The sequence below is a fragment of the Mytilus trossulus genome, chromosome 1, assembly GCF_036588685.1.
Source record: "Mytilus trossulus isolate FHL-02 chromosome 1, PNRI_Mtr1.1.1.hap1, whole genome shotgun sequence".
Taxonomy (NCBI): Eukaryota; Metazoa; Mollusca; class Bivalvia; order Mytilida; family Mytilidae; genus Mytilus; species Mytilus trossulus.
In genome coordinates, this window is record NC_086373.1 from 65,296,096 (window position 1) to 65,368,184 (window position 72,089).

The following is a 72,089-nucleotide window of genomic DNA, read 5'->3' on the forward strand; positions in this document are numbered from 1 at the left end:
ACATATGTCATTCAAAACTAATTTCCCCCTGCTATTTTTAGATCCAAACCTCGATCACATTCTCTATTGTATTTTTTTTTTTTATATATTTCCATAAGGAGTTACATCAAAATATAAATGTACTTCGGTTCGTAAATAAACTTGTTTGCATAGTTTTTGGAGTTTTTTGCTTTCAGAAGGTCTTCTGCCCAATTTGTTATTTGCATTACAAAAACAAAATCAAAACCGACCGCTGCAGTATCTATCATAAAAAGTAAAAACTCAAAAATACTCAACTCCGAGGAAAATTCAAAAGGGAAAGTCCAAAATCAAAAAGCAAAATCAAAAGTCCAAACACATCAAACGAATGGATAACAACTGTCATATTCCTGACTTGGTACAGACATTTTCTAAATAATGGAAACTTTTATACATACCTACTTATGCATTTATGAAGAAAATTAAGTGGGCCGATATGAGCATGCGTATTTAATCCATGTGGGCGCTTATACCTATTGTAATTTCATACGGTTACTCAAAGTGAAAGGGAAGATATTGAAAAGAGAAACTGATACTGTAATTATTCGTTTTAAAAAAATAATTAATTTCACTGTTAAAATCTTTAAAAACACTTTAAAATTAATAAAAGTTAGTTTTTGTTATTCAAAACAAACCCTCAAGTTACAGGAGGCTATTGTATTTGAATGTTTAATCAATATTTGATCTAAATAAGAGGAACTTTTAAAAGTCATTCAATAAAAATAAAAACAGTATGTTTGACTCGTGCAATGATTGCAGAAAATAAGTAGGTAGACAATATAGTTGTTTTTGTTAATGTTTTTTCTTAATTTATAATTTCTTCCAAAAGTTTGGTATGGTTTTCTCTAACATGGAAGTATATATTATATTGACAAGTATTTACTAATTGGTTGTTGCTGTCCCTGGTGGTGATATCAAGGAATTGTATATTTAAATATACAATTCCTTGGTGTTATACTTCAATGCCTGATTTTATTTTCACACGCTGATGAAACGCACGTCTGGTGCATTTAGTTTAAACCTAGTAACTTTTGTTAGCTATTATTCGTGTGTTTCTCTGTCCTATATGTTCTCCCATAGATGTGTATTGTAGTCTTGTCAGGTAATGTTGTCATTTTAATGTTATATTTAACATTGCCAGTAAAGCGGGTGGTTTGGCATGCCACAAAACCAGGTTCAACCTACCATTTTGTCTTAAAATGTCCTGTACTAAGTCAGGAAATTGGCCATTGTTATATTTTGGTTCGTTTCTGTGTGTGTTACATTTTAATGTTGTTTTTTCTAATGTGTCGTTGTTCTACTCTATATATATATATCTGATGCGTTTCCCTCAGTTTTAGTTTGTAACCGGATTTGTTGTCTTTTTTCTCCACCGATTTATGAGTTTCGAACAACGGTATACTGATATTGCCTTTATTTGTGTTCACAAAGCATAATATATTCAACAATATAAATACATTATTGAAACATGAAGTTATTATATAATTATAATTCATGCTTTTTGTTCCATCTCATGATCAAAATTTTCGAATTCAGATTTGAAGGAGGTATAGCAAACTACGTATACTTAGTGTTTATGATATTCCATTGAACGTTTGATGCAATTGCTTTAACATATATTTTACCATACGCTTTAGTTAAACTTACAACTAAATAAACATAATGATACGATATTGAAAATCAACAAAACAAAAAATATTATTGCTAATACATGCATAATGTATCATGAAAATTAAAGACAACAACACGTCATTGCAACAACAAAATGGGAAGTACTTTCATAATGATTATGTATCATTAAAAAGCAAATGTATGCATGCGTGATGAATGCATTCGACAGCCAATAATACATGTACAAATGTATCTGTATGTACCATTTCTCTTACAGTTTGTGTGTGTGTTCAATTTGTCTTATTTAATAATTATGGCATTAGCAATATTCTGTTATTATAACTGAGTATATACAGTTCCTCCTTCTTTAAAATGTGTTATGTCACATCAAAATAGTCCTCTTTTACATTACATTGTATGATCTCAGAAACATAATAATAAATATATATACTGTTTCATGATATTGGAAAGCCGGAAGGGATTATATTAACTCTGTGGTTGAACACGTATATAATTATAGATCAGTATTTTGCCCTTACTACTAGTTATAGTAGATTTAATGAAGTTTCTCCTCTCTATTTATTTGGAATGGCAATAACAGAAAATTATAAACGCCATTTTAAACCCTTTCATTAACTGCAGCTCGTGTCGACATCTTTTATTCAGTTTATTACCAAGGACAAATGCATTCAGTAAATTGAACTAGTCCGTGTAATGAATGACTACAATTGAAATATTTCAATAGTTCATTCATTTTTTTTCTTTTTCTGCATCATGTTTGGCATGAGTCAACAAAACAAGTGTCCGATTTTATCGAAAGGTAATCCCTAGGTTTCATGTTGCTAAATAGACCTACGGATGTTAAGTTGTCCACTCATGCGTCAATTGAATAAACTCGAGAGGGTAAAACCCGGATGATAACGAAGGTAATTAGCAAAATCCATTCGAAGTGGTCCTATTTAGGGAGATGTTTTAACTACTGTAACAATGGACGATGACGAATCAAATATGTTAGCACATCATTAAGTACAATTGGTTTTCATGTTATGTCATACTTTAGATTAGTATGAGATGTAACATGTAGTTTCCATTATAAATATTCACGAATAGTAAATATTCAAAACTTAGCAGTTCGCAACAGATTTTTTTCTCATTTTGACGAGTTTTGTTTTTCCCGGGCCATTCAAAAAGCCGAAACAACACCAGTTACTCGTGAAAAACGTGTACAGTAAGCACTTGTAAATTCATTTATATGGTTAAGAGACAATTCATAATTATATGGTCCTAAAGCTCAGTGTCCTTTATTTCTGATAAACAGGTTGCTCTACAGAGAGAAAAATAGACATCATTGATATTGGAGCCATCTCTGTTTGCCCTGCTGTAAATAACGTGTGGTAAACAAAAGTGTATGGAAAAAGTGAAAGTCTCGTAATGTACTGAGAGTGCTTTATTCTTATGCTTTTTAATAAAGGTGTTATATTTGGCCTAGAAAGTTGTTCATATATTATGACCCACCCTCTAGTCTAGTGTTGGTTACATGAGGTACAACAATATAAGAGTTCTATCTTTGATGAATTTATAGTTGCCATGATCAACTGGAAGTGTTACACTAGTGAAGCAGAAAATTGTTGTCCTTGATACGGTCATCCCGTTTTTAATGGGGTCTGTTTTCTCAACCTATTACTTTCTGTTACTGTTTTGTGAACTCAATGTCAATTGTTTTTAATTTTTCAATTTTCTTTTGACTATAGTGTACTTTAATTTGCTTAAAGTCGTCAGATAAAAATGGTTAATTCATTAGTTTTTGTTTGCTCATCGCCTAGTGTCAAATAGTTTAAACACAGTAAAGACGACAGTTGTGATCGACAAGGGAACATCACTATACATGTAGTTTACAATTGAAAATTTGCCAACATAGGAAAGCCTCACTGCAATCAAAATATTTTTTAACAGAATCGGTCGACAGAAAAATTTTGTATGCGATATGATCCGTGTAGGAATATCCATCATTATATTTATTGTAAAGAGAGAACAATAAAGCAAACATTTAAAGAGAATATTGTAATGACAATATGTTAGTATAATACTGATGAACAATGTTTATCAATGATGGTGAAACAAGAATAATACAGTATATGTATCCCTAGAGAAAACTGTTAAGTAAAATACAAAATCCATAGCGACGATGAAAAAAGAAAGATTATTTTAAAGTGCAAAAATAGACAGACATAGATCAAACAATGACGTTAATATATAGAGATGGTGTCATTATAATCATTACAGATGCATCTAGAATGGAGTCATTAAAACGTTGATGCAGAAAGACGCATTGTTGTCGAGATTATATAGAATTACCAGACGAGTTTTACATAATGTATACAAATGGAAAATGAAAAGGAAACATCGTTCTATTAGAAAAAAATCTTGTTTCGGTGAGAAAAGGTTTTGTATAATAGAAAGATACAATGCAGGTCAATTACATAACATTGCCAACACTAGACAGAAAACACCATAGTAACAGCTAGCCAAAAGTAGGCAACAAACGTCATTATCAAAGCTAGACATATATAAAGATAGTCAAAAAACACCATATTCAAAGCAAAACAAAAAACACCATAGCAAAAGATAGTCAAAAAACACCATATCCAAAGCTAGACAAAAAACACCATAGCAAAAGACAGTAAAAAACACCACAGAAAAAGTTAGACAGTAAGCACCATCGCCATAGCTCGACAGAAAACAATTTCCCAAACTAAATCGACTAAAGAACTCCAAACAAAAAATTGAATAATGCGCTTCTAAAAAAAAAGGCATTTTCTGTTTCATTACTTACAACGTCAGGTAGCTAATGTTAAAATGCAATCACGATAGAGAATGGATTTAGATAAACATAATCCTTACGAACCAAAGACTGGAGATTATAACAGTGATCAAATTCGGCATCAATTTATCAACAGTTATTGTTGGAAGAAGCAGAAGAATAGTTTTTTTTTTTTGTAAAATTCGAAATAGAAAGAACACAGGACTTAGAGAAACGGTCGACAAAGAAAGAATAATACCAGCCTTTACGTCTCATGTTATGTATTACAAGATCCGTATTTCCTGTTGTATTATCGCAAGATGTTAAGAGAGAGCAAACCACTATTTTTTGTCCTGGACAAAAAGTATATAAATTATATACAATTAATCAGAAGAACTAAGTAAATGTTTAAACAAAAATGCATTGTTCTTTCGCATACCGACGTAGTTCTAGAATCTAAAGATGGAAGGTCGTTATAAAACTTTCTATTCTAACAGATATATCATTACTGAAATAATAAACGGTAAAAACATAATAATCAAGATGAAGAAACCCAATTAGCAAAAAAAGCAGACAATAAAATTCAGTTGCATATATAAGATGATGAAAGACATTGAGCTTAAAAGGAGACAGTTATGAACATAAATAATAAACAAAGGGGTTATGACTACATATGTACTACAGGAGAGTGGGGAGACCATATCTGAATTATTCTTAAAAATAAGAGACAATAAATTAACGAAATAATGAGACATGAAGATACAAATGATACAGATTAACAAACGGGAAGATGGAGTAAATATACGTCAATTCAGTAATTAAAATGTGTCCATAAAACTCATTAAGAAATAAGAGCAAAAGGAAACAAAAAACATACATAAAGCAAAAAAACATAAAGACGAAGATAAGTATTATTCATGCAGTAATTAAAATATGTTCATTGCCCATAAAATTCATTAAGAAATAATAGCAAAAGGAATCAAAAACATACAGAATGCAAAAACATATAGCCGAACATGAAGAGATAGGCGAATTTACAACCAAGAACATAATTATCTGATGTTTAAATGGTCAATTCTGTTCTGAATTGTTTTTTTAAAAGAGCTATTTTATAATCAAACAAATCTGATGTTCAAACCGATAGTGGCATATATTACATGCATATCGGGACGAGAATATGATGGGACTTAAACACAACAATGAAATGTTTCCACTGGTTTTAAAACGAACAGAGAATGTATATAAGTATCGTGTGTTCTAAATGGTTTAATGTCTTGTAAGCTTGAGTCTATAGTTTCATCTCATGGTAATGAGGAATATATTTTACAATAATTTCTGTATACCATGCTGAACTGAGAGTTTTAATGACTTTGCAATATTCAATCACGTGTCCCAATAGTACACTTGTCCGTAAATATCACGAACAACGAATAGTCTTGGCAAACGACTGCTTTTGTGTGTTTATATATGAAGATGTTCCGTGGTGGTAATATATGGATTGTAATGGTGCTTTACAGAAAAAGTTTGCTAATTTGATTTGATTTAGATGGCGACGAAAAGCGACAAAAAGATCTTAAAAAACAACATAGCAAAGTCGTCAATCAAATGATATTTCCGGTTTGTTTAAAGCAACAAGCTTTTCACAATCCAATAGTAAACATGTGCTTAACATAAAACGAATCACTGGATACGCTTACCAATCGTAAATATTCCAAACTGATTTTAAGGGTTTTAATATAAAAGGTTTAGAGCTGATAAAATATTTGTTATTTGAAAACTTCTATAAACTTTCATTGATCCTGCTTTACGACACGGATTAACACGTTAACGTTATATTTGTATACTTTATTAAGGTCTTTCCTCTCCGCGAGGAAAGACCTTATTGTTTTTCGCATGTTTTTTTTTCTTTTTTTTCATCCAGCATTTGTTTGACATGGCCTCCCCTCGTTTCTATTGGAGTTATCAAACCCAAATATGGACCATCGGTAGACCTCATTATGAAGTATTACCAGATGAGGCTGTGTAGGATTTCATCATCCCCTTTAGAAGTTATCTCCCTTTTATTGATTTTTTTCAACATGGCCCCCCCTCGTTGTTTTTGAAGATATCATGATCTTATTTGGACAATAGGTACATCTCATCATGATGTATTACCATATGAGGCTGCATAGAATTTCATCATCCCCTTTGAGAGTTATTTCCCCTTGAAACAATTTCTTTCCTTTGCTCATTTCTCAAAAAATGTTAGAGATAGAATCAATTTGAAAACGGCAACATGTACAGGAACAGATGGCAATGTTAATGAACATATACAATCATTTTGTTATTAACCCTTATAAGGAGTTATTCCCCTTGAAAAATTGTATACAATTTTAGAAAAAATCTATTTCGAGAACTGGAAGTCGTAGAGACTTGGGACCTTCACCAATAATCTTTAATTCATGTGACCTTCAATATGCACCCAAAGTCAAAGGTCACAGAGTGCAAAAAAAAATTACGCTTCAATTTCAAGCTTACATATTAGGAAAACGATAAGACTTTGCTGCCTACATACAGCGTATAAAATGTTCCTCTCGACGAACTCTTCATTTTATATAATAAGCCCAAAAATGTCCGACCGTCTGTTCAAAAGTTACAACGGGATGATTCTTAAAAGTATAGCATTTTGTGTATATCTTTTTAAAGGTAACAGATATCAACCTACTATAAACTGAAAAGATGATCAGTAATTCAAGACCTTCAATTTGAGGTCAATGTCAGGTCATGATGAAATTTCACCTTGACCTTCACATTATACTATGACCTTGACCTTGTGATATTTGAAAGGTCAAGTGGTCTTGAGTTGAATGGTGATAGTCCCATGTCTCTATGACTTCCGGTTCTCAAGTTTTGTATTGCATCATATATTTGATGATTAATTGTGACCTTGGTGAACTTTGAAATTGTCCACATTCTTTTTCTATAATGTTGTCCTTCAACTGTAGATCATTTATCATTTAACAGATTTGAGATATCTATTGTCGTTTTAGAGATAATGCAGTTTGAAGTTTTGCGAGCGGAGGCATGTATTTCTGAATCATCAAGAGCTTACCACGAAAAATGTTTTAGAAATTGAAGAAGTTGACATAGTTATGTGTTTGACCAAATACCAAAAACATTCCATGGAAAAAAAACACCAAAAAATCAATTTGAAATTTTCATGTTTTGCATTGACTTTGTAAGTTTCATAACTTCTATTTATATAGTTGATATTGCATCATTATTTGCACTTTGTCAAATGGGGTCATCTGATATATCAAATTGAAGGTCTTAATAAACTCTACTTAAAAAATGAAAATTTTAAACCCCCTTTTCATCCCAGGGGGAAGGGTGGGGTCATTTAGTGCAAACATTCAAATTTCTCAGATGGTAAGGTTGTCGCATATCAAATGAAAGAACATAAAGTGTACATTTCAAATTTCAAATTGACGTCCCCCAAAAATTGGTTGGATGGGGTCATTGAGTGCAAAAAATAAATTTTCTTTTACGATAGGGTTGTTGTATATCAAATGAAAGGTCATGATGTATACATTTGAAATATCAAATTCCCAACCTCCAAAAATTGGTCGGATGAGGTTATTAAGTGCAAAAATCAAACTTTTTAAAACATGGCGTTGTCGCATATCAAATGAAAGCTCATCTACCCTGTGTTACATATATCATACTTCCGATCTAAAAAATGTAGGCGGATGAGGTCATTAAGTGTAAACAGCGAAAAGTTACAGAAGGTATGCTTGTCGTATACCTAACGAAAGGTCGTACAAAGAACATTACGAAAACATCACTTTTACAGGAAAGACCTTTCAATTGTTTTACAAACAATTGAGATACTAGTTATTATATCCTTTTATTTCATGGTTATTTACAAGAGTCTTCAAAATTTATTTGACAGAAACATAAACTTTTGTCAACAAAATATTTATTAAAATGGACAGATCGTGTTTCATATTATCGGAACCAAGGTTAAAACAAAAACCTTTTAAATATATTTGCTTTAAATATTATCTAGGATTAGACGTTATAATATTTCCATTTATAGAGGTCATGCAGATGTCTATATTTAGCCAACGCCTGAATCACATCTTATTAAATTAAAGATATTTTTTAACTCTTCTGCCTGGGGAGATAGAAATATATATATATTTCAATTATGACTTACTTAAAAGGTTTTTTCGATGATGCATTTAAGATATTTTTGATAATACGCAAGACGTTTTTAGATGGTTTCGAGATTAATTAAATGGGTTGTGGTTTACGTGTTAACGTAACATCAACCAAACAGCACAATAAAACCAAAGCAGACATATATAGAGATCTAGAGGTCAACTTACCCTTCCAGAGCTCATGAGATCATCAGTTTTACTATAGGGTTCGTCTTGCACATGCATTCGTTAATTTTATCTGTAGTGATAGTGAACTGACTACATGTATGCGAACATGATGCGGTATGCGCGTTTTCATTGCTGAACGACGTACGATGAACTATATTGATATCTATGGCATCTATGTCATTTGATCTCTGGTGTAGAGTTGTCTCATTGGAAATCATACAGAGTTTTGAATGTCCCCTGAGTATCTTCCGCCGGTTTTTTTTTTTAGAAAGATCTACAAAAATATAGTGTCCTGGCATATCAAACTTTAATGACCTTTTCGCCAAGACAAATTGATGATAAATCAAGCGGAGTCTTCACAAAAGATTTGCAATCCGAAATAAAAAAAAAAAGTACTTAGTATAATTATTCAAAACAACTGAATAAATACTGAATAGATTTCAATCCATACTGTTTTGCGTGTACTATTTTAATAGATGTTTATTAAATACTTAAAAGTATAGTATATGAGCATATATGACTACATCACAAAATCTTGAAATTGGCAAATGAACTTTTAACATTAGTTCCAGTTTAGACAAACCTCGAAAGAAGGACGTGAACAGCTTACAATTATTTCAAACAGCAAATATAGTTAACCTACTGATTAAAGCATATAATTGCTGTTTCCTTTGAGACCATTTAAAGAATTGTTTTGCACGCAAATAAGTGATAACGTGAAATATTGTGTAAGTAAATCTATTCCTTCACATTAGGCGATGATTACATACCAGCCATTCATTGATATATCATTGTTAAATACGTTTACAGCACAAACAGACTTTCAGTTTTGCTAAATTTAAAACATCAGAGAATGTATTACGATTCTTCAAATTAGGGGTAATACTATACACGTTTTTTTACAACTTACATGGTTATTAATTACAAAATTTTCCTCGTACTCCCCAAATTGTCCAATGTGCATCTTGTACTAAAACAGCAGTTGATGTGGTATTACAATTCAAGGAGAAAAGGTCGAAATTTTATCACGAGTGAGAAACTGAATACAATCATTGAAGTACAAAAAATAAATCACGGTAGTTTCTTGTTTAGCGGGTGATTCTTCAAACAGTTACTTACTAAACACGATTGCGAAACTAAATAGAAGTGTTTGAAACAAATTGCCCACTTTTGAAAGAAAGCTGCTATTTAGTTTGTATTTAGTTTGTTTAACGTTAATTAGAGTTTCACGCGATCGTATACTATTGTAGGCTATTCCAGAACACACGTGTACAGCATTTAAAATTCCATGCAGGTGTTTTGTTTGCTAGATTGAATTAATAATCAAAATAACGGTAACAAAAGTAGAGACATAAACTTTTGACAAAAAGTCCATAATAATCGTCTTTTTAATTCACATTACGTCAATGGGAATAACTGCATTAACTTTATGTTACTGCATATATTTCGAACTCTTAATTCCCTCAAGCATAACCAAAGACATGTTATGCATAACATTACCATTGAGTTCCAAAGTCAATACAGGACAAAAACAGTAAAACAGATCAAAGGCGACAACCGCGAAGATCCTTACAGGGTACAGACAAAAATCGCATGTTAATAGAAAAGAAAGATATAAGTATACATATCCATCCATGACACAGTACATGCACAGTAACACTATACATATTACAATTCATTGATGCACAGCAAAATAAACAACCAAAAAACTTGGAAAAGCGATTGTTTTTCCTCATCTAAAAGTCACAGTGAGGCTTTCCACACGGATCAAAATTACTTTTGTATTGACTTGTGTTATTACCTTCCTTGTTAATGAAACTAAAATGTATCTGCATGAATTAAAATCAGTCTGCATTCATATGTACATTTACATTTGTATGAGGGTCTGGACGGGATTATCATTAACAAAATAGAAAATATTGTGCAAAATGAGGAGAATGAATTGCTAAAGAATACAGAAAATATAATGAGGCGTGATGAAATGCAAAGGAATAGGGAAGAAGGGTCCACGTGAATAAAGAATAGAAAAAACTGGTCAAAATGTTAGAACAATTATTATAAAGAAAAGAATGAGCCCATACAGATCCTCATAATTCAGACAGACAGGAACAACAAACCATTTAAGTAGCTTGTTTGTAATATAAACTCTCAGTCCATTAAAAAACTTCAGAATTTTTAAGAAACGATTTTAAATTAATATGTGTATCAAAAATAAATAATTCAATTAGTGAGAATCTTCTTTTGTCCATTTTGTTTAAAGTTTACTTATAAAAGAAATTTACTAAAAATATATTTAATGCATTTTTTTTTCAGACACGACATCCTGAAACCAACCATTAAGTTATCTATTTAGCAATCAATGGAAGTATTATAGCAAGACCTTGGTTATAATACTTCCTGTATCTATTATTTTTAAAGATGTATAATTTAGAGTAACAATATCACATAACGATGTTACATTAAACGTTAAAATATCCTCAAGGAATATCTTTAAAGAAGTGAAGCCGGTTAATGTTTGATGCGCACGGGGATGCGTACATTTTCATGTTTTCCTCATCCAAAGATAAGACCTATCCTTTCATCGTGTATGTATATTTCTGAGGAGGAAAGATCAAAACCTGTCAAAAGAAATGAAATGTGACTTGACTTTTTCTGATGAGGACCAGGAACCGTTTAACCTGTATGAGATAAGGGCAGTGTCATGCTGCGACTAATATTGACTATCTGAGCATGTGCTCATTATCTTTTCCAATAAACTAATAATTGGATGTTCATCTTTGAAGATGTGAAATTACACGTCATCATTCTGTCTGATTAATTGTCTGATGTATCTCCATTTTCACCAGACTTTTCCTTTTACACTGCTATTAAAATAATTATATCAAAATATTTATAAGTTTTCAGGAAAGAAACAGAAGCATCAATTTGACAAACACACCTGTCAGGATATCGAAGGTGTACCCGACTTATTTATTTATTCACGATAAGATTATAACCCATCATGACAGTTAATGAAATGGTTATATGAACATGTCAATTATGTCTCTGTTTAAAGTTTTCAGTAAGAGCACGCCTGAGTATAAAAGATCACTAACGGTAAGCTTATTGCAGGATCAAGTATTTCTGAAACGTAAACTTTTTTCAATGGAAATTTATGAGGTTTCAAAATAACTTTAACTTACTATTGTCCGATGGTATATGACTAATTGCTACAATTTGAATGTAAATAAGTATAAATGTAATTTGAAAGCATCAATTCATATATGCCAATGTGGTAATATGTACCTTCTATAAAATTGCATATAGAACCTTGCATTTCGTGTCCAATTAAAATATGGGGAGATATGTAAAGGGCATTATAATCTTTGAAAATGTAATGGTTGCTCTGATAATGATAAGAAAATGAATTTTTATTGAGTACAAATATTTATATTTTTTGGGATGGTGGTATATTTTTTTGCATCCATTTATAAACCGATTTGGGACAATTCGACAAAGTGGGAACTATTCCTCAATCTTTCATTTGAGTTATCATTTTGCAATGTTATAAACAAATTTTTATAAACTGAGTTTTTTTAAATTCAAATGGCACATATTTATGAAAAATGCAGTAAATTTTCCTAAAGATGAATAATCCTATCTTGATAAAAGGTTACAAGCCTATGAAAACTTCGAAAAAATTGACAATAATTTTCAAGTCTACTAACTTTTTAAAAATATAATTCTATAGAAGATATTAGATTTGTTACATTTAAAGTAAAAGAGGGACGAAAGATACCAAAGGGACAGTCAAACTCGTAAATATAAAACAAACTGACAACGCCATGGCTAAAAATGAAAAAGACAAACAGAAAAACAATAGTACACATGACACAACATAGAAAACTAAAGAATAAACAACACGAACCCCACCAAAAACTAGGGGTGATCTCAGGTGCTCCGGAAGGGTAAGCAGATCCTGCTCCACATGCGGCACTAGTCGTGTTGCTTATGTGATTACAAATCCGGTAAATAGTCTAATTCGGTAGGTCAAATTCATGAAAGGGAAGGTGATTGTAAAAAGACCCATTTTACTATATACTTTGCTTTTAGCACTATCAAATGATTACTCAAATGAGAGATTGTTACTCATTTGGGGAATAGTTCCCCATTTGGCGAATTGTCCCAAACCTGTTAAATATGTTTATTACATTTTCGATGTTGTTAAATAAGGAAGTCATTTAAAAAAAAAAAACAATCATCTCAAAATTCCAAATTTCTCTAAAAATATCACTTTGTCATTTATCAATTCTCATGCTGATCATTTCTTTGAATAATTCATAACATCGAATGCCATAAATTAAAGAAAGTACAATCTTCATACATATTTAACCATTCTCAAAATATCATCATTCACTTTTGTTCAAAACAAAGACCATTGAAAGTAGGCTGCCAATTATGCAATTTTATGTGCAGTCAGAATAATTATATCTGTGCAATCGTAGCAATTACTAGGTTTTTTTTCCAAATTGTCTTTTCTATTACTTTTTCAAGACTATATTGCCTATGAAATTGGTTGATACAAGTGTCATAACATTAATTTTGCGACAATTGTTTACGTATTTTATGTCTCCAATCAGCAAGTCTCAAGAGGCAAATAATCATTTTTCATGGTAGAACATTACATAATGAATCATAATTAATATAATAAGTTATTATTTGAAGTGTTATTAAGTTTATTTTGGCAAAATGTTGTTAATTTACCTATTCATCGATGACATCGTTGTTTAGTTACATTTCACACTATGAAACAGTAGGTGTTTAAAATATAATCAAAAGAACACATTTAATTGACCTTTTATTTCACAAAGTACTCATATGTTCAGTACAAGAAGGGAGAGTATGGTAAAAGTCATTTTGCCGGCCCTGAAATTGCTATAAAACCCGAAGATTTTTTTTTCTTTCAAATTTTATATATCTTGTTAATAAATGAAAAAGTGAGATATAGTCTAGCCAACTCTGAATGATTTGTTGGTTTTTAATATACTTGGTTATAAATAATCTATAAAAATTCCAATCTTAACTCTCAGACTGGACTGCAACGAACTAGTAATCAGTACAGTGCATTTGATAGATATTTAACTTCACATTTTAGACATGCATCTAAAATAAGGATATGTTGAAACATTTCAAGATATACAACTTTTAACAATTAGAGACCAAATTACGTAAATATGTTTTTAAGCAACTAGGTACGTGTATATGCCTTCAGCAATGAGCAGAAAAAACAAACCGCATATCTATAGAAAGCTATATATAGGCCCAGAGATAACATTCAAACAATTCAGATGAGAAAAAACAACGGCCGGATTCATGTACAAACGACAAACGAAAAACAAATTCGATAAACGTTAACACACGATATATTATTATTCAATAACGCAGATGTCAATAGAAGTAACTGATGAACCACACAAGACCACCAACCTACCTGGCCTTTCAGTCAAAACACTCGACTCAATACGTAGTGCACAACATGTTTACTCGAAACATAAAATGCTAACGAGTAGTATTTTGATTGATTGATTTCTGAGTTTTAATACAATAGTGATATATATCGTACTCGAAAGTTTTATGATTGTTGGCCTGGTCGAGTAAGTGTTGAATCAAGTGCCTCTTTTTACAAATGACAGGAGGTAGTTTTACACTCCGATTGTCATACTGTCGATGATTAACTCAAAAGTGTTCTTGATCTGCACAGCTCTTTTATAAAAACCATTTCCTGAATTCTGAACTAACTGTTAAATTATACTAGTTTAATACTACATTGTAACTACGACTTATTGCCTGGTTGAGTAGCTTTAATATGTTGGGTTATGTTCCAAGTATAATTTTTATAAACATAGTTTGGCAACTTTATGAACTTGAGGAATTATATAATAATCTAGAAACCCCGTATTAATCTTAAATACACCAAATCAGTACAAGTGTTTACTTTTCCGAAAGGTAGATAACTCGTGTTCAAAATTACTTCAGACTCAGCTTGATACATCGGCTCCTGATTCCAAATGAAGTGTCGAACCAATAGTATTATTCCAGTATAACACTTTTATAACTGATTTGCCAAAAGTATAATGACAGTAAATAAAGGCAACAGTAGTATACCGATGTTCAAAACTCATAAATCGAGTAAAAAGGACATCGTCCAATTCATAAAGTTAAAAAACAAACACTGAAAAAAAAACCCGATGAAATTCAAAAGTCATAATAGGTATAAAAAAAATGTCAAACAATGGGATACAGCAGTTTACTGAAGATTTTGTGTTATTGTCTTAATCATCATGTAACAACTAACTATGTCAACATAGTGAACAAAATGGCATATAGACACTCGATGGATAAAGCACAAAAGCACACATGAAAACAAAGGATGCAAAAAATATCCATAGCACAATAATACGGGATGTATAAGTACCGAGCCACATAAAAACATACAACCAAAAATGGACTGAAAAGTAAAGGTTTTAATTATACAAAGCAAATAAAAAGTACACTATAACATGCAAATATGATGAAAAACAACGTCAGTCCTAGAATCTATGTTTTGGGGAGGGTTAAACGCTTACAAACATGTCCAAACATAGGAGCCTGTAATTGATTTATTGTCTTTTATTTCTATCTGCAATTGCCGTTGGTAGTTTGTTTTCCTTTTCCGTTAGTTGTTTAGCATAACTTAAGCTTGTTTCCTTGTTTGAATAGTTTCAAATTTTGACAGGCCGGGAACTTTTATACCTAACATATGCTATTGGTTTTGCTCATTATTGGCGGTTGTACGGTGGCTTATAGTTGCTTGCAACAACATTCTCAGGTATCTGGTGCGAGGTTGTAAGCATAGTAACCACATCTCCCTTTTTGTTTTTTAAACTAGATTATGCGTCTTTTTTGTCTTTGAAGCAAATGAATTTATCTTTCAGTATACCTGTTAACCTTAAAGTTTTCACACTTTGTACACTAAAATCCTACATCTGCTAGTTATTTAGACAGGTTGTGTCTAATTCTCTGTATTTATTAATAATAAATAATAACATTTTTGCAAGAATACATTGGATAATGGAAGATAATTGTCTCGAACGAACAGAATTTCATAGATACAGGAATAACATTGATTAAGATGTATATATTCATTATTTGATATTTCAAGAAAATTCCAAATTCTGTCCGAACATCGGCTTTTAATTATCATGGATTAGGACATTGATGTATGGGATTTAAGATAAAATAATACTACTCAAAATAAATCCTCTACAATTTACTTTGTTTCAAACTTGTGCATTTCTAGAATACAAATGATGGTACAGCAGACGATCAGTTCACGCGACCTATCATGGCTGCCATATCTTCTGCTTCAATGGTAGGATTAAGACAGATCTTCAAGACATGATATGAAATCACTTGCCGACAATCTTAATCTTTCTTTAGTTCAACACAAACTGATTGATCGGATTTTAAATTTAAAAATTGGAGGAGACAAGACAAATTCATTTGGCGAAAATAAAAACTAATTATCAAGTTGAACGTATTGCTTCGGTAACAAATTAATTTATAGATTTTAGGGTTATGTAAGCTTACGTCGGTTGTGAAGTGCTTTTTGATGATGCGAATGTTACTAAAGATATTAGGGAAGTGTCTCGGTTTCTGCTTTCATCGCAGATATTGAGCTCTTTATAAAGTTTCTGTCCTGACTGCTGTAAAACCAAAACAATAGCACCAGCAATAAAGTCAATGCAACTTTTAAAACTCTGGACACTTCACTTGAAACAGGTTGGTTTCATGTTCAATCATTCTACAAGGGAAGAAATTTAGTCTTAAAAAAGTTCAAATAAGATATTTGGAAAATGATAAAATTTAATGACGTATTATATACTGAGCAATAACATGTGAATATGCGAGCCAAGACCGTACTTTGACCTGTAATGGTTTACTTGTACAAATTGTGACTTTGATGGAGAGTTGTCTCATAACCACTCATACCATATATTTTTATATCTATACTTGTATATGCATTGGCTTAAATGAAATATCGTTCAAATTTTCGTTCGACTTGAAATAGTCGACCTTTGTTCGGTGTATTTTCGTTTATAGTACCAGAAATGTTCGCACGATACTGATCATAAATGGCGCATTATTTGTATTCTTAAACATTTATACCCGTTCTTAAATATTTAGTAACCTACATAATATAAGAAATGCATTTGATGACGTGAAATATAAAATTTTGGCATTATTCGACAGTAAAAAGGTAATGGATTTGATGACCGTGACAGAAACAACGTGCATCCGAAAATTTAAAATAATGTATTACTGCAATGTTTAGAGTTATACAAATTTACTGTTAATTGCGCATAATCAAATCTTGCTATTATGACCGAACTAAAAGTAGTCAGTATATTTTGACATTACATTTCAAAAGCAGGTGCCATGCATGTCATGACAATAACATGTACATGGTACATGTATAACGATGCTCTGGTGCGCAGAAAAAAAGACACATTATAAACAAAATCAATTTACTATTGATAAATCAAATGCACTAATTTGCACTTTCTATAAATAAAATGCTTGTGTTCGAATGGCTTTTCTGGAACTATTTGCATTTTAAAAAACCCAAAGCCAACTATATAAGGCCGTAAGTTTTCTCGTTTGAATTGTGTTACATTGTCTTATCGGGGCCTTTTATAGCTGACTATGCGGTATGGGCTTTGCTCATTGTTGATGGCCGTACGGTGACCTATAGTTGTTAATGTTTGTGTCATTTTGGTATTTTGTGGATAGTTGTCTCATTTGCATTCATACCACATCTTCTTTTTTTATATTTAAAGCCAGGGATGTACATAAGTGCAGAAATACGTGAAGGGATTTATGACCAAGATGGACTTCAAATGATAGCCTTGAGTCAATCTAAGTGAGAATGAAACCTTTACTTGTAGCATCAAGTTAAAACTAAGAAATCTATAAACGCATAGTTAATGAAATTTGTTAATCTGAAGTGGAAAAAATAACTTCCATGCACTTTTTCGAATACTAGAATGTAATTTTATCGTACACAAAACCAGATTCAAGTTTAAAATGGGTCTGATTATGAATAAAGAAGAAAAATTCATAATTTGACATAATTCATCGATATATATAAACTGTATCCTTGAAATGTCAATTTCATATCTTTTTTACATGGCGGAACATGTGATAAGTCGGTAACTGACAAGCCTCGTTTGTATATATGTTCATTTCACGCCACTTCGTTATATAAACATTATGTAAAAGTGCTAAGATGAAAGATTTTCCCAAAGCTATAGATAACAGTCTATGAAGATTTAAACTTCCGAAGCTGCAAAGTCGTAATGTACAATTTAATTAAAACATCATAAAATTGAGAATGGAAATGGGCAACGTGTCAAAGAGACAAAAACCCGACCAAAACAGCAGAAATCAACCATAATCTATGTTCTCTTAATTTAAGTTGAACTCATTTCAAAATCTCCTGTGTATCAGTATGGCTAGAGATTTCGTAGTAAATGTTCAACCAGAAGACAAGACAAGAATCTAGAATTATATACAAAGTGAAGCAATACCGGTACAAAATAAAAAAACGTAGTCTCGTCGTCAGGTAATTTTATTCTTAGTCTTCTTATCGAGTTTAACGATATTAATTTCCAAGATTATTATAATGAAAGGTGACTTGTAAATACAAATTGAAGCAATTACAGTACAAAATAAACACAAAACAACGACATGTTGTCCAGAGCCGAGACGATAAACTTTCGCCATCATGAGACTTAGTTCTCAGAATCCTCGTGGCATTTTAATGGCAGTGTTAATAAAATTCCAAGTGTATAATTAGTATTTGATGACATTAAAACACAAATTGAATCATTGCCGGTACAAAATCAACAACAAAACAATGACATTCTGTCCAGAGCCGAGACGATAAAAACTCTCGCCATCGTGAGACTTTGTTCTCCGATTCCTCATAGCCTTTTATTGGTATTAATTTCCCAGCATATTAACGTTATCTATGCTCATCAACATGCCAAAGGAAAGCAGTTGGTGCAGAACAAACGTAATCATACTTTTATGTTCTCTTCATTAACAATTACTGACTTTACAAATTAAGTAATATATATTATCCAAGGCCGTAACTGGGCATCTTATTTTAGTGAGGCAAAATAATTGAGCCGAGCGAAGCGAGGCGAAATTTTTTTGTGGAGGGTATGAAATGAATGGTGCAAAATCCTGGATTCTAGGCATTTTTAGAGAGTTTGATAATGTTTTGAATTTGGACACTTTTTATATAAATTTTTCATATTTTAAGACTTAATTACAAACACCAAATTTTTAACAACTTTATTTGAATTTATATGTAAGATGATCATCCAAATATCACTGATTTGAGTCTACTGCCAGGATAGAACAAACATCGATTCAGCAGAGTTTGCCAAATTTTTCTATGGCCGGTTCAGTCAAATCGTTTCAGAATCATAATTTGGTCTGCTGATATCCTTATCGCGATGAAGATGGGGCATGGCAAGACCGCACAATCAGCCACTCATGTATGCTCTTTTCCAAGTTTTAAGTCGTTTTAGGGAAGTCTGTGTTTCTAAAGGTAGCACATTATCATCAAAACAATGATCAATGTCTTCTTCCAATTCCTTCTCAATCAGCAATTCGGTAGCAGCATCGGTAGTAACAGTTTTGTTTGCAAAAGGGAATTAAGCTTTCCTGTAAGCACCATCATACAGTCGCAGTTACAAAATATTGAACTCGCTTTTATGCTGACAAAGAGTAGACAAACTAGTGATAGAATGAGATAAGATACAATAACATGTATATGATTCTATCTATAGAGTAATTAGGTATATATGATATAGGTGCAGGGGAATTGGAATGGAGTTTTTGACATTTACATGTAGTTCCGTAATTTCAAATTATTTCTGGAAATAGTTGGTGGTATTTTAGTTCCACAATCTATAAATTTAGGGGTTAGGGGTTGGGTGTCTGATTCCGAAACCCCGAATATAAAGAAACGAAATTCTGCAGTCCCGAATAAGTAAAGACAAAATCCTGTGTTAAAGGTTCTACCATTTCTCAATAATATCAAATTGGAATATGGAATATTCAATTTAAAGCTAATCCATGCATTCATGTTTCATATTATTTATATTTTATTTATCTGTAAAGAGAAAGATTTAAGTTCGAGAAATGAATACGCAGATAGGACTGCCCCCTTCCGAAGACCAGTACTTGATTTGTCAGTCTACTTATCCTAATGAAGTTATATGCAATACTCAGACTCTGTTCACAAACAAAGTAGTTTTCTAGAATTATTCCTTCTTTACCTTCAGTGTCGCTTTTCCTTTTTCTGCAAGAGGCAGTTTTAACTAAAGATCCATGCTGATTATCGTTACTCGGTTAATGTAATTGAGAAACATCACACGTTGAGATGCTGAGTTATATCCAGGAAGAATAGTTTAACTTGAAGGAAATTATGATGACAAGTTATAGAAATAAAGGTTGAGACAGAACAACAGATGACTTTTATATTTATATATATGTATAAAAAAAATAATTCATGTCGAAATTTTAGTGAGGCAATTGCCTCACTTGCCTCAAGGGTAGTTACGGCCTTGTTATCTTTACATGTGGCAAATAGTTCTTTTTGTCTTATCATTTATCTTTTATTACTTAAGCTTCTGGTGTTGCATAACCATGGTACTGAAATATATCTAATTATCTTATTATACATCATTTATGTAACTGGGATTTTTCAAATGACCGGTTTTTTGGATTATCGTTCTGTTCGATTGCGCTTTTTGTGCATCCCTCCAAGTGTATCGAAACCAATTTGGTTTATTTTTAAACCACAGCATCGTTATGCATCACTGCAGATTGAGTACAAAGCTTTAGATTAGTTTTCAGTGCTATTGTTTAAGAGTTGATTTGTGACGCCTTTGCTTTATATTAAACAAAGGGGATGTTATAAGAGAACTAAACTAAGTTTCAGATTTTAGTTAGTATTTTTTATAAAACGACAATTTTATTTCCATTACGTGTGCCACATGTGGAGCAGGATCTCAGCATTCTGCTTACCCTTCTAGGGTACCTGAGTGATCCCCCTGATTTTTGGTGGGGTAAATTATGTTGTTCAATCTGGTTTTCTGCGTCTCCCTTTTGTCTTGCGTTGTCATTTGTTTTCGACTTATGAGTTTGAATGTCCCTTTGGTATCTTTTGTCTCTCCTTTCCAGAATAGTTTTAATGTTGTTAAATTAGCAGATGGCAATACAAGTTAAAAACTTTAAGAAAAGTCGGGCTTAAAACATACTGAAAAAGTAATCATTTAGTACTCATCTTTTCCTTTTTATTATCTTAAGTGATGATTAAATATATGTTTGTTTTTGATTTTGTAATTTCAAGTTAATTCAAATTTAAATTTAAGTTTATATCTCCATTACTGCGTTGAATAGTTTAAATGAATTTCGACACATTAAACGTTTTATCTGTTTTTAATGTACTACACAAAATACATTAAAATAAATGAGCTAGTTAGCAACAGACAGGTCAACGCTGGTCATTTGTGACCAGACATGTGTTGTTAGTCAATATTGTTGTTCGTTTCATTATATTAGCATAATTGATTCTATGATTCATATTCAAAATATTATATGAAAATGAATGGAGTTTAAATATACTCTTACTTTAAATAAACTTTTAATATAATGATTCTTTATGCGATGAAAAGAAGATAAATACCCTCTATAAAGGGGTCAGGTACGATTAAAAAATTGAAGTGAAATAATATTTTTGTAAAGAAGCATTCATCATTTCTAACATTAAATAGAAATTTGAAATACGATCTATTAAAAAAATTATGTGTTAAGTATGAAATGAGCAACTGTTAGATTGAAATTGACATTTTCCATGTGGCCAATAATACTTGATGTGTCATATCTTTTCTGCACCGCAGACTGAAGATTTTATCTGATATGACAGAATTACTTTCTACATCTAAACATCTCGCTACTGAAATCTAAACAGTTAATGAAATCAACATTGAAATATCACATGTGACGGGATATACTAAATAAAATAGTCAGCGAAAAAAGATAGCATCGGCAAAGCTACATTTTACTTTGTTCCTGACCTCGAGGATACATATCACAGTGAACTTAAGCAGTATTTGACTATTTATATTTACTTTGTTCTTTTATCATAGAGAAGAAACAATGTGGCGAGATGATACGAAGTGAGAATTACAACGAATTTTTGTGAACCGTGGACTTAACTAAGCAATTACACTAAAGGACACCTTCCATAAATTACAGAACTGTTCAAACAAAAATATCTGTATAAATATCAAATGTCGATTTCATTGTAGCATTTCTTCTGTTTAACTCGTTATCGCTCATTTGCACAAACGTTTATTTAGGAATTAACTAATTAGCGCGCCAGATTCTTGTAAGGAATTAGTATATAAGCTGTTAGGTGAAACTGTTTTAATTTCTACAGGTGCGCTTTTTGTTTATACCGTACTTATTGGCCGGTGTAACATGTCATATGGAAGGATTAGCGTACATTTTATATAATGATGTTACGCTTTGTGTATGTTAAGGATATATAGGCGGGATTTATATTTAAAGTGTCAATTATTTTTGTATAGATCGCGGAGTAATAGACCGTGCTTAATCGATAAGACGACAACAGGAAACCCCAGAAATACCTCACGTTATATCAGTTTCGCTTTAACCACGAGATTTCACCTATCATTGTTTTTAAGTGGATATTTTTCATAACACGTCGGGATGACTGTCCCAAGTTGTCCAAAACTTAAAGGTATGTGATAATTTATTTGTTTACCTTTTAATCGAAGAAAATTTTTATGAAAAATGCTTGACTGTAAAGATTCAGACTTGACTTATTGATTGCATTTTAATAGATTAAATTATACGGTTGAATATTTGACTTGACTAGCTTTCTCGTTTAGCACGTGTATTCCGCCCTTTTGTTTTTATGAATGAACGGGTTAATTTGGTCTACGTAAACTAGTAACATACAACTTTTACATGTTTGACCTTAAAAAAATAATTATTACATTTTTGATTAATTGTACGTAATTAATTTAAAAGGATATTATTATTATTTAGTTTTTTTAGCATTATAAGGATTATTATTAATAATCATTATTATTATATTTTCATAAAGGGTCCTTTGACTGTCTAAGAGGGTTCCCGCTGCACCTATACTACAATGATTCCCTAAATAATCAAACATTTCTTTCCAACCATGGGGGCTGGTCAACTGAAACCCCCTCCTAAATCGGCCTATGAAATTATTATAATTGTCTCTATTATGAACATTGTGTCCAAACCTAAAGCCTAGCAGTATATAATGCTAAGTCATATGCGACAGGAAAAGTACATAGAGGGGAGACACTGAAATAAAAAAAATCACGATTTAACAGCTTTATATCATGTACGTTTCAAAAATGAAACATGGTTACATATATAAACAAATTTGTTTTTATGACAACTTAATGTTTCATGTCTAATGTTTGACAATGTTTGACAAATATATCAAAATTATTTGATTTTTTGTGCCCTTGATAATTTTAAATAGACAAAAAATGGCTGTGGTTTTCAATATGTTTTCCACATAAAGCAGAGGTCAGCGGTTGTCGGCTCTATCTCTTATAGAATTTTTATTAAAAAGGAACAGAATAGAAGTAGTTTCTGTTTATAATTATCCATAATATTTTAAATTATTCGTCTTTAATATGAACCCACTGACTGATTGTATTGTTTGAAGGAATGATCAAAGTGTGTGATAGAATAGAAAATATTTTTGAGGTGATTTTTGATAAGATCGGGTTTTTAAAATGTATTAAACCATGACATATAAATGATATCTAGATCATAGCCTAACTGTTATCGTCTTTCCTCATTAATATCACATAGACATTCTTTGTTCAAACTCGAGGGGACCAAAATATTTAAAGAATATATCATAATTTGCAAGGCATTCCCAGTTCTTGTGTGTAGTACTGGTAGTGCGTTAGCATGCTAATAGTTTGGAAAAGGAGCCATTAACAATAAAGAAATATAGAACGCACATACTTTTTCGTTAGCATAAAAAATGTTATTTAAAAGTTGGCAACGAATTATTTAAAATTGTTTAAACAAGAAAATTGGCATTAAATTAGAAATAATATAAAACCTCGTGGTATGTATCACTATAACGTGTATCTTGTCACCTCAATAAATAAATTCAGTCAAGAATATACCTTTTAAATTTAAAGATAAGGAGTAATAGTATGATTACAAACGAGACAACTGTCCACCACAGTCACTCCAATTCAAAGTCTAAGTTTGCTCAATGAATAGTCTGTGTTACAATCTGAATGGCTTCATTATTTGGATTTGCATTTTTTTTAATTCAAAAGAAAATAAACTGTCTGACTCCATGATTTATTTAGATAGCCCTCATATGAACTCCAAACTTATTACATCTGGGGGGTAAACACATGGAAAATGTTTTGTCAAGAAATTCATTTCTTGTACAACTCATTGCTTCTAATAAAAAACATTTCCGTTTTTTCTTTAAAAAATCTTCTTTTTCCTTGCCACTGGCATTCCAATAGTTTTAAATTAGTAAACCTTAATTTTCTTGATCAATTTGTTGCTTTAATAAGAGTTGTTGAACTCTGAAACTTGTGGACGGAGCATGTTTAATCAGGGATGCACAATGTATGCATTAGCTTTCTAGTTAATTCAACTTGATAGTTCATCCACATAACAACTCTCATATTGCCCATAAAATCAGACAAAATCAAATCACTCTGAGCAGATTTTGTCTTCAGGCAATTGGGGAAACAGCCTATTTAGGAAGAGCAATGGGATACATTGAACGTAACAATCTATAAAGAGAAGATAAAATATAAATGCCGAATAGTTACCGGTCCTCTCCGGGGACGGGTTTTATATTACAATAGTCGATCTCCAGTGTATAAACCTTTTAATAACGCATGAAAAACGAGAAGAAATAAATATAAAAGTTTTTAGAAACACGTTGTAATAGAAGATTCATATAAATCTTTTGAGAGAAAAATGTAATTTGTACAAAGAATAAAACATGGCAGTAAAAATAGATAGCTTGTTATTGATTATAAAGAGATTCATCATTCGATTCAGAATCAGCGCAGGTGGTAAAATACCGATCTACCTTATGGTAAAAAAGGGGGGATGGTGGTTGAGTAATTTTTATTTTCAATTGATTATTCATCAACGAGTTCATTCATGAAGTTAGTATATGCACTTTATTAACTGTATGATATACATGGTACATGTATGTGTTTTGATCGCTCAGTTGATCTTAATTAATTTCATATGTGGGATAATTAATAGTTGTGTAATAAAGATACAAGTCATGACTATGATGACGTCTCTTCGAACTCTTTCAAAACGAGATTTTACCACTTTGAGCAGTATACTTCATCTTTTAGCAAACAGCTCAGGTTTTTTTCTAGATTTTCAAAGAATGTGTTTAGATTTTACTGACATTCACGGATGCAATTTGCCTGATCATTATTTTTTCCCTCGGACAAAATTCATGGTACATGTATGGTTGAGAAATGTCGAATAACGACTTTTGTCTTTGAACAGGTCATACAACTTTATCCGGTTGACTTTTATTACATGCAAACACATGATCTTCTTGTTTTGACGGAAACCATTAGGGCTCAAATAAGTTCTTATATATACGTGTTAACAAGCAAAAAATATGTATGACAAAACAAATTTTCTAAGGTTTAAATTTTCATCAAAGGTCCGTTTCTTTTAATTGTTTTATATCGTTTAAGCCACTTGACATTAATACGACAAATCCGTTATAATAAGTATTACCAATGAGTTTTAATACGTAAATAAACATAATTCAGTTATAATGTGTTAAAATTTGACTTTAAAAAATTATAGCTATTTTCTCTAAAATAGATTTTTACTTTAATTCGCTGTAGGTTAATCCGGTTCTATTCATATATTTAATCAGGTGGCACTAATTTGAATAAATTAACATAAACCGTGAAATACTTTTCTTAAATAAATTAACAGTATACGATTATCATACATAAGTAGTAGCCAGCTGCCATTTTAGTTATTGTTTATATATGAAGTACTGATTTAGTTTTACTATACAAAACATTCAAATACTTACAAGAGCTAATAAGATTAACATAATACAATTATCAAACAATTATCTTAAGTTTCGTCAGGTGCTGGTCAGCTGTCAATATTTATTTATCAGTGATTGTTTTGATTACCTGTAAAATGACCACAAACATGTCTGGACGTTGTCTAGTCAGTGATAACGATTGCAATCTGATCTTGATGTATCACACATTTCTACTCTACTGGAGAAAAAAGGGCTAAAAAACATTACGAATCCAATGAGTCTTTTTCGTGACGATAGGTACTTGGGACAAGACAAATTTTGTTTAGCCATTCAAATTTTTCTTCTCCTAAATCTTGAAATTGGTAGTACCACATAGCAAACACAACTAATTTGAAGTAACATATATATTTGTTATATATATACAGAAAAACGCGATAATAATTGAAATTGATAGACCCCTTAAAAACCATTTTTCGAGAGAAAAAAGGGTAGTGTTTAAAAGGTGTCCTGTCACCAAGTACCTACATGTATGTTACAGATTAGCACAGCCCCAGTAAGTAACCAAAACAACAGACTAACTACTAATATCAGAGTACTGTACATTTACAATCTCTAAATTCACGTCTATATTGATTCACAACTAGATTCAAAATTAAAAAAAATTCTCAGTCATTTGAATTTGTTTTCTTTAAAGGAAATACACTGTTTCCTGTTCTACTATTGTTTAAGTATTTTATTTCCTATCTTAAAGTAATTCAGGCAATTGCATATCAAATGTGTAAAATTAAATAAAAGGGCTCATTAGTTATACTTGATAGTGTGATGAAATATACTGTTGATGCTTTTCTCTGTATGATCTTTAACCGTCCATTTTTAGGTCTTTGAACCGACAGTAAGATTTGATGACACTATTGACTGATTTATTGATGGTTGCTTAACGTCCAGTGGCAAATATGTCATTCATGTTCAGGACGAAATTCACATTTTATCAGTAAAGTTTTCTTAATTTTTTTGTGTGGCAATTTACATATAATTTTCCAGATGATCTATTATTACGCTTAACTTGTAACGCAGTTACAGCCCTAGACAAAGCCTAGCTTACTTTGTTGGTTTCCTAACGATATAATACTACTGTAGCATTAAGGTTTATGTACCCTTCTGTAGCCAATTTTGTACGAACTTTTCAAACCTCAATTGTATCAAAACTACAGATATAATGAATAATAGAGATAGGCCATTTTGTACATATTCCAAGGGGAAACTTGATGCAAAGCATTATTTTTTACTGTTCCATTGCATTTAAAAGAAAAAGAGGACTTTGTGGCAAATAAATCAAGATTTTTATAGAAAATCCACAGCCTTTATTCTTGTAGTCTCATATTTGGCAATTTGATGACTGATAGCTAATATAGGATTATTGCATGCAGTGCTAGCATTGATTTCCTTAAAACAAGTTTATAAATGTAGTTATTGGTTAAAACAAATATAAATATGGCCAAAATCAAGTGCGCCTTTAAGGGTGCGCTTGACTTTAGTGACTCAGCACGAGGGGTTTTGGAATTTACAGGTTGCTTAGAACTTTTTGTAAAGAATAACCACTAGCCCATCATAGAAAATCAATTTAGTAATTTATGTTTCAAATTTTATAACAAAAATCTCTGTATTAAAGGCTGTGGATTTTCTATAAAAATCTTGATTTATTTGCCACAAAGTCTCTCTTTTTCTATCAAATGCATTGCAACAGTAAAAATTAATGCTTTGCATCAAGTTTCACCTTCGAATATGTACTAAATGGCCTATCTCTATTATTCATTATATCTGTAGTTTTGATACCATTGAGGTTTGAAAAGTTCGTACAAAAATGGCTACAGAAGGGTACATAAACCTTAAGAAAACTTAGTCTACATTGTGAAATACATTGTGAAATTTGTTTCACACGCGTACTGACCCGATAGGTTTGATGTGATGATATCGACCAAAGAACCTAGCACAGAGAGCTTAAATCTATTGAGGTGGTCTGTTGCAAGGCAAAATGTCTGTCCCTATCCAAGATACCCGCATTTTTTAATGGTATTCCAGTGTGACATTTCCCCGACCATCATCCCAGATGGCCTCTATTACAAGACCTACCTAGTGTATTTATTGCTAACCTGTTCTCGTCCTGGACATGCATGAAATAATTGCCACTGGACATTAAGCAACCAACAATCAATCTATTAAATCTATTGATGCTTGATTTCTTAGCATGGTCTTTTCAAATTTTTACAATAAATTATAATAACCTCGGCCTGATTAAAGTAAATGATACATTAAATACATACATGTACATGGAGTACCTCGCAGTTAGAGCAACATTTGATGCGAAGGATATGACTGAAAACTGATTAGAATTGGACCTTTCCTGAACTTTTCTTATTTTCATTTAACAGTAAATATATATTATCTAGATTTATTGACGTTATTATGCCTTGTCAAAGTTCATGCCCATGGCTTTGGATCCTTAATCGGGATAAAAATCTCCTCTATAATCCGTGCCTTGATGTCAAAATTCATGTACATTTGCTATTAAAAAATCAACAGAAATTACTTCTAATAACTTCTATAATACGTGTATGTACAATTATATTATCATGGAATTAAAATGTATTTATTTACATATGATTTACTGAAGAAGGTGTCAAGTGTTGAGATGATAAGAGGAGATTTCAATGTTGATACTGATTGTTTATTGATTGTTTATTGATTGTTTATTGCGCAACTTTTATTATTTTAATCCGCTGTCCACTTATTCAAGCACATTTTATAGATTACTGTGACACCCTGTTTAGATTGTTAAAATAACATCAGAAACCGTTTTTGTAAACAAATTTAATGGTATAATGAAATAATATAATGGATTAGGATGTTAAATTTGTTTAAGCTCTTGTATATGAATTTGAAGTGCAAGTTTAATAAAAGCTTGGATTTTTTGTATGTACTTTGATTGACACGAGAGTGACTTCATTCGAATAGTTTTATTCGTTTTTTAAGAATAAGACTTTAAACAAATTTCCATGGTTTACAAATACTTTGAACGTGTTTAAGTCATGCATGTGAATTTCTTAAATATTGATACAATTTTTGTTTTCCACATCAAGGAATGCTTTCGTGACAATCATGTTTATTTGAATGAGGTATATGTAAAATTGTAAAACAAACGAATGACTTGTTAGGAACATACACGATAAGATCAAAGGCACGTCAACTGTTTTTCCGCCTTTTCAAAAGAAACACAGTAAATTAATGCTAAAGACCCCTAATGACATTTTCGGGTCGAAAAAGGTTTAGAATTTGACACCAGTTTATTGTTAATAAACACCGTGTTTGAAAACGGTCTCTGTGCGTGCTACGGTGCAATATTACAGCAAGCCTCCATGAAGACGTTGCCGGTTCGTTACCTTTCAATTGTTTATTACGTCACGTGATGGTTAATTAACAAAAAGAAGAATGCTATCTCGGGTATGATCGATAAGTCTTTATACCCTAGTGATGTTCCGAACAATTGTCAGACATGTTCCCTTACAAAATCGGTCATATTTATCCGTTCATTAGCCATGCTATGATGGCTATCTTCTACACGCTTTGACAGGGTGGGTGACAGTTATTGTTCAAATCTTTAAATTGTCAATAGAACTAATCCATAAAAAAGAGAATTTGATACAATACGAATACTTTAGTCGGAAATTTGATTGTGAAGGAAGATGGAATTGGTTTTAAACAATACTGTTTCTATTTATACAGAAAAGAAGCGCAACAGTTGTTCAAAACGATAAACTATAAATTGTTATAATCAATAAACATGTTCAATGAATACTGTAACCAATTAAAAAAATATTTTGACACTTCCTGGGAACAGTATATTTAATATATATGTTCCTGTTCCTGATCTAATATATATGTTCCTGATGAAACGTATCTTAGAAATAATATTTCTCAAGGTCCAGTCTTGAGCAATTAAGTTGGCCAATTGTTTTCACATGTTACAAAGTGCATTTACTTTTTTGTAACTTATCACACTTGTACCTGTCATGTAAATGGCATACTGCTGTATTTTTTGTCTTTATTAACCCCCAAGTAATTGACTTGTTCATTTACACTACTCAAACATTTTTACTATTTACAAAAATGTTCATTCTGAGTGCAAACTGTCTGATTATGAAACGTGCTTTGATTTTAATGAAGATTCATATATAATGTTTACATTGAGCAGTTTACTTCAAACTTAATCAATTTTTATCAGTTACAAGCTACCTACATTAAAAGCGAGCTAGAAATGTAATTTTCATTCTCTATTGATTTCCGATACACCTGTCAGTTAGATATTCATATTTTCTCTAATTACCCGTACTTGTTGAACGACTATTATATTATGTTGGCCAGATAATTCGATGCCCAATTAATTGATACGGCCATTTGAAGTTTGCTCAGAGACGTTTGTTTAGAGAGTAAGCTGTATCAACGTTGACAAAGGAAAAACCCCGCCATCTTCATTATTATTCAAACGTATGACATTCAAAAGTTCGTTGTAATTTATTTATACAGCTGACCTCAGTTATGGTTATTAAGAAAAGTATGTAGTTTCATAAAGGTTTATACATTAAAATTTCCGCTCTATAAAGCCTTATTATACAGTTGGTATTGTATATAAAAAAAAATCATATCTGTTTTTAATAGACCTCCGAGTTACTTAAATTGCACATTTAAAGATTATTTACTGTATAGTCCTTTTAATATTTATAAGATATTTGAAAAGGTATTATAAGTTATTGTTGTTAATATGGAGACCAACAATGGCAAGGTTTCAGCAATGTTATAAGCGAAGACATTTATTGAAAATGTTCAGAATTGAAAAGTACAAAATCCAGCCCATGTTTTGCTAATTGATTTAGGGCTTCAAGAGCCAGAACCTTAAAAGCTGATATATAAAATGACATGATAGTTGTTATTGTCACATTTCTGAGACACGTGTTCTGAGTTTGATAATGACGAACGTTGTCAATATGTTCTGCTAGTATCGATTTTAAGACACGTGTTGACACAAAAAAATGATAAAATATGCAAAAATATCTGAAACATTTGTAAACGTGTTGTTACAACATTCTACAAGTTTAAAAGTATTGGAAAAATAAAGAAAAAAAATCCGAAAATAATCTACAAACTTCTAATTGAAATTCTCAATGATATGTGTAAAGTGAAAAAAAAGCCCGGGAAGCGAGTACATTCTCATAATATTTTTTCCCCTTCAAAATGTTACGCTCAGAAAAGTATAAGGTATGCCAACTAATCTCGACAGTCTGATAAACATTTGTTAGAATGCAAGTTAGGTTGATGCAAGTACGATACTGTTAATTAAAATAAAGTTCTCTCAAGCACAATCATATTCTACATTCGTTTAGTAAAGTAGAGGCTCATAGGAGCCTGAATTTCTCAACGGGTCTATACTTCTACGTAGCTTCATAAACCTCACGTGATCGTCAGGAGAAAGTGATTCACTAGCTCTCACACGAACTTTCGGACTAATAGAATCTTAAAAGAAGCCTACACATTTCTATTACTTCCTTGGGGTGTGCGGAACTGAATACCTACTTTATACCTTTTTATTGCACATGCCATTTTGTTTGTCACAAGTTGTACAGTGATTCACAGGAACAAAAGTTCATATGTAAGATCATGTCTTGACGTTAGATCTGGCTGGTACTGCTATCTCACCCGAAAGACAACACCTTGAAATTTAATATTCGACTTCATTAAAAGTCAATTTTATTGCTGATGATATAATAAAAAATCATAAATCAGTGGAAAATTTAAACCAAATTGAGTTTTTAATGTCTACCCAGGTGTAAGGGTCGATATGTATAGGAAATTAATTCATTTCATAAATCTAATACATTTTGAAATAAGTTCTGGTCAAATTACCAACAATTCATATCTGAAATATTTATCTCGCAGATGACAAAAATCCATACTAAAACCAACCTTACTTTAAAATATTAATTCGATTTATACAAATTTATTTCAGACGCTAGTTTGGTCTTTATTAAAGAAACAATTAACCTGAATAATTAACAAGGTCGTATTGAAATCTCACGTTACTTGAATATGTAAACGTTAACACATTTTCTAACACTTTTTCTGCAGTACATTACGAAAACATCACTTATAATGGCGCCATTAACTCATCTAATTTAGATTGAAGTATATCCTTTGTATGCTTGTATTGCAACCGGAAATCGTCTGCTGAAAAGTTTTAATGAAAATTATTCTTTGTATTATTACTGATTATGTATAAAACAAAGTCGTTACATATGTTTCATTAAATTTAATTATTTTGTTAAGTGCCCGTGGTAATTTATATGTTACAGTCAATTTAATAGGAAGTTTTGAGGTTGAAAGTGAATTTTTATAAAATAAATATAAACCGTCATCTTTTCTGTGTTTACTTAAGAATTTTAGAGAGTTTTGATGTAATCAACTTGAAATTTCTTCTCTTGAAGAGGTGCTTCACGTCTGTAAGTCTTAAGTCCTATAAACACATTTTCGCAGGGATGTAGGAAAAAGATATACTTGAATGAAATAGACAATTGAGTTATTTTTCAAACGGCTAAAGCTAGTACAAGGACATTTTGCGAGCTGAACGAAAGCTCTAGACATTTGGATTTCAAATTAATTCCAAATTGACAACACATTTTTAAGGCTGTCAACATGGTCATATACGCTTTTGAAGGTTCATCTACTCAAGAAATTAGTTCCCTCTACGATTCATGTGGGTGGTGGCTGCACAACGTTGATTAAGATAGAATGTATGTAAACCCTGTTGCCTGCTAATTTTAAGGTGTTGTTTGAACATGCTGTATGTCTATTTAGTTTGAATTAACTTTAAGCTGTGTTAAACTGAACATGTGAACATAAAACGAACGTGTATAATGACCAGACGTCATAAACAGTTTTAGAGCCCCTTTATAGAGAAAATAGAATAACCGCCTGTCTTTGCAAGCTTCTTCATTTTTCAGTATTCAATTAAAAACTTTCAGCTGCGATGTTAGAGGTCTTCCAAAATTAAAAACTGTCTATATCAGCATGCGAAGTTCCAATTTCTGTCGATATTAGACATTCGTGGCATGTGACTGTAATTAGGCGAGGAAAATAACTATCTTCAACATGTTTGCTCGTTAGTTGGTACATTAAAGCAATTTACATGGAAATATGAGAAATTTGGGAAATGTTTTTTGTTATGTCGTGGTATATAAAAACATATTTTTTTACAAGAAATTAGATATCTCTGTGACTGCCCTGTGTTGATTTAAGAAAAAAATGTTAAGATTTTTTCACCTTTGGCTTAAACTGTGCTCTCCAGATATAAAAAGTCGTGTTTGTTTAATTTCATATTTTAAGAGGGCTGTAAAGTTACTTCCAGAATTGAAAAGTAAATATTACTAAGTTTTATATTTCATTCAAAACTTACACAAATATTTTTATTGCTACTTTAAAAGTAAACATTTAAAATTAATATAAAACGCAATAAAAATTGAACGTTAAATCACTGTCTTAAATAAATAAAGGGTATGTTTAAATGGAAGCCATTTTTGAAGGATTCTAAAAAATATTGAATAATTTCCAACATGGTGGTATTATGCCCCAGTAGGTGATCATCTCACTAAGTACTGATAATTTCTCATACTAGTATTAATTTCGTAACAAAAACCAAAACTGATTAAAGTATTAACTCTCTCTATAAATTTTCTATTTGTTATTCAAGTCATCGCTTGCATAATGATTTCACTACAATAAAATTATAATTTTATGAATGCGTAATCTGAGTTTTTGTAGGCGCGGTGTAACTAGTTAGCACCAAATTAAGTACTTCCAACTACTAGACACAATACTAAATCTATAATCCATAGACCGCTGTACTTAATAAACTTAAAGTATGCTGTCATCGCTAAAAATCAATGATCGTATCTTTTTGATGAAATTCCATGGGACGTTCCGAATAGACCAGAATTTGATCATCCGTGACGAGGAACTGCCCCCTAATGTTTCGCACAATGGTGTCCATCAGTAACAATTTGTCAGGAATATAAGCCTCGCAGTTGGAGTCTCATTATACCTTAAAAAAAGGGTTAATCCTCTATAATCATTTAAACAGTTTAGTAATTCGAAGGGAATGTAAAGAGAGATATAATAAATCTTTGAATTTTGTTGAATTTTTCATATAGAGAGCGGATCTTATTTCGATAGCATGTTGGAGTATTTTGTGTGTTAAAATAACTTTCGTGGTGTTTGGGAGAATTTAATCTTTACTTTTAGAATTGTGACAAAAATGTCATCTTTTCCTCTAAATAGCTGTGAAAATATTCCAAATAAAGGTTTGTTGTTGTAGACCGTATTTTGTTATTGATTTGACTTGTGAATTTTAAGATACAAATATATTATTATATTGTTAAAAATTATTTCTATATATTTGGGATGGAAATGTACAAATAATAAATTTCAATGTACGCGAAGGATATATAAGAAACATTAATCAAACAAATATGTTTGGAAAATAGTACTACCACGGAATTTGATAAAAGGAACTGTGTGCAAAAATGAAATAAAAAGGGAATATAGATGGAAAATCAGTGAAATAATTTGCGATAAATTGACTGACTGGACGATTGTCGATTGGTTAGTGTGTCCGACACAAATTTTTGGATAGTTCAGATTTAAAATTAAGTGTTAATTTTGAAATTGAAAATAACTGATTTTCAAAAAATAATGTCCCTGGCAAACTAATGTACCAACTATCTCAGTCAAAGTTGACTTCATAATGATTTGGTGGTTCTTTTGAGTTCCCCTTTGGTCATTGTATGTACATGTACATGTAAAGTTCTTCGATAGTTTCGCTTACTAATATTTTAAATCTTTAACTTTCCAATATTTGTCGTTGAGGGACACAAAAAGTACTCCGAACGCATAATATGAATGAAATAATTAAAACTCGCATTTTGCAATATTTTAACTGAATAAAGCATGACTTTTCCCAAAATCGTAAAAGATAAAATCGCATTTAAGTTGAAATTGACAAAATCGCAATAATAAATGCACGCAATAATTTCTGAATTTACAGTATATATTTTTCAGCAAAACATTTCAAACTGGTCAGTTACATGTTTTCCTGGTGTTGGTTGTTTTATCAAGCAAAAAAAACTGAATCAAAAAGACATTAAAACTCATTAATACAATTTTATTATCTTTTATATCTCCCGAAATATTAACAAACATTTTCGTTTGATTCCAGGAGGGTTAAAATGTTCATCTGACGTCCAAGTGCAATGTGGTTCCCTGTTCCCTGGTCACCACCAGGACTGTCCAGTCGCAGATGCACGTGGAGGTTGGTTACAGTGTTTAGATTTAACAGAAACACTACCTGGCAGTGTGCCTTGTCAGGAACGGGATTATGGCATCCACAGAGACAATGTGTGGGTACAAAATGGTTGCCAAGGAAATTTTTACACGTGCTATATTCCAGGTACGTTTACGTTTATAATGTTCCAATTCATTAAAAAAAAGTTATTGGTCAATGTCAAGTTACTGGTTAAAAATATAAATACATGCATTCAAAATAGCTATGTTGTATGCAATGACAACATTAAATGTAGAAAAAAATCTCTAAAATTTGAATGTTTCTATAAATTTATATATTTCAATTCACTGTCATTGTTCATGTCAGTCACATGAGAAAAATAGAAGATTTATCATAAAAAAAATAGTTAGTAAATATTGGTATAAGTTTGGGAAAAGAAACGTTGTGTACCAACTGAAAAAAAATATTTGAAAAATCAGTGTACTAATATGAGAACTTGCGTCTTGGTCAGACTGGACATTAATTTTCTAAAAATCATACTGTCTGTCTGCCAGTTCAAATGAATTAACATGTTTTAGTCAAAATTTGTCATATTAATTTTTTATTGTTTTTATTTTTTCAGTCTCTCCGCCTGGACCTATAAACGAAAGAACATTAGAATGTAGTACTAAAAAAGATCAATCATATACACAATGTAAAATTGATGGTGCATATCTAGTGGACAAAGTTAATATGAAAATTCAGTTTCAAGAAAGCAAAACGTGTACGGAAGGAATTAATTACGGAATTGTGGCGGATAGTATTTTTGTTAAAGATGGATGTAGTGGGATTTTTACTGTAGATTTCTTCCCAGGTAGGTTTAAAAACTGGTAAAATTTTAAGTCAAAATATTATCAGCTTCTACAAGAGTTTTGTCTTCTTATGACAGACCAAGTATTAGAAAGAGGTAGGGTTAAACTATTTGTAGATTTTCACATGTGTGCTTTAAAACGATAAAACCTGGTCTCACCCAGTATAAGCAGTGTTTGTTTCCCGACTGAAAGTTTAAGAACGTGAATTAACTATGAAAAAGAGATGTGGTCCGGCGTTTCCAGTTTTCTATTCTTATCTGATCCATTTATAAATATAGTTTATTAACTTTGAGGGTGTATCCATGTTTTTACAGAATATTCATCCAACAACAATAAGTATTTACATTGCTCAAACTGCAATTGTGCAAGATTTTGGTAAATGCACGTTTGTTTTTTCCAAAAGGTGTTTCAGATCGATATTTTTATAAAAATTAACCAGTTCAGTAACTTTTATCGCCTTTCTTGATTTGCTCTTGTCAAGGCACCTAAAGCAGTCGAAGGTGACTTCCTTGTCAGAGATTTTGTTGCCCCTGTCACAGTCGAATATATTCTCATCTCGTCTTTAAGATTGGACGATTTATTGCTTGTACGTAATTGGCAGTTTAGGTACTATGGGCCCTCATTGAACGTATATTTTGACTTTGTTCTGTTGCTGTCCTGTTGATGTTTACCTATTTCTCCCTTACTTTGTAACCAAATACAAAAATCTGGTTTCTTGATCTAGATGAAGGTGACACATAATCTTACACCTTGAAATCCGAAACGGTGGGAGTTCCCTTGGTATGACCATGTTTATTTTCGTACTAATTGTCCTATCAGGATAAAATTACTGTTACACAGTACTGAGTCTGTACTTGTTTTTTATTAACAAAAAAGGTTCAGTCTATACAAAAATCTGTTGTTTGTGCCGGTATGTAAATAAATTTCTTCAATGGTTAAGTAACTTAAAATAAAAAAGTGGAACTTCAATCATTTTTTTTCCTGATTGGCTTTTAAAATGTACGCTCACAGCCGAATGTTAACAAAGCCGAAAAAAAGCAAACGAAAAACATGTTGAACTTAATAACCAACAAAAAATCTGAAGCTTTACTTATTTTGTAAAATTTATTAAAAGTTAGAATAAAATTCCAGATAACTTTATCTGTATAACATGTTAAAGTGAAGTTTAAGAGCGTGAAATTGGGATTGTGGAAATATACAACCTTTGGAGCTTCAGTCATGACATACTTGCACAATCTTGGTTATTCAGCAACTCGTCGTTTTATTTATCTTCACACGACATGAGCTGCACCTGTTGATCATCAAAACAGTTCAAATTTCAGTGCATCATGTTTGCAACAGAAAATTATAAAACGTGTTTATAATATATTTAAAAAAAGGTAAAAATAAATCTTTTTGATAAGAATCTAGAACATTTGTGAATAGCATGATGCATATTTTCCAAAGAGCACAATTTGTACATGCAATAAATTGATAAAAATTAAATTACATAAATTTATCACGAAAGGAATCTAGACAAAATTGTGACTAGTTATACTCTTGTGACTAAAAACGTCCTATTTGGAACACCTCACAAATTGATTAGTTTTTGTCTATGGGGTAATTGGAAACAATCCAGTTTTTTTCTTTTAGATATTTCGTTAAATAATTGATGATTTCCAGAAAAAAAACATAATGTAGATAAAACGAAATTCATATAATGTGCTTAGCACGTTGATTCAGACTTGTTCTTTTCTGATTTGTCTGGAGTGAGGGGCTAATTTGCACAGGTTTCTGACAGTTTCCGTCTTGTAATCTGACATGCAAACATTTTAATGTAAATATTTATCCAACTTACATTACACAACTACTGCGTGAAACTAAAAACCACATGTCTCAACCGTTTTTTTATGCAAATGTGAGAGAACCGAATTAAAAAGATAAATAATCTTCCGGCTTGAATTACCACTTTTATAAAAGCTTGGTTGTGTCAGTCTCCTTAATATATTTAAATGGGTTTTATTTATTACGTTCGTATAAAAACACTGAAAAGAATGTTTTTAAAGTGAAGCTGTAAAATTTCAAGATTGTTTGTTATCGTTTATTTATGTTTCCATGTATTTTTATTAAATGCATGATGTAAATGATGCACACCTCTATAAAAATAAATCGTCTGCTCATGTAAATAATTTTGCATAGATCGAGATAAAAATAAAAGATATCAAAATTTTGTAATATTTCTACACCGTCAAAATACAAATGGCATATTTTCCTTTTGTCATATAAAAGTCCTTTTGAATATGAACCGGATTCAGAAACAGAGAATTCAAAGTTGACAAAATATCTTTAGTTTGATGAATTGATTGTTGCTTGCTACACGTCCAGTGGCAATTATTTCATGCAAATTCAGGACGATAACACATTAGAAATCAATAAAATATGTAGTTACTGCAATATAGAACGACTCAAAAAAAAAGAGAAGAAAATTAAGACTGTCACTTTAGTGTGAGAGAAATTTAATCTTCTATAAAAACATTACATGTAACATATGAAATTCATCATTTCACTGTAAAATACGTCATATAATGCATGTTTATCAGCACAAACGAAGATTTATTAGATCTATATACTCAGTATTCATGGAGGTTAAATACCGAGATCAATGTAAATGTATTTGGGTCATTCTATGCTCTAGAGAAAAAAAATGCGAGTCGAGGCCTCGACTTATTTGTCCGTGGACACCACTTACTTGTCCGTGTCCACGACTTATTTGTCCGTTGCCACGACTTATTTGGCCGTCATGGCCACGGACAAGCAAGTCGTGGCCTCGACTCGCATTTTTCTCTCTAGAGCATGGAATGACCCAAAATAAGCTTTCATAGAATAGATCCTTATAAGCAGTATGTATGCATTGATAAGTTTATCAAAATTTGAAACATATATAGTATTTTGCTCAATCAATTGAAATAGAGTTTGTGGATAAAACGTTAGTACTTTGAGCTCAGTATGATGCACACTTTTGTAGTCTATAACTTTATGAACGAAGCACAACTAAACATAAAGCTATAATTCGAAAATTAAAATATGAATTTTTATTTTCTCTGATATAGATTCTGTAGCACCGCCACCTGTACAAAGATCATCAACAACGTCGACGACAAGTACAACACACAAACCATCAACGTCAACCACAACTTTACGAACGACAACTCCACACAAGTCTCCGTCAATTTCTTCTACAACGATCAAAAGTACAACCAATCATACATCAATCATAAATCCACCAACATCGTCTGATTCAAGCGGAAGTATCATAGTTCTGACAGCAGCCGCAGTATTAGGAGTTTTTCTTGTCATTTTAATTGCTACTCTTGCCATCTTGTGGTTCAGCAGACGATATCGTTGCACGTGAGTATTTTTTAGGCTGTGTTTTAATGAATATTTATTATTGAAAAAAGATTCTCAGGGAGATCAACACTGGCAATTTGTCTTATGATACAAGTATAATCATTACAGCTTTTCCTACAAGACTGTTATATAATGCATTTCTGAATGGAAAAAGGGGGCTATTTATTTATCGTCACGAAATATAAACTAAAAAGTTCCGTTTATTCTGAAAATAATTTTGAAAAACGAAAATATTTTAAATAACATCAAATAAGTGGAAAACAAACCCTCCTCTCAGATATTCATTTTAACAAAATTTATCAATAGGACAAGTTGTCAGTGTTGTCGCCTGTCTGTATTACCCTACACACTTTATTAAAAGCTTAGCTGGTTGTTTTGCGTAGGCAAATGGCCAATGTAACGTGACTTGTGTGTCAGCTCGATTCGGTGTTTTGCAAAAATGGCAAAGTGCACTCGATCGGACGTCTAATTACTCTGCACTTAGCTTTTTCATTCTTTTATGAAATAATTGACCATCATAAAATTTTACGAATGTACAAATAAATGGGATATGACGTTAATTGCCATTAAACAACCAAAATAAAGTCATTACCATATAATTACCAAGTTTTCATAGATGCTTTTCTTAATCGTACTTTTAGTTTATGGGTGCCGTGTAATAAAGAAAGGATCTATTCATAATGAAACATCATCATTCAGATTGTAGCTAGTTAAACACATCTTAAACGGGAATCAAATTAATGGTTTAAAACCACAAAATATACATTGAATAATAAATGTTTAACATCAAAAAGACATTTTATTATAATGAAGTTAATAAAACGTCTTTATCCATAATAAGTACATAATTAGTGTTTTATATTCTTTCTGAAGGGTGATTTCGGTCTATTTCTTCCCTTATAAGTATTGCCCGAAACCGTTATTGTTTTTTGTAATCATAAAACGAATGTTTTTTTTTCAATTTTCATTTTTAAGTGCGTTGTTGAAGTATATTTTGTAACAAAGGCTTATGCTGTTTGTATGCAAAATAACCTGATAACTAAACACACTTTTTGTATGAAGAATATAGGTACACATATACAAACAAAATCATGCTGCTGGTTTTTACTTTTGAATTTTTTCACATTTAGCTTTAATTTGACTCTTTATAGCTTAGTATCAAGTATGGGTTTTAATACAACTGTAGAAGACTTTTTTAAGTACTACCAGTAATTTTCAAATCTTTGTCCTTTTGTCAATGTATGCAAACTTCAGTCTTATTGGCAATCATACTACATCTCAATCATGCATACTTTTTGGTAGCATACGGATATCAAGAAATCGACAAGACAGAAACTACTGCGCATGCTTGAATATGAAATGCATTTTTTTGATATTTTAATTGATTTCATTTGCATTTAGAAAACATTAAGCAACATAAATAACCTTTCTAATTGAATCTGAATTGAACCAAGGTATAATTTTCATGTATTTCAATATTGACAAAAGTCACAATGACAATAACACTTAAAATAAATCATTTAATGATGTAAATTAAAAAGAAATATTTTCTCCAACATGTTTGTCAATATAAACGGTTAATGTCACTTTTACATGAAACTAATAGTCAACCTGATCTCATTTTTTTTCTAAAACTAAGGAATAAAGCACACTTTTTTTAATTAATGATTGTTTTGTTCTTGTTCTTTCGGTGAAAAAAGAACTATCTTCAAAGAAAATTAAAAACAAATCCCACCATTTATTTAAATTGTCCATCGGATGTGATCTAAAATGACAATTGAAATTTACAGCAGATCATTTAGGTCCAAGAAGTAATCTCAATCATTGAAATATCTTGTTTCATCATATGTTTTAACTGATTTCCCATTTTATTTTAACCGATTTCCCGTTTTATTTTAACTTATTTCCCATTAGCTACTATTATCATTGACTACATTATAAGTACGGACGTGATAGAATAGGCATAATACTTATAAGCATAAGGGAAGGCTGTTCGCACGTTTTTATCTGCCTGTGTGATCCTCCCGATAACAAGCAGTCAATCATTTTTTTCCGGCTTCAAATTATATTTAAAAAAAAAGAGAATTTGACACCTAACAGCGACAAATGCTTAAATTACATGAATTAAATCAACAGCTTAAAAACAGCCTTTGTCAGCTAAGTAATTATGACCATTAGCATGCGTTGAAAGGACAATTTGTCTCTAAATAGTTAGCCTTTATTTCCTCAAAAAGGGGACAAATGTTTGTTTACTCTTGAGTGTCCCTTAGAAAATATAGGAAAATATTACTAAAATTTTATGCAAACGTTTCGATATTAATTATCAGACTTGTGTTTTTTACGACGATTAGATTGACAGGAAAAGCATTAATCCGATACATCCTTAGTTTCTACCCTGCTCACCAAGCTATTAACAATGATCATGTTTCATGTTTCTTTAAGTAAACGTAAAATCTGGTTTCGTACTAAACATAGTCTATGCATTCGAAAATGATAGATTTATACGCAATTTTAAGGCAATAAAACACGAGATGGTATATACAACCGCAGACAAGTGGATAATTGTTACTCATACAGGAGAGAAAAATAATATTGAAGCAGTATATATTAGAAATACAGAAAATAATAGGCTACTTGACTTACATATCTTAGCTTTATAAATGTAATACAATTTGACAAACGACCTAAAGCCATTACACTGCATTAATGAGAACTCTGTAATGTGAAAGTATAACCGAACGTCAGCTATAAAACAAAACCGATATAATCAACAGTTAAGTACATTTTACTTAAGCTTAACGCGTCCGTGCCTCTCCGTGGTATAATGGCTGGTTTTTAGTTTTCGCTTTCCGCTTCAGAGTATCGGAGAGTTACGATTTGTTCGCAGGCAACCGATTGCAATGAAAACATCAGTTTTATTATTTTATTTTTCAATTAGTAACGTTTTATTATGGTTAATGAAAGTAATGTTGGTTAATGTGCATGACAATTATGAATATTACATTAAAATATGATTGACACTTTACACTTCAAAAGAGAATATTTGCATACGGTTTAAATGCTGAAACATTAGAAGATGTTAATTAAAATTTAGGTTTATTTGCATGATGTTGACAATGGCAGACGATTTTCTCAGCTTGAAGCGTCTGTAGTGCACTCAAAATGTGACACTGCTCGTTGACATGCAAAAGTGGTATTAAAATTGTATTAAAGAGCACACTCGTACATGTATCATACTGAATATGAATTAATGGTAATGAATAATAAATAAAATATATGATAGTTATATTAATGTAAAGTTTTAAATATTGTTTTATCATTTCTTCTTAGCAATGGTCCAAACATGTTTTTTCAAGAATGTGTAATTCTTCACATTCTACCATTTCTCATTGTCCAGAAGTGGTACCTTCTCTCGTGTTCTTATTGTCGAGTCACACTTTATTCATTAACTCTTCTGTTTATTTCAGGAAACGATATTTAGAGAGAAAATCAGATGGCTCAGGAACTCTCGAGGGTCCTTCGGTAGGTAAACTACTACCGCTCAAGTTTAACAAGGTATTCAAGTGTTTCTCGGAGCTCCTCTAGACTAACTCTATAGTTGGTTACTTTGGTTTTTGGGCTTTTTTTATTTGTGTAGTTAGCTTAGTTTGTTTAGTTGTTCGTCTTTTATATTTTATTTTAGGTATCCATGCATTCGGTGTAGTCATTCAATCCCACATCCATTTATATTTTGTGAAATTTAAGATTGAAAAAGTATTGTTAAAGATATTAGTTTGCTTTTAGTTATTGCATTTTTGGTTGTGAAATAAGAAGATCTCATTGGCTCTAGAAATAAAAGGGTTGGTTTTCAATGGAGCAGAAAAGATTAAAGGTGGATGTTATTTTGTCAAAATGCACACAAACGAATAGGAAAACCCCAATGTATTGGAGATGTTTTTCATTGTCGTTTTTCAACTAAAGGACATTTAAAAATACAAACTATTCTGTATTTTTTTACCAACTCGGGATCTACATTCCAATCTAAAAGTCCAACAACACATAACGAGCTTTTACTGATGTAAGTTCAAGTACGCATTTAAAGTTTTGTATTGCATGTAGTATTTAAAATTGCATGTTACATGTTACACAGTTACTTTGTTTCTTTGATCTTGTATTAATCACATGTAGTTATTATGCTATGCCATTTTATTTCTGTTTTCTTGTGTTTACAACGAGTTTAGAAATATCGTCTTATGTTTTATTGTTTGATTTTTTATTTTTTTTTGCTATTCATTCACGTGATCAAACTGAATGAATATGCTTACGTTTCCCGGATTATATTTACAGTACCAATTTTCTATCAAGCAAGTTAGATAACTCTCAGGTCAGGTTTCCAAGCGTACAGTGAAGCTAAATTTAATCAGCTGTTTTCAACAGTATCAATATACAAGGTGTATTTCAATTTTACTGTCAGATAGTTTGTAAAGAGTGCAATCCATTAATTAAAAAAAATATTTTCAAAGGAATTTTTGAACACGCTTTAGAAACAACATTTAAATTCTTTATTTCATTACGTTTTTTCCTGCATGAAGGTAAATAGTGCAATTCATTAATTAAAAATTTGATTTTTCAACGGAATTTTTAAACACGCTCTAGAAACAACATTTAAATTCTTTATTTCAATACGTTTTTCCCTGCATGAAGGTTTATTGTTTTGAACCTTTCACGTTTAAGAATTTGATTCCTTTTTGTTTCCAAAAATCAGTTTGACACACGTCAATTATATCAAATAACATTTGGATATTATCTTACAACCAATTCATTGTGCTATCATTGAACAAGCTAATTTCCCTACAGATAACCAAATCCTCTTATGGATCTTCGATTAATAAAGTACTGCAATCCCAGTCAATGGAGAATACATAATGACCATAATTTAATAAATTAATTGTATTTACCATAAAGCATTTAATATCCCAACGATGTTTCAAATTGCAATAGATTATTTCAATATAGACCTTATCTCTAATATAAATGTGTGTTTGCTTTTAGTTGCTAAGTTTTGTCTTGAATCTATGCATTGCATTATCATGCAGATAAAACATTAACAGAAAACCATCCTCGTAAATTTTAAACTTTCACTTAAGAAATACCCATTTCGAATTATTAAAATGGAATACCAAAGTTTAAAAATATCGTGTGCAAACATCATTTGTCATTTTACAAGGAGTATGAAGATACGATTGAAATCTCAGTATCGAGTTTAGGAGACATACTTTTTATCTATTGGCTAACATTTCTCAGAGAAACGTTAGTCATTGCTACATTTGTATATTATAGCAATAGGATGAAAATATGGTAAAAATAAATTTATTTTGGACAGTAGACAAACTTTCGAATGAGGGGGAAAATGATTATTACTGAATGTTTGAAAATTTAAACCGGAACATTTTTGTTCTTGTCTTCAGAGTAACAAAAAGCAGGAAACAGGGTGAACACGATTCATTCGTTTACATGCAGAAAACGAATGCATGTGTGTAGCAGTTTCTTTCTTGAAAAAGGTTTATTGTAATCAAAATCTTATTTTTTTGTTTTTTTACTTTTTTAGGGAAACATTTATGAGGAGATCTCAACACACGAAGAGGTACCTAGTGCGCCTCCAGTTTATGAACGACAACCATTCATTGGACATGAATTTACTGGACATGAGTGTTCACTCGAACCAAACAACAATCCGAAAAATCCGTTGGGTGAAAACTATTTTATACTTGATCCGAAATATAGAGACTGCCGTACATTACCTAGGAATATGAATCATCCTGTGAACTTTGAACCGGATTTATTTCATTCAATTCCATCAGACGATCGTCCTTGTCAAATCCATCATCCGGTGGCGCGAATGGGATCGTTTGGTAACCATAGTGGCCATGGACACGAGCCTGTGATACGAATGGGTACATTCAATCCTAAGATTCATCAGTACCCTCTAACACTGGGTCCCTGTATGGACCCACATATGATGCATAATAAACAGAATACACTTCCAGTATTAAATGGAAAATCCATGAGGATTTCCGATAGTGATGTAGATGAAGATGGATACCAGAAAATCGGAACATTTGGTCCACAACAAAAACATTTCCAGAATATACCAACTAGCTTTCAAAATGGTCCTCAACATTTTACAAACGTTCCACCAAGTTTTGCCAATGTTTCACATTTCCAGCCCGTATTATCAGAACAATGTCAGAATACTGACTCTAATCCTTTAATTTTTGATACTTCGTCCTGTTGATTTTATGAGATTGTTGTTGTTGATATTTATTTATAAGAATGACTTTTAAAAGGAAAACGAACTTTTTTTATTTTGTTTGCCTTAAACGACATCGTTTCACAGTATACACTCGTAACTTGACAGTACATTAACACAGGCGTATTTAGAGGTTTTTTTCAGGGGGTACTTATGGTTGATTATATAGAGAATCACTAAAGCATGACTCGAGCGGGACCAATCTCAGATAGTCAGTGGGTCCCTCCTTGTGAACATTCCTGGATCCGCCACTGTTTGATAATCTTCTGCCTTCTAAAGTAAAGGGAGTCAAGGGACATCATGTTGTCCGGTTTGTGCATGATATATCTCCCGTCCCGTATTAGGTTAAAGTTTGTAGTTACGGTTGTGTATTACTACCATGTACTTGTGGTCACATCAACTTAACAATTGGTTACACATGTTCATTTTGATGTAAACTTTTTTAATTGTAAACCAAATTAGGGTTTGACCTCGATTTCACGGTTTAATTATTGGGAAGGATGTACTATGAACAAAGATAAATGTGGCTTTTAGATTAGTTCAGTTAAATAGTTCGTGATATGACTTTGCAAGGGTGTGCTTTCATACATTTTAATTACAAGTTACATCAGCTATTTACACCCGGTTTGAAAATAGCTCTGAAAGTTTATTATCTGTCAAATAGAACATTAAGAATAACTGCTTTATTTTTCGTCACTTGTGAGTTAAACGGCGGGAATTGACGTCTTAATTGGTTGTACATGATGGATTGATTGACAGATGAGAAATCTCTTTGTTAGGTAGAAGATATGTCAATTAACAATTTTAACTAGTATCCAAAGGTACAATTAAGACATTATAAAATTATATTTTTTTTCATTTTTCTTAATTTTAGTAAATAGTACAAGGAACTAAGCCATCGTCGTACATATGTAAACTAAAATTCAAGCATTCAATACTTCGGTACTAACATATACATATAAGGAGTCCATTAGACACTTTCAACTTACATTAAACCAAACGGTTCAAAGGACGGTTAAGTAAGCAAGTTATGTAGACTTCAGCAGCAATCAGTAAACGTTCCATACCGTGTAATAGGTAGCTATGAAAAAAAGACTTAGATAACTACCCAATAAAAATTTTGTTACATGTTTTCCCTGTTTTTAAAAAAATGCTGTGTACATTCATGCAGATGATACTTTTAGATAATCAAAAACCAAAAAAGAAAGTATAGGAATTTAGTGAAAGCATTTTGTAACCGAGGGCAGACTTTGGACGGGCAAGTTTTTTGTGCATTTACCGGATTAGCTTTTAAACTTAAGGATTGGTTGTATGGCAGATATGTGCGTATGTTTAAATTTTTCCATTGCTCATTTGCATACGTTTTATTATTAATATGTGTCATTAAACGTTTACCTATTGCTTGGGTCAACTTAATTTGTCCCATTTAAGGTGAACATTTTTTATTTCTTCATGTATGCAATCTTGTCGAGACTAATTAATCCATTTGTACCGCTTTTATGTATGTCTAAAATTGATGATAAGTGTATAATTTAACTCGGAAATTCACAATGATTAAGTATATCTCTGGCCTTTGTCTTGTATGTTCTCATAAAAGTTCATTAATTTGTTTTGGAGAGTGAGTGTAACGTCAATTTTCACTGAATAAGCACACAATTTGTTAAGTGGTCTGGTGAAGCCTGTCTCCCGGCGCGGGATTTTCTCGTGATGTTGAAGACTTCTTGGTAACCTACGGCTGTTTTCTGTCCTTTGGTCAGGTTGTTATTCCCATTCTCAATTTTATAGTTGAAGTAAGGAAGCTACCATTTGATTTTTAGGGGGAGATGAAATTTGAAAAAAGGCAGGATGCGCATCTTTGCAATAAAAAGGCTGGATGACAATTTAAAAAAAAAGGCAGGACCGAATAGAGTGAAAAAATAAAAAGGAAAGCCAGAGATTACAACAAAAAATGCAGAACGATTTTTAAATCGTAGCTCCTTTAGTGTGAAAGATTTTCATATATTAAGAATTTTACAATTATTTGCTATTGAAAATTATTACGGAAGGAATTTATTGTTATGGATTATGTTAATGTACTTCTATATAAGAAGTTAGTTTCTGATAAAGTTGTGAAGTCAACCATCGGTGAATGAAATCGACATGATATATTGTGAATCAATGTGTCTATGAATATTCATATTGAAAATTAATATTGTCACAGGTTGTAACGTTGTACCGTATGACCTGTGCATAGAGAAACAAGATGACTCTTTTTTGTGATGAATTGCACACGGTGACGGAAAAGATCATTGAGATATTGTCATGAGACTTTAAAAAAAATGTACAATCCTGAAAAATCCCACACCTGTGCCGGAATTGCAAAGTATTTTCATTTTGTTTTACAAGTATCTCTGACATAACGCTAATGTTTATATAAGTATCGGTCGTACATGGGAACATATAAAAAAGAAGATGTGGTATGATTGCCAATGAGACAACCATCCACAAAAGACCAAAATGATGAAACATTAACAATTAAAGGTCACCGTACGGCCTTCAACAATGAGCAATGCCCATACCGCATATAGTCAGCTATAAAAGGCCCCGATAAGACAATGTAAAACAATTCAAGCGAGTAAACTAACGGCCTTATTTATGTAAAAAAAAAAATGAACGAAAAACAAATATGTAACACATAAACAAACGACAACCACTGAATTACAGGCTCCTGACTTGGGACAGGCACATACATAAATAATGTGGCGGGGTTAAACATGTTAGCGGGATTCCAACCCACCCCTAACCTGCGACAGTGGTATAACAGTACAACATAAGAACGAACTATAAAAATCAGTTGAAAAAGGCTTAACTCATCAGAAAGACAAAAAATAAAAGTGGACGTGGTATATCTTATATATCGTACACATTATTATAGTCACGTAAAACGAAGATATGTTGCTCATTTTAACACCAGTTCAGTTTTACCCAATACTGTTAAATATAAGTACCCATCAATTAATAATTTTCAAACGGATATTTTACATGAAAGCACGTTAACCGAATAGGATCTTTTCGCCCTTTCGAAACACCCGTTTTGTTTAGGGGTTTATGTTACTCGATTTTTAGTTTTGTTGTGTAGACAAGTATACATTTAACTGTAAAACAGTTTTTGTTTTTCTGTCTTTCAAATTTTGGTATTCGACTGGCGCTTTGGTCCATTCCCTCGTTTTGGATACAAAGCACTTATATGTACATACGTACTATAACAAAAAGAATTTGTTGCGTTTGAGGACAATTTCTCAGATAAAACTATCAAGAAAAGCAAAAAAAGCAACAACAAAAAAAGCAATTTACTAAAAAGGCCCACAATTTCACTTGAGGACAGTTTATCGAGGTAATAAATCAATACACTAATACCACATAACCCTTATCAATATACATTTTCTTTTACTAATTTAAAATATTAAATGCGCTACATATATAGAAAGAGGACTTATAAAATACCTCAAGAGTTGGAAGAGAAATACCTTAGTATTGCACTTTACTATAGTATACATGTATGCTTAGCGAGAACTAATATGATTTCAACCAGTATCAATACGTCTTGCATGTGGAGGACGATGAAAAATAGAAAATAAATTCATCACGGGAGGTAGTTCCCCTTATTTGTAGTGTATTTTTTCTTTATTTTTTTTCTTTGTCTTTTTCATTCATTTGTTAGTTTTTATGGGGTGGAAATGAAAGAAGAGAGGTGAAATAACTTTTTGTTGAAGGTATTTTAACTGATTTTAATATGGAAAGAGTGATTAGGTCAAGTGCAAAAAGGTAATATTTTCAGTTTTCGGAACATCTCTTGACTTGTCCATAGGGGTATGGATGTGTATTGGCTAAATTTGTAAGTTACACCAGAGCAATCTTTCTGAATTTTGGATATGTTTTTGGACTAGTACTATACATTACACACACAAAAAATTTGACAAAAAGATTGGGTCCAATTTTTTTATTGAGACAAAAAGTTATAAAGAACTAATAGAGGAATTAATTGTGGTCTGTGGCCTCTTCCTCTCGAAAATTGGCATGCTCTCACTTTTCCCTCTCGCGGTGTTATGAGATATGTCAGTTTTCCCGTGGGAAATCGCCCCAAACAGGCTTAAAGGACAGACATTTTTTCTGCCAGTGGAGTATGATGAATAGAGCAGGGATTTGCCTTGCAACATGTGATATACGGACTCGAGTTTGACATTTCCCCAGAACGATGCATTGGAATTAATACCCATTCTAGCAGGAGTTGACTGTATTCATATATACATTGTACATCCTGCATAGAGAAACAAACAGATTTGTTTCTGTCGAATGAGTAGGGTCAGTTGATAGCCATATTGGTATACCCTAGTCGACCCTTGCCTTTGGAGAGAATGCATGATTATGGCTTTCCTGCGAATGGAATTCAAATACTTGTATTTACAACTTAACCTTAAAATGATGAAACAAGATATCGAACATCTATGTAAAAAATATTTATAATCAATGGGGTATTTCAATACATTATAAATATGACATCTGGACCTCCACCGAGAGGTAGAGGATTGTGTGAATACTTTAAAACTGATGCGGAGTTTCAGTCTGTTAATTAAAACGATAACCGTCGTTCCTATATGTTTAAGTCGGTTTCGAACTAAATTGAAATCCACAGTAGGTCGTTCTGTCAGTAGTCCATGACGCTTCTTCTGGTGATCTCATATTATGTTCTTAATGACATTTTATAATTTTTCATATTCGATTTTATATTCTTTAGTTTGTGCTCGATCACACTGACAACAGATTGACAATATGTGTGTACATTTTTTTCTAAAGAAATATCATCGAGTACATTTGTATAAATAACTATTAGTATGCTAAAATACCAGGAAACATATTATGACTTTGAAAAATCTTGATATGGATATAATTGTACATCAGCCATTTGAAATACCTGTTTAATTTCCTTATAATTTGCCTTAAAAAGATTGAATTCATAGACGAATAACTTTGTGTTCAACAATTAATCCGCACTGTTACTTGTGATTCTGCTGTAGTCCAAACAATTATGACGTACTTTAAACTTTTGCTTTCCTGCGATAATTATGACATCGTGAAAGGCTATTATATTTCTTTTCTTTGACGCCTTAGGCAGCAACCATTTGATTTTCTGGGGGGGGGGGGGGGGGCTATGTTTTTTTTGGAAAAAAAAAGTTTGTGTCCAGGTTTTGGTGAGAAAAAAAAATTTGTTTTGGATCCTGAGAAAAAAAAATTGTTTACTTCACCCTCAGCTGCCACTATATGTAATGCTAAAATTGAAAGAAAAAAAAATGTTTTCGGTTTGTCGATAAAAAAAAATAGATTGTTCTTTGCCGAAGGCGAAAAAAAACGTTTGCACAGAAAAAAAAACCCATAGCCCCCTGAAAATCAAATGGTTGCTGCCTTACATCGACCGTCATAACGCCGAACTCATATTTTCAGTTGGACTTTGTGTTAGGCGTCAAAGAAAAAAAAATATAATAGCCTTTCAAGATGTCATAATTTTTTGGTCTAGTGCTGCTGATTCTAGTCACTCAAGATTGGAGTCAAACATACATAGCACGCGCGGGATTTGAACACGCAACAGATTTAAACGAGGACAGATATAATAATATTATAATACACATGACAAAATTGTCATGTCATGGCATACACATTTTTTAAAAGATAGGGGTGTGTGTTAATCTTTTCGATTTACAAACACAGCTAGGATGATAAACGCATATCAGCCCGACCATGCACGTGACGTCATGTAGTGACATCATTCGAAACGTACGAACAACAGCTTTTCTTTCTCTCCGTGCACTCCAGCTGCCTCCTCCAATAAGATACTGACCGCCACGAAATAGCATAATAGTGCTAAAAGTGGTGTTAAACAAAAATCAATCAATCAATTGTATAAGTCTCTTTATAATATAAGTTTGTGCAAGTAGGGCGTGTTTTAAAATATTTTGTCCTTGAGCATCACTTGTCGGAATGTGCATTGTGTGCAGTAAACTTGGTACTAGTTATGCCAATTAATATTAAAAACGGTCTATCACAAACTAACAGCTTTGTGTTCACACATTGAACTGATGGATACTTTTCCTAAATGCTCGAAAATTGGTCCACGTGCACCTTTTTAGAAAACAATTGCAGACTTTTGTTTTACCAAAATGTGACATACTATAATTGAATTCTTGTAATCACTAATTAATTGAATAAATTGGTGTTAGTGTTTTACATCCTACATCAAGGGTATACTATGTTGAATGAAGAAAAGTTTTTGTTTCAAATTTACACACTCAGAAGAATTCCATACTAGAGAGTCCAAAGAGCCGGTATCGATCACCTAGGATAATGCGTATCTTAAACAATTATTGGAAAATATCCAAAATCAAATAAATTCTCAATTTTATACAAATTATATACATGTCAAAGCAATGACACATACACACCTTTTTTTAGCTCTTGTTTTGTTGATAATAGTTGCTGTTTACAGTTTCTTTTATCTTTTGTCTCTGCTCCAAACACAAACGTAGGTAAATACATCGTCATTGTAGGCCATAATTTAAAGTCTGCTAACGATTTAGTGAATTTGGAATAAAGATATTCCAATAATGATTGTGTTCAAGTTTGGCCTAGGAGGAGGAGAAAACTTTTGTACTGAGTAGTTAACGGACGACGACGGATTACGAATGCCAAGTTATGAAGAAAAAAAACTTTTCTCTTTTCCCTTTTGTATAGTTCTATTGCCGGCCTCCGTATCTTACTCAAATTATCATGCCTTCCCTTACACATTTTTCGAACATTTGTTAGCTTTGGGTACCTATAAATACATGTATTTAGAAATGATGGGATAAGCACCTTTTGAATATAAATAATTTCGTATTGACTCTTTTAAAAAAAAATATTTGAATCAGCTACCTGCATGTACAAACCTCATTTTTTTCCGAGAGGAGGAAACAAAATTAAATATCCTTTTTCATTGGTCATACATATTTGTGTCAATTACGGCAAGTTAAAATAAGTACTATTGTTTCACTTTTTTTGTTTACGGGAACAAGTAGATAGTGCTTCACATGAACGAGTCCTATATAAACGTTTAAAATCATACACAAATTAAAAGTGAAAATCAAAATCTTTTAATGTACACATAGTGCCACGAGCCTCACCAGAAACACATTTTACTCTTTAGAAAACAAGCTTTAAAGTAAAGTTTAACCCAAGCAATGGAATTGTTGTTGTGAAATGACACAAAAGCAAACAAGAAACCAGAAATCAAACGTGTATAGAAATGTACTGAATAATAAAGTTGGTATATACATGTATATGCCAGTTATACTGCACAACATGACCCTCTGGGCTAGAACGACTTCAGGAGTTCAGGTCAACGGGTCATCAAGCAGAAAAACTTGCATACAGAATAGAAAATGAGAACTGGAAGTAGAAAACAGCTCAAGGCCACAAATGGGTCTTCATGATCAACGCAGCAAAAAAAATCCATCACCCGGATTCGGGCTTCAGCTGGCACCTTCACAATAATGTTTACTAGTTCAGCAAAATAGACGCCACACTAAACTCCAAAACATAAAAGTGAACCAAAAGTTAAAAAAAAAGCATATATGATTTGATTATTCTATAACAAGTTTATATTTTCTCTTCTCCGAGCGCATCCTCGACAATTGGTCAGTATTATAAGAGAGGCAACTCAACTCAAGTCACACCATTTTACATGAATTTTAGACGATTATCTAGACGAAATATAAAAAAAAAGATGTGGTATGATTGCCAATAAGACAACTATCCACAAAAGACCAACATGACACATACATTAACAACTATAGGTCACCGTACGGCCTTCAACAAGGAGCAAAGCCCATACCACATAGTGAGCTATAACAGCCCCCGATAAGACAATGTAAAACAATTCAAACGAGAAAACTAACGGCCTTATTTAAGTAAAAAAATGAACGAAAAACAAATACTAGTATGTAACACATAAACAAACGACAACCACTGAATTACAGGCTCTTGACTTGGGACATGCACATACATAAATAATGTGGCGGAGTTAAACATGTAAGCGGGATCCCAACCCTCCTCCTAACCTGGGATAGTGGTATAACAGTACAACATAAGAACGAACTATAAAATCAGTTGAAAAAGGCTTAACCCAGCAGATAGACAAAAATCAAGTGGAAGTGGCCCGGTCTTTATACATCCCGACACAAAAAGACACAATGAACAGATCTGAGAGTACTCGCAGTTATCTGACAGCTAGTTCAAAGCCACTAACAACTAATAAAAAAATCATGCATCTAAGACTAAACTATCAATCCGTATACGTACACATTCAACATCCAATGGATTCAATGTAAAGACGTCAAAAGCAGCCAGAGAAAAACATGACCTTGTGCAATACCAAGTTACAGGTATCGACATATTGTACAGCCATGAATATGTATATGTATATAACATACTAGTGATATTTTGTTAGCTTTTAATTTACTGATAACAAAATCAATATTTGTACCAATAGAAACAATATTATAGGATCTTATTACAGTGTTTAATAGGTAACCTTTCAGAATAAGTTTATTTAAAGGAGCGACAAGTTTACATGGATCATTTCTAAATTTCCGGGCACGGTCAACAACATTTCCGTTAAAATGAGGATGTGCTATCCCGTTTGAAATAAGTTTTCTACAGGTACAACCAAATTTCAAAACCAAATCTTTATATCTATGGAAAAATTTAGTAAAGGTTTTAAGTAATTTTAGTTACGATATCCCTGGTTTAATAATTTTCCAGTAATGCATAGATTGATAGGTTAACATCAAAAACGCCACAACAGACACGGGCATAGCGAACAAGTTGTGAAATATAAACACCGTAAGATGATGCCAAAGGAACATCACCATCTAAAAATGGAAAATTAACAATAGAGAACGAAAAATCGTCTCTTTTGTCGTAAATTTTAGTGTGGAGTTTCCCGTTTAAAACTGAAATATCTAAATCCAGGAAAGGAGAGTTATACCGAATAAATTTTATTTATTTAAAGTAAGTTCCTTGGGGGTAAATTTCAGCAGCATATTGAGAAATTTCTTGATTATTTAACGAAAAATATCATCAAGATAACGGTAACGATGTTGTTGAATATATCAATTAAATGCAATTTCGACGGGTCTTTACTGAGTTTAGTCATAAACTGTGATTCGTAACAGTACAAAAACAAGTCTGTTATTAAAGGGACACAATTAGTGTCCATGGGGATACCTACAACCTTCAAGTCAATGTCGTGTGTGTATTTAAGCGGCAAGTATTTCAGTCTATGAAAAGAGTGCTACAGGTAAAATAAGAGCGTCAGTAATAAACAGACTGATGTTTATGCAATTGGGAAAAGTGTTATTGAGTCTTTAAAAAGGAAAACAAAACAATGCTATGTATCATGGTTTAAAATTTTATGCAGACTATATATGGAATAAGATAAAAAAAAAAAAAAAAAAAAAAAAAAAAAAAAAACATTCCTCAGGATATTATCTGTTCATATATTATTCTTGTAAAAGTGTGTATTAACATCATACCATGCATTCGAACTATAATACTTTAATCCTTAAATATGTTATACACAACTAGTAGTTGCTCGTATAATAACATGTACCAGAACAGTTTAAATAATTGTTATCTTCTGTTTCTTCTTTTTTTCTTTTTTTCTTTTTTTATCTTTTCTTTTATCTGTGGATAATTTTTTTTCAATAAGGGGTTTGATGCTGTTTGGGGTAGGGTATGTTACATTTTTGCAAATAACATTAACATTTTATATGATGGATTTTTCTCATAATTTATTTAGCGGATATCAAAGCAGACTTATTATCTAAGGTGTTTTGTTTTTCTTATTCAATTTGTGAAGTGTAGGAGAAAAACAAAGCTGTTTTATATCATAAACATACAATCTTTCAATAGAAAGGAAATAGAATAATATACTATGTTATTATCTGACTAAGTTATCGTTCTTCTCTCATATATCATATAGTTTTTTCAGTGTTTTTTTTTACACAAAACAATCTGCCATGTTTACGAATCGTAAGAGTTAAATTTCACTAAACCTTATTTAGGCAGACATACACTATTAAATCAATCCATTGATATATATTATTTGGCGTGTGTGTGCTTGCTGGTGTATTTTTCTCTCTTTTCTCGTCCATGAAGTTTCATTATCATTTCAGTAGATTTGTGCAGCAATAATGGATGTGAAATATTTCATTGTTTTAATTTCTGTCCTAAGTATGACCGAACAAATATATTCAAAATCAATACAGAATATAACATCATTGGACGAAGACTCTATAAAAAGTCGACTGGAACTTCTGGAAACCAAACTTACTATGTTAGAAAATGAAAGTGAGTATAAATTTATTTTTTGTGTTCTATCATGCAACTCAGTTGACAAGAAAAAGTCTTAACTTTGTTGTGATACAAACAAAATTTCTGTCTCTCGAACAGTTAAGATTAATGAGTACATTTTACAATCACTTTAAGTCGAAAGCTATTTTCCCCTTAAAGAGTTCACAGAAGATTCCGAAGTACAGACACAAATGTATCGGTCGATTGACCCCACTGATGGTTAGTCACTCTCTCTACTATTTCAGTTTTGTCAAATATGTGCATGTATTAACTTTGTGATTAATTAAATACGCTTGTACCCATTTATTTTCTCATCACTTTGCCCTTGTCGTCCGTCGTCGTCGCCCGTTCTCACAAATCTGCCCCTTTGAAATATGTGGTTAAATTTAAGAAAAAAAGGGATGTAACAGTACAACATAAGAGTAAACTATATAAATCAGTTGAAAAGGGCTTAACCCATCAGATCGATAAAAAGCATAAAAAATGTATGGTATCTAGAGCAAGTTGTTAGTATCTACACGTACGTCGTTATGCCTTTGGTAGAGAATTTGTGTATCGTCAATGATACCACATCTTCGTATTTCTATAATGTCTACATATTTTTTTTTCATATCGTAGTTATTCAACAGTATCGATATGTGTTCTTACTGTCAATATCACAACCAACCACGCGAAAATGCCAAGATGACGTGGATGTCGCACGTAACTATAAGAATTTCAATGATTAGCAAAACCCATACTGCAAAGTCATCTATAATTATAAAAACAAAATGAAAAAATGTAACCAAACACTTACATCAATGTAGATACATGTAGCTCAGTTTTTCTTAACAATTTTTTACATACAAAGTGTACTTCTATTATCATTGATACACAATACCATAATTTATGTAATGTGTTCTCAAATCTACAACGAAATTTAACAAGATATTGTATTCAAAGATAATCAATCGCTATATTTACAAGATCATGTTATTTGATGATGGTCAAGTGCCAACCTCAATGGAGGACTTATGTGTAGACATGTTATGGTCACCCGGACATGAACATCCGGTAACCCCTTTGCCTGGCAAGACTTTCTTTTGAATCCTCTTAATTTATTGGTGTGATTATTCCGTCAAACGAAAGGGTTTAAAGGGCATCGTGTTTGGTTTTGTGGGATGCAGCCATGTCCCGTCAGAATAGGGATTTATAACCGATGCATCGTGTTTGGTTTTGCGGGATGCAGCCATGTCCCGTCAGAATAGGGATTTAAAACCGATGCATCGTGTTTGGTTTTGCGGGATGCAGCCATGTCCTGTCAGAATAGGGATTTATAACCGATGCATCGTGTTTGGTTTTGAGGGATGCAGCCATGTCCCGACAGAATAGGGATTTATAACCGATGCATCGTGTTTGGTTTTGCGGGATGCAGCCATGTCCCGTCAGAATAGGGATTTATAACCGATGCATCGTGTTTGGTTTTGAGGGATGCAGCCATGTCCCGACAGAAAAGGGATTTATAATCCGATGCATCGTGAAGTGATTGCCTAACTCTCTGAAAAACTGTAGATGGCCTGTTTCAAGGCGAAACAAGTCCATATCCAACATACCTTAAATTTTCCAAAGGCAGTCTAAATGTTTCGCCCTTCGTCCCGTTCCACTAGTGCCTTGCAAAACCCTTCTCTTGCTACAAACCTCCTAAATATGCATGACATTTTTGCTGTTGAACCTTTAAAAAAACATTAAAAAAAGCACAATCAATCAACAAATGTCGCATTGAAAATTGTAAAATTTTACTGGAATATTTATCTTGAAAAGATACAAAATTTCTAAGTAGATATAGGAAGATGTGGTATGAGCGCCAATGAGACAACTCGCCATCCAAATAACAATTTATAAAAGTAAACCATTATAGGTCAAGGTACGGCCTTCAACACGGAGCATAAGCTCACACCGAACAACAAACTATAAAGGTCCCCCAAAAATTAGTAATATAATTTATGTAACACCATTCAAACTGGAAAACCAACGGTCTAATCTATATAAAAACACTTAATTCCGGGGCAATGTAGAAAGCTAAAAAGAATTAATTGTATTTCACTAACACTTTATTCTTCTTTTTTTTTTTACGTCAAACTCATTTATATTTCAGGAGAAAAACAACCAGTATTGTTTTATGCAATTATAAAACAGAGCGAATTTAGCTTGAACACACATTCTACTGTTGTATTTATATTTCAGGAGAAAAACAACCAGTATTGTTTTATGCAATTATAAAACAGAGCGAATTTAGCTTGAACACACATTCTACTGTTGTATTCGAGACCATCATTATCAACGAAGGGGGCCATTACAATAACAATGATGGAATATTTGTAGCTCCCAGAGATGGGATTTATATGTTTTCATGGACAGTTTCCACAGTGAATAGTGCCTACATATTAACCGAGTTAGTAGTTGAAGAGAACGTTATAAGCTCTACTGGAGAGAGAGAAGTGGACTCTAGTTCTTACACATCTGCATCAATGACAGCTTTCTGTAGAATGAGAAAAGATGACCATGCTTGGATTAGAACAACAGGTTGGGGTACAGCAAATTTTATACATAGTAAAGATACATATGCTCGGACTTCATTTCTGGGATTACTCGTTCATCCAGAATAATTTTAAAAGAGAAGCGTGATTTTTAGAAGAACTCTCTCCGAACCCGACGATGTCCAAAATGGACATATTACTCTCAACCACACTGGCTGCTAGCGGAATGGCTACTAGTGAGCGGATACTCGTTTGAGGATTGTCAAATTAATTTGCTTTACAGTTACATAGTAGGGAAAACTACTAATGTATAATTGATCTTCATTGCAAAATTTGTCCTGTGATATATAAATAAACACCATGGTGTTATATTATATATTTTAAATCGATGATGATGATGTTTTTGAAAGACCTGTAATGATAAATAGGAATACACATTTTTTATTCCCTTTATGGCTCTCACTTAGTGTTTATCCAATCTAATTGAAATGTTGATCTCTGATTACGTTATACTGCATCTAGATACACAACGTGTTAAAATTGCCAAAAACTGTGTTCAATAATTCATTTCTTGTTTGAAGTTCGTTTATCTAGTCGGTTTGGTCAAATTCAAAATTAATATGGTAATATATGCTGGTTGTATAGCTCTTTTAACTTTTCATAATTGCCAATGAGATAACTCTCCACCAGAGACCATTTTTTACTTGAAGTTATTTATTAACGGTGAAGTTTTGGTGAATTTTAAAGAAGTTGTCCGTACAACAATCAATAGAAAACACTCATGGCATTTTGGCAAAGTGGCAGTCCGTTCATTAATTTTCAAACTGTCAACAACAAAAAGTAAAATGACAAAAATACTGAACTCCGAGGAAAATTCTAAACGGGAAGTCCTTAATAAAATGTCACAATCAAATGATAAAACACATCAAACGAATGGACAACAACTGTCATATTCCTGACTTGGTACAGGCGTTTTCAATTGTAGAAAATGGTGGATGGAACCTGATTTTATAGCGGTAAACCTCTCACTTGTATGACAGTCGCATCAAATTACGTTAATATATTTACAACGATGCGTGAACAAAACAGACAAACAATGTAATTATAGGTAAAATAGTCAAAATATGGTAAATACAGCAGTCATCACTGAATCTCAAAACAAACAAACATTTACAAAAAGCACAAAAAGCATCTATCAAATTAAAAAAACCACATTCATTGCTTCGATTGTTTCAAGTTCAACTGGTCCAGTAAATTGTCCCTAATGTCGTAACATTGTTTGTACAAGCATCATTTAAGATATTGAAAGCGAGATAACTCAAATATCACACTACATAAAAAAGGAGGTGTGATATGATTGGGAATAAGATAACGTTACACCAGAGATAAAATTTGGTAGAAGGTTAGCAACTATCGGTCACCATACGACCTTCAATAATGAGAAAACACACAACACATACATGTAGCAAGCTATAAATGTTAGCTAGAAAAAAATTCTAAGGTTTTTAAATGTCTCGCTATACTTGAAGTTATTTCTATTCAGTGATATTTTAGTGATATTCAGAAAACTTGTTTGTCCTCTGTAAAAAAAAAATGAATTTCTGGACCAATTGATATCTAAAGGTCAGTAGGATTAAATTATTTCTATTGATGCAATAAACGTCTAAGCATTGAAGTATAGTTAAATATTTCCTAAAGTTTCAACATCTCGTTCAGTAGGTTAATGAAAGAATTGATCGAAGTAACTTTTGAACTAATGTTTTTATGTTTTGGACATATGGCATGGACAAATATTTTTATCATGATAGAAAGGGTTCAGGGAGCTTTTTGTTCCTTTCATAGTGTTTAGAAACAGGGTTGCATCTAGTTACCTTGAAATTCCACGATATGTTTGTTTACAATCACATGTTTTATGTTCAGATGTAGTACCCTATTACTTTCGTATTCCATATTTTCGCTATTATGTATGCTATTAGCAAAGTGTAAGTGTAGGTGTTGAGAAACTTGATATCAGCTATTAAAAGCGATTGAATAATAAAATTCTTAATATTTAAGTTACGCCATATGTTTATGATATGGTGTAAGTTAAGCTTTTAAATTGTGTTTGTTCAAAACAACTTAAAAATTCATGTCTCAAGCACGCATTCAAATTGTTTGGAGTCATATTTCCCCAAACCATTAAAGGCGGGAAAGCACAAGTTAATTGCACATAACGTTTATTCTCTTGTATTTAATCTTTTTTGAATTGCTAGCTGGTATATTTGTTTTCTTTTTGTGATTCGTAACTTTTTTTTATCGTTTAATGTTCAACAAAATGAAAATGAATTATTTCATTCTTTTATCTATTGTCTTGAATATTACTGGATTAACTTTTTCAAAGTCAATACAAAATATAACATCATTAGACGAAGATTCAATGAATAGCCGACTGGAATTATTGGAAGCCAAAGTAACTGTGTTACAAAATGAAAGTAAGTATTTTAGACATAAGAGAGCTATTTTCAAATGCAACCAATTTCATTCACACCTAAAATTCTTGAAAAAAAAACATTTTTGATCCCGAACTTTTCGGGATAACTTTCAATCGATTATATAGTAATATGATTTTTCTTAAAACTTTTTTAATATAAAAATGTTTTATAATATTTGTATCAAAATACATTCAATTTTAATATTTGCATGTCGTAAACACGTGTTGAATTAAAGGTATCAAGTAAATTATTGAAAACTAATTTTATATAATAAAAAAAGTACTTTTTAAATTTCTTCTTGTTTGTCTGGTTTTAGACATTGATCCTATGGTTGAATCAAATGCAAGAACATTGCTCGTTACTCCTTGAAAATACGTATTTCGAATTAACGACATAAATATATAAGTATTTAAAAAGATGTGGCATGATTGCAAATGTGAAAATTTTTATATTTTTTTTCTCAAAATGACGCCCAATGAAAGCTGTTCCTATTTTGCAACGAAAATTTTCGAAAAACTATAATTGGTCCCCACTCATTATATTTACAAGATTTTCTTATCTATAGAAGGGCAATTGACAACTTTAAATGCTGACTAAGATACAGAAATATGGTGACTTGGACATCTCTTGTTCCGAAAAAAAAATCCCTTGCTAAAGTGGAACACGACAAGACTTCCTTTAAACAGGTACATGCATGTCTATGATTATTCCGTCAACCGAAATTGTTAAAAGGGAAGTCTTGTTTGTTGTATCTGTCAAGTGGTTCAGGATGCAGCCACTCTGTTTGATTGTTTGATTGCTACCCAGTTCTATTCAAATACGTTTAATGTGATGCCTCGTTTAGAGAAGTTCACGCTCTCAGAATTGCTGTAGTAGGCATTTTTCAAGACGACCTTTTTCCGTATCCAATAATCGTAAATTGTCAAACGAGGGTCCACATTTACTGTTCGTTATCTTGGTCGACCAGAACAATGTAAGATCTTCCTCTTTCATTTAATGATAATTTGTTTAAGTCGTCATTGTTTGTCTGACATCGGACTTGGACTACTTTTTAACTGAGTTTACTGTGCGTATCGTTATGTGTTTCTATAATTACATTGACTAGAATTATAGGGGGAGGGTTGAGATTTCACAAAACAGAATTACATGTTTTAACCCCGTTGCATTTTAACTCCTGTTCTAAGTCATTAGCATCTGGCCTTAGTTAGTCTTGTATGGTTTTTTTTAATTTCAGTTCATTTGTATGCTTTGGAGTTAAGTATGAGATCCAATTTCTCTGAGCTAGACTGAATGATACCCATTTCTGTTTAGGGGTCAGCAGAAACCCGCCACCGGTGGGAGATGTTCTCTCTGTATTGACGACCAATTGGTAGACTTCGGCTGTTTTGTTTTGTTTTGTTTTTCTTTTTGGTTAGAAAGTTTTCTCTTTGACACATTCCCTATTTATATTTTCAATTCTTATCAATAAAAAAACGTCATGAATATTTAGAATCTAATTAAATCAATATCCACACCTATTTCCATTGAACATTTACCTTGAAGATAAAAACCTTGGTATTTTTTTCATAATTCTAACTCATTTATATTTCAGGGAAAAGACAACCAGTATTGTTTTATGCAACTATAAAACAGAGCGAATTTACATTGAATACACATTCTACTGTTGTATTCGAGACCGTCATTATCAACGAAGGCGGCCATTACAACAACAACGATGGAATATTTGTAGCCCCCCGGGATGGAATATATATGTTTTCATGGACGGTTTGCACAGTGAATGCGAATTACATAATAACGGAGTTGGTAGTTGAAGAGAACATTATAAGCTCTACTGGGGAGAGAGACGTTGATGTTGGAGCTTTTTCGTCCGCTTCAATGACAGCTTTCTGTAGAATGCAGAAAGATGAGCATGCCTGGATTCGAACAACTAGCTATAACACTGCTAATTATTTTTATAGTATGGACCGGCATCCCCGCACGTCTTTTCTTGGATTACTTGTTGATTAAGGAAGTTGCCTACTATGTATTTTCATACGACTGTTCTAGATGAATAATTGATAACAATTATAGAAAAGCAGATACTTAGATCAATGTAGTTTTCAAATAGAACTTTTAAAGCCAATGGAAATTCAGCGGTAAACTAGTTTTTCTACACGTTTATACATTTAACATTAGAACCCTTTTTCGTTAAAAAAAACTATGGAAAATAATAAGGATTAGATGATATTTGTTTATGTGCAGTGACTTGGTTACGAAAAAGAACATTGGGGTTAGCATGCACAGCTTTTTTTAAAATATAATGTAAAGGCACTACATAGATGAATTCAGAGGATTCCGAATATCGGACGCAAAGTCAAAAGCAAGAACAGAAAACATAGTTGCGATTGACTTAAACTAATGGCCACAGACCACAATTAATTCCTCTATTAGTTCTTTATAACTTTTTGTCTTATTAAAAAAATTGCACCGAATCTTTTTGTCCAATTTTTTGTGTGTGTAATGTATAGTACTAGTCCAAAAATATATCCAAAATTCAGAAAGATTGCTTTCACACAACTTACAAATTTAGCCAATACACATCCATACCCCTATGGACAAGTCAAGAGATGTTCCGAAAACTGTAAATATTACCTTTTTGCACTTGACCTAATCACTCTTTCCATATTAAAATCAGTTAAAATACCTTCAACAAAAAGTTATTTCACCTCTCTTCTTTCATTTCCACCCCATAAAAACTAACAAATGAATGAAAAAGGCAAAGAAAAAAAATTAAGAAAAAATACACTATAATTAAAGGGAACTATATTCGTGAACAACGAAAAGTAGGGTCATTAATTGTGGTTTTGGGCCTAATAAAACATAATATAAAAAGATAATGCATCCGTCTGTAAATAAGAATAATGCTAGTCTAGCCTGCTTCCGTCTGTCTGTCATACTGATACTGGGTTTAATTCTTGTCCATTCGTTTTTTATGCGTTTTGTTACTTGATTTTGCCATGTGATTATAGACTTGCCGAATTGATTTTCCTCTGAGTTCAGTATTTTTGTGATTTTACTTTTTAGTATTCTCCATGAAATACAGTTATCGGAGAATATAACATGTTAAAACTTTCATGCTGCATTATCGTTCCGTCGTTTATTTTCGTATGTTGTATTGTAATTTAATAAAAATAGTTCATGTACTATGTGATACATTTGTAAATGTCAAGCAATACTTAATACATAACGATGTAATTTCTAGTTATTTATTTGTTTAATCCTTGTCATAATAAGTTGAGATTCAGTTTATCTTATTTCTACATTTATTTTGATGTTTTGGTGTTTTATTTGCAGTTGTTTGGATGCTGATTCATTGCATGCAGGAAACCCTCAGGTGTGTTTTTTTTTATTAGATATTTCGAGCACATTTGATGTCGAATTTATCAAAGTCTGTTCTCATGTTTGATCACTTGGTTGTTGCCAACCTTTTGTCTCGTTATCATCACGTCTAGGATCCCACCTCTAAATTCATTTATTTGTGTTATTGAAAACTCAACACCGTTTCTATTTTTTTTCCATTTTTGATATATTTGAATATGATCGTGTCAAATGAAACGTGTTGTCTAAATTATATATATAAAAAAAGTTGTTTTAAAAATATGATGGCTCCTTTATGTTATGTAAAACCTATATTTTTATAAAAATTAAAAAAAAAAACCATTTGTCCAGTTAAAAAATCACAACACCTCTTTACCTAAGATTGATTCATTGATTAATGCTTAACACCACATTCAACACTATTGTGCTATTTCGTGACAGTAATTTTTAAGAAGCGGTCGTGGATTGTAACAGGCTATACATTGTATGTATCTGACCGTAAGACAAGTACCTATGCTGACGAGGTTACAGAGTCTAGGGACCGACACTTGAATATGCAGCGAAAATTAAACAAGTAACAGGTAATCTCTATATAATTACACACATGTTATCATTTATAGATGTGAAAGAGTTGTTTGGGTCAAAAATTTATATACCCCCCTTTCCCCCTTTCCCTCGCTAAAAAGGTGTTACAGCCGTTCACAGTATAAAGGTTCATCCTGTTGTTTTACAAGTGACAGCGTCACGTCATCTGTTTCTCAGGAATGCACGAATGATAGTTGTCTCTTTTTGAAAAAAATGTTTGAGCCATACCTATATTTCGGACTCAAAACTCTTTTCTTCATCTCTCGAAACTTCGTGCTGATCTGAGATGCAGCAAATACCATTTTTTAAATCTAAAGTTTCACCGACCGAGTTTGATTTCCCTCCTACCTTGCTTCTAGCTCGCTATGCAACAAGACCTCAATGACGATAAGATCGAATGATGTAAGAATTTCTATTCAATAGGAATATTATACAATTATGGAGATGTGGTACATTTTTGTACATGTATGATTGCTATCGAGAAAACTATTCATCATAACTCAAATGACGTGAAAGTTACCAAAGTATAATAGGTTCTATACGACCTTCCAAAATGAGAAAACCTTTCTGCAAATAATCAGCCTTAAAGACCCTGAAAATATGCAACAATCCAAAGTAATTGAAATATAACAGACACCTAATATTAAGTAAAATATCTGCATTACAGAACCATGACTTGAGACACCCACATAAAGATCGAACGCCATCTCTTTTCAACCTGGACAGCATTCAACATAAAAAAAAACCCAAAAAAAACCATATTAATGAACAATAACAAAAATTGGTAAACAGAAACCGTCTATCATACTTCCGGAGCATGTGTTGGCTCAATCTTCAGTTTTCTGTGAAGTGTTTTTGGGTCTGTCCCCATATCTTTGGTTACGGTTTTGCCCGTCTTTCTTCAACTAATGGTTTTATTTGCATGTTATTTCAGCTTTTTTTTTCAAGGATTAATGATATGCATGATGTCGTATTCCTGAATAAACTTGGTCATATTTGTAATATAAATGATTAAATATCCGTTTGACAATGCCACATGCGCAGCAAGATCTTCTAACCTTGCCAGAGAACCTGAGTTCGTGATGCTCATTCTTTAGATTCTAATTTGTGTTTTGTGCTTTTTCTTTTTCCTTTATTTTTGCCATGTGGTTGTAAGTTAATTTTAGACTAATGAGTTTGATTTTTTTTTGAAATCTTGTACCTCTCTTTTATTTCCATCAGGAAAAGTAAGACTTTCATCTAACACGGACAGTCAGTCATCAGATGGAGTTCGATTTGGGCCTCGGTTTTTCAAAACAATATTCATAATTATTCAAAATTTATAAATAGACAAGGAGGTGCGCTTTCAACCACTTTATAAACATTTACTAATACAATTGGTATTTCTGCTCCCGTGTCGATTTGGTGTCATGTTTGGCTTAGAAAATAGTCATAGTAACTGTTATAAAAAAAATTATAAACGGCAAGGAGGAGCGCTTTTAAAGAACTCATAAACATTGACTAATACAAATGTGATTACTGCGCCTGTCGCTGATCCAACTTGTGAAATCCCTCCGATCCACAACAGAGCCCGTTTCCCTTCTGCTCTGAAGACTCCAGCAATGGAGACCTTGACAAACGTCAATAATAAAGTAACTAACACCCAGACAGTGACCTAAAAAATAACAGTAAAATAATTAACTTTCAAATTGAATTAATTATGAAGACAGAAAATATACCAAACAAGATTGTGTCCATAGTACACGGATGCCCCACTCACTCTTTCATTTTCTATGTTTAGTGGACCGTGAAATACTAGCCAAATCTATAATTTAGCATTTAAATTAGAAAGATCACAGTCATCATAGGAAACATATCTTCTAAAGTTGAGCGGACGGACGAACGCATGTACGCATAGACCGAAAAACAGAACGAACCGCTATAATTGTCTACTACCGTAGATGGGGCACACAAATCTAAGCCTAAAATCTAATAAAAAACAGTCGCAAACATGCCGAAAATAAAAAAAACCGAATAGACAAATTACTATAATAAAAAAAAAACATTTTATAGAAAAGTAGATTGAACAAAATCCTGTAAATTCACATCTTCCTTTCACAAATGTTGTTGTTATAATATACTGCTTCGAAGTTCTTCTTTAACCAACATAAAATAATTGTATCTGAAAGACAATATACAACTTTATTTTCAACATAAAGCTTTTTTTCCTTAAAGGCTTTATACTTAAAATAGAATTTGTGTAAATACGGAAAACTATCAGAAAGCGGGAACTTTCTTAAGTAATCTACAATCTGGTCAAATGTTTAGATATAAGATATGATATGATCATGCCCGCTTGGTTAGTACTTATATCCGGTGTACTGATGATACACGTTGATGATTAGAATACAAGGATTCATACATGGAGCTGTATCAATGTGAACTTGCGTAAAGATTTTTAAGACTTCAGGGGAATGGCCCAACCCTTGTGGGACATATAATGGAGGGAATTTGCACCATTTTATTGTTACGTTTCGTAAGAAAGAAATACAGCAACCAGAACTTGTATAGTTCACTTGAAATAACCTCACTGTAAGCACCACCATGTATCATCAGTACACCGGATATAGGTACTAACCAAGCGGGCATGATCGATTTTGACCTTACATGGTAACGAAAATCTTTGGTTTGCTTTATCAATATTCAATGTAAATAATGAGACATCATTAATCATCAACCTACGACCAAATTATTTCTTAAAACAGCAATTATGTTTAGATTGAAGTACACATTGATATTATTTGAACAAAACAAAGATTTTGCATTACCGTGTAAGATCAAAATCGCTCACGCCCGCTTGGTTAGTACCTATATCCGCTGTACGATGATACACGGTGAGCACAATTCCAGCACTGGATGCTTTATTTGACAGCAAATTAAAATTGCAATTCACTCACGTGATATTTCCAACTATTTATTTTTTAAAACTCCTGTTTTGGTGTAATAAAATCTATAACAGTTTCCCTACTGTATGGTTCGAATCGGATGAAAACATAACAAATACAAAAGAGGAAAATTATAAACGTAAATAGAACATAATGTATTTTGTCATGTCATGTTATGTCAATTACAATTATGATACTATTGTCATACCATGATATGTATTATCAACAATGGTCCTACTAAACGACCAGCAAAAATATTAAAACATGTAACAAGACAGGTTTCTTCTTGGGTGAAATCGCTTTGATAGTATATGAGAATTAACGAGATGTGATACAAAAGTAACCAATGAGAAAGTTATAAAACGATTGATTGATTGATTGTTGGTGTTTAACGCAACTTCAATATTATTGGCTACTTTTGTTATTGGCGTTGGTAGAGCTTGCGACCAGAACTGCCGACCTTCTACATGAATATTCACAATGCTTGTGTTAGATTAGAATTGAACGTCCTTGCCACAAAGGTATATGTAGAGATACAGCTGACCACTCGGTTTACTAGGTCCCGCTACTATGACTACACAAATAAAAAACCATCATACTTACCACTACGCCTGTCCCGACTGTTGTATTATCAAAAGCTGGGTTTGGACTTTTAGCAGCTAGATATATGATATATCCTGCCAAGTTTGTTCCAATAAACGTTAAAACTGAAATACCATTTCTGGATTTTACTGTTATAAAACATGACACACAACACGCAATTGGATTCGAAATCTTTGCCAAAGTAGCAGCTAAATGGTAAGCCGCATTTCCGTTTGGTAATGTTGAGTATGACTGCAGTGCGGGCAGGGTTCCATTGGAAAGGCAATTTACCCATGCTATGATCACCAAATAATATGTAAACATCCCTCGCGTAAGACTATTGTTTTCAGTTATTTCTATTGACTGAGAACTGTGTTTCTTTGTCAAGAACTGGCAAGTGGAATATTGCTCATGCTGGCGAGTGTAATCTTGCTCATGCTGACGAATGAAATCTTGCTCATGCTGGCGAGTGGAATTATGTTCATGCTGACGAGTGGAACCTTGATCATACTGACAAGTGGAATCCTGATCCGAAGAAATAATAAGTTCATCTGAATCGTTTGCAGGAATTAATTTAGCAGTATTTTGATCTGATGTGAGTTCAAGGCCGTTCATTAGTTCCCGCTTTCTACTCCAATCTTGGTGTTTTACCTTTTCTTTTTTACAGTATGACGTGTAATTCAAAACGGTAAAGGATAAGATTGAAATGATTAACATAGTAAACAAAAAATAAAAGAATTCTTCTACTGTAAATCGTATGCTATGATATTCAGGCTGTGCAATGTAACTAGTCGAATTATCTGCTTTGTTGTAAATTGATACATTTTTGCATGTAAGCTGGCCAACTCCTTGTCCTAGTGCCACCATGCTTGGAATTAGTCCACTAAGGCCTTCTCCGATAAAATAACTCGTCATGTATTGCCGTTTAAAGGTGGCCATAAACGGCAAAAATAGAACTGATGTTGTACAATCGGTTAATGACAAGAAGAAATGAAGAACTAACAAGGCAGTGCTGTGTAATTCTCCTGCAACAACTGTTGTTTCTTTCCAGAAGAACGATAGAAGAAAGCATGATGTTGCCCCAGTACATAAAACAGCATAAACTGCAACTCGTTCCCACGTGTGTTTCTTGAAAACTATATACATTACGGTTATGAGTATAGGTCCAATATTTGCCATCTGTGTTATGATAGAGAGGTATGATGGGAGTTTCCATCCTTCCGGTAAATGTTGAACAAAAACAGGGATTTCTACAAACATTCCATTAATGTCTACCCATGATCCAATGCCAAACAAAACCACTAGTAAATAAACAATTATATTTACTTCTTTGCATTGAAATGCGTCCGTACCCATGTTGGTTTTTGTTTGTAACAGTTAACAAACTATATATGTTAACATGGTTCCAGACCGCGGACTAATACACTTTGTTCCTAGTGCAAAGAGTTAAATACTAGTGGAATCTAGTTTTAAATAATATTAATATCAATCATTCTGTTTTCTACATGCGTACAGAATAAAAGTGCATGTTTCATAACTTGTCATAACCTATATCACAGTAGTTTAAATACTACTACATTTTGTAACCCCATTTTAACTTTTTGACTTTCATTTACATCGTATTATTTTGGATCTCTAAGTGAAAATTTCATACAATACATGATTAAGATTTTTGTAGCTGATATCATCGTATATCCTAAAGTTCCATCAGACTCATATAAAATGTCTAACATTATGTAATGAAAGAGCATACTTTTTTGTTTTAAGAAACCGAACAAATTACAGATAAAAACGTATGTATAAATGATATGAATTCTACAGAACGCCCTTTTTGTTTTTGTACAGGGCCTTTGTTGTTTTGGTTTGGATGTCACATTTTCATTCTTTGCATTAAATTTTCTAATTTTGTTTGCAATATACTCAACACGAATGCGCTTGTCGTACATGTATCTATACATTTTTAGTTTAGTAATACTGATACTATCATTAAATTTACTATTCATACAAAAATAGGGAATAGAAATACAGTATTTATGATGTTCTTCCAATCGACAATAAAACTCATGAAAAGTATGGCATCCGCTCGTATGTAATGGATGTACAAGTACACAGACACGTCCAGTCAGAATGGAGACTTTAAAGCCGACGCCTGGTGTAAAAAGTATGTCATTTTCTTTACAAATTAATAACCATTGAGACAACTATGAGAAAGGGCAGTAGGTAGCTTGCTGTAAAGCTAACCTACTGTTCCTATCAAGAATATCTTCATTTTCAAGTGACAGTCAAAAATAATTCCATAGATTTTTTTTCAGTTGAATACATGTAATTTTATTCTTGATTTTAAGCGCTACTTTCAGCACTGTTTGTTGTTTCGTGGCGACTAGTTTTGATTTGTGGAGGAATCAGGAATGCCCGAAGAGAACTACTAAACCTTAACAGGAAATAAAGGCAACAGTAATATACCGCTGTTCGAAAGTGAAAGAAAACTGTCAATCTAAGGGAACGGCCTAATTATTTCAAGGAGGGATTGCGTTTTTTTTATTTATCATAAACACAATGATCCCCAATTTGATAAAAAAATATTATTGTTGTTAAGCAGATGACCTAAACAAATATTCTGAATCTAGATTTTACCCATACCTTGTAGTGGTAAAAATAAAACACTTAATGTGTGTTTTACGTATATTTTTTTTATCGTTTTTTTGTTTTGTATCATAATAACCTACTGACTCTGAACTTTGATCACATAGAAACAGTGGCCATACTATAATATATGCATTACAAACAACAAAAAGGTCAAACACATGTACACGTGATAAATGTTATGAAAATTAAGATCACTGTTATAAATTTTATTTAATTAATTATTATAATAATGTATGAAATATTACATGACAAAAAAATACTAACAGGTAAACATTTTATCAAATCTCATAGTATTTTCAATGTAATTACTATTGAAAATTATATCATTGTCATTAAGATAATTATCAAGCAATGTTAGTAAAAGAGGGAAAAAAGATACCAGAGGGACAGTCAAACTCATAGATTGAAAATAAACTGACAAAGCCATGATGGCTAACATAAAAAGACAAACAGACAAATAATAGTATAGACAAAACATAGAAAACTAAAGACTAAGCAACACGAACCCCACCAAATACTGGGGGTCATTTCATGTGTTCCGGAAGGGTAAGCAGATCCTGCTCCACATGTGGCACCCATCGTGCTGCTTATGTTATTACACATCCGGTAAATAGTCTAATTCGGTAAGTCACATTCGTGTAAAAGAGAGGGTATTGTAGTAACGACATAAGGAACATA

The 72,089-nt window shown here is 32.1% G+C and overlaps 3 protein-coding genes across 5 annotated transcripts; 2 read left to right on the forward strand and 1 right to left on the reverse strand.

Moving 5' to 3' along the window:
• Window positions 1–21,788: 21,788 nt before the first annotated feature.
• LOC134682314 (uncharacterized) lies at window positions 21,789–45,950 on the forward strand. Of its 3 annotated transcripts, none has more exons than XM_063541759.1 (6): window positions 21,789–22,663; window positions 35,316–35,546; window positions 36,004–36,234; window positions 39,322–39,619; window positions 43,087–43,174; window positions 45,207–45,950. In XM_063541759.1, the coding sequence occupies exons 1-6, from the start codon at window positions 22,633–22,635 to the stop codon at window positions 45,891–45,893; spliced, it is 1,566 nt and encodes a 521-aa protein (XP_063397829.1). In that variant the 5' UTR covers window positions 21,789–22,632; the 3' UTR covers window positions 45,894–45,950. The 3 variants fall into 3 exon arrangements, with proteins under 3 accessions (XP_063397829.1, XP_063397828.1, XP_063397830.1); XM_063541758.1 differs by lacking the exon at window positions 21,789–22,663 and adding an exon at window positions 34,060–34,401; XM_063541760.1 differs by lacking the exon at window positions 21,789–22,663 and adding an exon at window positions 34,060–34,401 and having other exon boundaries at window positions 43,087–43,141.
• Window positions 45,951–61,106: 15,156 nt separating this feature from the next.
• LOC134709549 (heavy metal-binding protein HIP-like) lies at window positions 61,107–63,602 on the forward strand. The gene is made up of 2 exons (XM_063569711.1): window positions 61,107–61,317; window positions 62,909–63,602. Exons 1-2 carry the CDS (start codon window positions 61,149–61,151, stop codon window positions 63,322–63,324), a joined length of 585 nt encoding a protein of 194 aa, XP_063425781.1. The 5' UTR covers window positions 61,107–61,148; the 3' UTR covers window positions 63,325–63,602.
• A 3,053-nt stretch (window positions 63,603–66,655) lies between these two features.
• LOC134709559 (solute carrier family 52, riboflavin transporter, member 3-B-like) lies at window positions 66,656–70,171 on the reverse strand. The gene is made up of 2 exons (XM_063569722.1): window positions 68,787–70,171; window positions 66,656–66,913 (listed from the first exon to the last, which is right to left on the reverse strand). The coding sequence occupies exons 1-2, from the start codon at window positions 70,119–70,121 to the stop codon at window positions 66,713–66,715; spliced, it is 1,536 nt and encodes a 511-aa protein (XP_063425792.1). The 5' UTR covers window positions 70,122–70,171; the 3' UTR covers window positions 66,656–66,712.
• Between the last annotated feature and the right edge of the window lie 1,918 nt (window positions 70,172–72,089).

Coding starts and splice junctions, on each gene's coding strand:
- LOC134682314 (XM_063541758.1), top strand. CDS start 34,356: ATGTCATCTTTTCCTCTAAATAGCTGTGAAAATATTCCAAATAAAG. Junction 36,235..39,321: donor TACTGTAGATTTCTTCCCAG/GTAGGTTTAAAA, acceptor TCTCTGATATAG/ATTCTGTAGCACCGCCACCT. Junction 43,175..45,206: donor TACCGCTCAAGTTTAACAAG/GTATTCAAGTGT, acceptor TTACTTTTTTAG/GGAAACATTTATGAGGAGAT.
- LOC134709549 (XM_063569711.1), top strand. CDS start 61,149: ATGTTCAACAAAATGAAAATGAATTATTTCATTCTTTTATCTATTGTC. Junction 61,318..62,908: donor AACTGTGTTACAAAATGAAA/GTAAGTATTTTA, acceptor TTTATATTTCAG/GGAAAAGACAACCAGTATTG.
- LOC134709559 (XM_063569722.1), bottom strand. CDS start 70,121: ATGGGTACGGACGCATTTCAATGCAAAGAAGTAAATATAATTGTTTAT. Junction 66,914..68,786: donor CAGTCGGGACAGGCGTAGTG/GTAAGTATGATG, acceptor GTTATTTTTTAG/GTCACTGTCTGGGTGTTAGT.